Below are 72,089 nucleotides of genomic sequence, written 5' to 3'. Positions count from 1 at the left end.
CACCACCGATGATTGCCGACCATCACCTCTTTTCTCCCGTCAAGTCCATGGCTTGGATTCATCGTGCACGTCAGATATCGAGGCTGGAGAGCTTGCCGGAAAAAGGTGAGGCTCGGATCTACCTTCTACTTTCCTCTTTCCTGTGATAAGAAACCCACCAAAAATTGATCAAAAATCTTCTATTTCACATCCCCCAATTTTATCGGTCCTTCCTTCCCCTTTTTCGACTACTGCTGCTGTCGGCGTTCGTCGCCGAGAGCCCAGCTCTTCCTTGCTTCTGCCCTGGCTGAAGGTGGACCCCTAGTCGCTAGTAAGTGGGCTAGAATCCAAGGACAATCGAGCTAACAATCACCCTTATCGGGGCCCTATTTTTAACCTAAATTTGGTCGGCGGGCTGCCGCTGCCGGTCACTTTTTGCTGCCAGCCACCACCTCCGGCTGCCACCTCATCGGACCACCAAGGTTAGCCACCGATCCACCCTCTTCCTTTCCCTATTTACCAAAGAGAAGAAAGAAAGAAAGAAGGAAGGAAGAAGAAGAGGAGGAGAAGGAAGAAGAGAGATAGAGCCCGTCCCTCTCTTTCTTTCTCTTATTTTTCTCTCTACTCAAACTTTCTCTCTAGTCTCTTCTAGAGTAATTAGATCCAGCAAGGACTCTTTATAGTGATTTTGAATTGACCCTAATGAATGGTTCTGATCCACGGTTGTAGGACGGCGTGTCAGCCCCCACCCTAGTCCCTGCCAATCCTTATTAGGTTTGATCGTCCCGATCATTGTTGAATTATCTATACCCTAGTTCGAGCATGATTTGATAAATTTTACTATGATCGGACCGACCGAAATATCGGGCACTCCCGCTTGGTCAACCGTGTAAGGATGTTGGACTTTAATATTTTATTTTAAAAAATAATTATGATAAAATTTAATAAAAAAATATAATTTTTTGATATTAGGCTCTGAGAAGAGTTTTCAAAATTAAATAGATATGTTAATTGGATTACATTCACAAGATAAGTAATGTTTCACTTTTCTAAATTTATCAACAATCATTAAATTATTATATTCATGACTTTTAAGTGGTATCATTAATAATGCATTAATTTGATGGATATTATTATAAAAAATATTGTTTTGGAATAGACGATATATGACCTTATTATAGATATGATTGATTCATTTTGATACCACATGATTTTAGAACTAAAATATGAAACCTAGAACTATTTGAATTTCAAACTAACTATATTGAGGACCCCACCAATGGAAGCTAATACATTGGCACATAATTTGTCTTGAAGGTTGTGTCAAGATGATTAGCGACATACTGCCAGCAAACCAGTAGTTCTAAAGGATTTTGCTGCGAGATGATGTGCAGCTCACCGCAAGAAGATTATATGAAGATTATATGATAACCCTGCCATAAGATGATATGGTCATAGCTCAAGATCGATAAGATGAATTAAATATTTGAAAGAATTTGACGAAGAAAATTTAATATTTTTTTAAAAAAATGATTTGTATATTAGTATTGCATATATATTTATTTTCTATAAATATTTATCTATTTGATTGCCTAATTTTGTTTAATTAAAGTGATTATTACTTACTAGGCTCTCTAGCTTATTATACGATTCCTTATTTTTTTTTACATATTTAGAGAACTAGATTGATTGGGGTTTTTAATATGGGAGAGCAATTAGCATATTTTTGGCACAGATTATCTTAGATTAGAGTTCATTTAAATTGATGTATTATCTTAGAATAATATTAGAAATGTGAGACATTTAAATGCTGAATTAGTTATTGAAATAAAAAATTGTATATTATCATTTAAGGTTGTTTCGTTGTATGTTTATGATACATGTTGCGATATCCTACATGCTTGTGGAGAGGGTTTTCTATGAGTATGTTGCGGTTGACACAACTTCCGATTTGTGAACTCGGGTCGGAAGTGTGACAGCATGGGATCATCTACCTACTAATTTGTAGCTTAATAGAATGCTTTCAAATTCGAATCCTTGTAGCAAGTGGTTTAACTTGAGAGGGTGTTGCTAATCTTATGGCTTTTTTATTGTCTCAATAATAATTTTTCCATGACCTATGGGATTGGTTGGCTGGGTTCCTCAAGATATTACTACCACACATGTTGGGGATTGGTTGGAGCATGTGTGCTTGCATTACGAATATTGGATTATTAAATATAGGATTTTTTTTAATATATGTGTCTATAGTATAAAATCTACAAATGTGCTTGTATTTAAACATCCAATATAGGATTATTAAATATGGGGTTTAAAAATTTAAACCTTTTCAAATCAAAAGAACAATAAAATTCTAACAATCCCTCACAGAAAGGTTAAAGTTATTAAAATGATAAAGAAGAAATTTTGGGCAACTACTGTGCCATTGGTAAGGTATCCAGTCGACTTGAATCCTACTTAGTATTGATTGTATCCATCTAATGGAGCTCCAGTGGATTAGATCTTGAACCAAGTTCTTGCATCAGGTTTTACATATCATCCACATAAAGATTACAAATCAATGGGTCATTGTAAGATCAATGCATGTAAAAGGCCTTTTGCTGAGTACCTTGATTTTTCATAAGAATATGATAAGGATAGCCTAAATTTTTAGTTGTAGCCTTGACAATGATTCTCGCAGAGGTGAGCCCTCCAATAGTATTTATGACCCAATACCTTGTAGATTTCTTGCCTTGGACTCATTAAAAGTACAACACAACCTTTGTTTTTCTTATCACAAATGTGAATACTCACTATATGGTTGGGAAGAGATGTTTTCCGAAAGTTGTACTCTAGTATGATCACTCAATTAGCTTTGTTTCTACTATATTGAACCTCTTTCATATAATCTCCAATCATAGAGGCTTGCTACGAACTATTAGCGACCATATGATGGGCTTAAGCCTCATTTCCCTCAATGATTTTTGAACTTTGCTCTTAGACAAATCCTTGGTTATCTAATCTGCTAAAGTTTTTCTATAATTTGACATATTTCATGGAAATTATATTGTTCTTTTTATGTTGTCTTATATATTTGGGATGAACCTAGTATGTCGTAATTCATGGTATTTTGATATGTCAGTTCAGTTAAGACCTTATTGTCATAATAGATGGATATGGCTATAACTAGTTTTAGTATTGAATGAAGCTTTAAAAATATTTTAAATCTACTCTACCTCTACTTAAACGGTATCAAGAGCAATCAACATAGCCTCCATGATGCTTCGAGATATAATTGTTTGTCTAGAACATCTTCAAGCTATGACATCACTGTCGGGAAAAAAAAATAACTAGCGGTTGATTTGAGATCTAAGGAGTAACCTATTTTGCATTACTGTAACCCTTAACCACCTTAGATTATCCAATGTCAAGAAGAGAAAGATCAAAAGTTCTCTTACGATATTGAAACACTCTTTCTAGAGTGATCCAAAGAGATTGATTTGGACCGTGAGTGTATCTACTCGATTTTCCTACGATATAGGTAATATTAGGTAATATCCTACTTATCATATATAGGAGAGATCCAATGATTTGAGAAACCTAATTTGGTCAACAGGTACGCATTAGTTCTTCTTAAGGTGCACATAAGGATTATATGGCCGTGGAAACTAGTTTTTGATTGAAAAAACCAAAACTTTCAATCATTTTATCAATAGAATAAGAAAGAAAGAGAACTCTCCCTTCCATCTATTTAGCTTCATTCCTAACATTATAATGGCTTCACTTAGATATTTTATATTAAATTTTCTTGATAAAAAATATTTGATCTTAGATATGATTTTTAGGGTTGTTTTAAAGATCAGAATATCATCAATATATAAGAAAATGATCCCACAATCACTAATGATGACTTTGGAATACACATATTCATCATGATTATTATTGATGAAACTGAAAGAAAAATGGTCTTATCAAACCTTTTATGCATTGTTTGGGAGCCTATTTCCAACCAAATATGTACTTAACAAATTTGTGCACCTTTATCTACTGTCATTTTATAATAAAACCTTCAGGTTATTCTATATAGCTCTCTTCTTCTAAATCTTCATTTAGTAATGCAATCTTTACATCTATTTGATAAATGAATAGTTTATGAATAGCAAAAATGGTTCTAAGGGCTGTAATTCCAACTACAAGGGAATAAATGTCCAAATAGTCTGGATGTTTTTTTTTTCGTTATAACCCTTAGCCATTAGCCTGACCTTATATTTTTCTATAGGACTATCGGGTCTAAATTTCTAAATATGATTTTAATGAATTGGGTTGAATTCAAAGTTAAAAACTTCCTCCCTGCATAGAGCATCAAACGAAGGCGTCACCTCTGAAAGGTAGAATGTTCACCCTCAACAAGAAAAGTGAAGAATCCTTCATAAGGTCTTTCTTTTTCCTTTCCCTTATATCGTCTGAGTTCAGAAAGTCTACTATTAGGTCTAAACCTTTCTTTCTTTTTTCCATTCACAATAAGGCTTTGATTCAACAAGATTAGGATTATAGGAAGTGGATGTTTTAGATGATATTGGATCAAAGAATTGATTTCTACAGGGAAATATATTTTTAAAGTAAGAGGAGTATTAGATATCACTAATTTCTGAATTTATCTTGGTATTTCTATCTAAGAAATACCAATGTACAATTATGGGTCCTATTCTTTCTTTTGGATTCATGTATGCTTATCTTAGCTATAGACCCATAAACTTTGAGGTAATCTAACCTTGAAGTTTTACCTTTCCAAAATTTAAGTAGTGTTTTATTACTACACTTAGAACATACTCAAGATCTTGGGTGCACCATAATTGATTAATGTTGAGTTAAACATGTTATTTAGAGTTTGGTTTTAAAATTACCATTAAATTGAGGATAATAAGGAGGAGTGATCTCATGAACGGTCCAATATTCTTGACAAAAAAAGATCATTTCATTTGAGATATGCTCTTCACCTTGAATAGACCTAAGTCTCTTAGAGATTTTCTTGGTTTGGGTTTTTTCTTTGGATCTAATAGTTTTGATTTTATTTGAAATTCATCCTTAGATTTAATTGCGTATGTATAACAATACCAAGAGAAGTTATCTATAAATGTTATAAAGTAATGGTTACCTCCCCGACGTAGTGACTTGGAAGAGTCACATACACCACATTCAGATTGGCTGCAATCAAAATGTTAATACACCAAAGAAGATGCAGGCCAAACTACTAAGGATGCATACCAAGTAAATGTGGTGTACACTCAAGAGAGCGAGAGTTCTCGGACTAGAATGAAGCCTTAGCCGAGTGGAATCCAGGGAGGGTAGTTACACTCATCTTTCCACTACTCATAACATGAGAGAAGTGGGATAGTTACATCTTTCTTCCCACTACCCACAATGTAAGAGAAAGACGTTTACACTCCTTCTTAACAATCTAGTCAGCGACCAAGAATAAGCATCACATGAATCTAGTTTTGATGGAAACAAAGCAAATAAGAATCATGTGACCCTTGTTGGATGGGGCGAAGTTTGACTGCAATGAGTCTCACAATATGTGGAGGTGTAGGCCAAAAAGATAGGATTCAACCATGGCATAGATAGGTAGGCTGAAGAATTGGAACCTGATCGTGATTAACCATGATGCACTGGTACAAGCCATAGGCCAAAGGACATCGTAATGTAGTTTGTGGTTACACTACATGTCAGCAAATTGTCGGAACCGCTAAGAATCATGGTGACATGGGTAGTTATAGAGATCAACAATTGTGTTATAGTTATTTTATTGTTAGTATAAATAATGGATTTATACACGATGTCATTCGACAATTCAAATCAATGCATTTTATTGTACCTTGTTTTTTAATCTACTAGTAGTTTCTACCTTAAGAGTAGTTGTAACTTAAAATCTCTACTACTATAGCCCGACGCTACACCTCTACCCCTATTCGAATCCATCTCCTTCAAATGGTGGTGTGACAGTAGTGAATGTCTTTAAAGGTTAAGGCACCTGGACCCACAATAATCTTTATCCTTCTTTCGATCCCAATCCTTCCAATTGATCCGACACTAGTAGCATACCTATACATTTATTTACCTTTATCGCTAGACTCATGCTAATAAGTTTCTGACATCTGTCTACTTAGGAGGTATGGGAACACCATGGCAAACATATTGCTCTCTCTTGAAACTAATGAATTTTTTAATATTTGATAGCATTATGTTCATTAAAGGAAACCATTTTATGATATATATGCTGATTAATATGGTTCTAGACATACTAGGTTCCTAGATTTAGTCCTAATTAGTTTAAGTATTTATCTAATGGTTTCCAAAAATAGTGCTTTAAATTTTTAAATTCAAAATATAAATATAATAAATGGACAATTTAAAGATCAAAAATTAACTATAGTAGCAGCAATATTCTTAAATAAGTAGTGCACTATATATTATATCAAATGAGATTAATTATTCCAACTAATCCATGATTGCAACTAAGTGCTTGGAAACATTTTACATGGAGGTCTTGAATTTTAAATTAAAACACAATAATAGCAAATTTTGTTTTAGAAACTTGCTTTATTGACTTTTGCAAGGATTTGAGAGCAGCAGAAGTTTTTTAGAATTTTTTATTTTAGAAACTGATTTAATAATTTCTTTATGATTTCCAGAGCAACATGTTTTAGTGGACTTTATTTTTAGGGCGGACTTGTAAAAGATAAAGTATCTAGAAATTAAAAACTAGCTGAACCATTGTTTTTAATATTAAAAATTATTTAATAAAACCATATGATAGTATTTAATGATAAAATTTTTTAATGAAAAATTATTCAAGACCTTTCAAGCATGCAAATACTAGGAACTACTAAGGTAGTTAAGAATTCTTTCTTAGGCTGCTGGATAATATTTTGAAAAATAAGTTAAAAATTTCTAATAATTTGTATATAACAAAATTTAAATATTTGAAATAATTATAAAGTTAAATAATGAAAGAAAATTGGAGGCATGTCTCGAATACGGCATGTAAGAACACTACCCTAGGAACGAATTTGTTTCTTTATGAAATTATCAAGTGAGATCAGTCTCAAGGTACAATGAAATTTTCTCTGCTCGAAAACTCTTATCACAAGTCCGAATGTGTGGAGGTCCAACTTAGCAGACTTTTTTAGTAGCCCGAATATATAAAATAGGAAGAGCCGAGAGGAGACGAGAAAAATTAAGAGATGATAAATTGACAGGAAAAACAATAGAGTCTAGGAGAAGGTAAAATAAAATTGCACAAGACTCAGATTCTAGTGCCTTTATATAGGCCTCAACGGCTATCTCAATTAAAGGCCTTTTTTTGGCACAACGGTTGCTCACCCTACTCTAGTATAGGTTTAGCCAACCTAATCAAGAGCGAGAATCTGGTACAGTGGTGCAGGAAAAATCTCCTAATGTGTCCAAAAGACCTCTCCGGAGTACTGAGTTGCATAGAAAGCAACCCAATTTGCAGCTCTGTTTGCTTCTCAGTATGCATGCACTGCCTGAAAGGCACTGCAATCTTCCATCATTCGACGGATGCCGTAGAGTAGAGGGTTCACATCCTCCCTCCACTTCTCCTATCGTATCCAATTGATCACCGTAGCCGAGTCTCCCTCTAGGATGATGCGCTCCGCTCTCAGTCTCCGTCTCGCATGGAAAATGACCTCCCATCCTTTTCTGAACTCTACCCCTGCAACTCTTAGCCTTGAACACTACCATCGAAGTTCACCTTGAGATGGTCGGAAGGTGGGGGCACCCAAGAAACAAAGACAAGCTTGAGCGCTATATCAGCAGAGCGGGTGTTTCAGATGTTCCTAGCCATTCTAGATGAAGTCGCCGTAGTGGCCTAGGCATAAAGGCTTCAATGGCCTACCAGTGGTGGCATCTTATAAAGCCTTGACAGCATATACTAAGTTGGCCAAGGCATGTGGCCAAAATGGTAGCCATGCAGGCATTCGAGTCACGGACAACCAGCCAAGCCGAGAGGAACGAGTGCGCATGTATGGTCACCCTTACAAAAGCCATGAGGTCTAACTCGGCATAGAACCCTTAGACTTCAATAAATACAGGTATACTTGCATTTGAACATCTATATGGGATTATTAAATATGGAGTTGAAAATTTTGAACATTTTCAAATCAGAAGAACAATAACATTTCTAGAAAGGGTGATTGTCAATCTCTTGTCCAATTTTAAAACAAGGAGGCACCAAGAAATTTCTTTATTGTTATGCAAGACAGCAATCTTTAGTCACCCACCTTCAAGAAGGTTTTTCTATCATATTCTTGGAGAAGCAAGCCAAGTGGCAGACTGGGCTGCCAACAGGAGAGGCCTTTTTGTGTGAACCTGTATGGGAGGCAATTATATCCTACTAAGAGCATGTTGGGGCAATCCAACAAAATTTAGGCTGACTGTTCTACTGGTTGCCGACTAGATGCTAGACTAGATGGACCAATAGACCTGATGATTCTTGCAGGAATATCCGAACAAGCCCTAAATTGTATCAATTAATATATTCCGAACCTTCCATGTTTTGACCACCATCAAAACATACTCACTAACACACACAACAAACACACTGTGCGAGAGAGAAAGAGAGAGAGAGAGTACCTTCACAGACAACTACGACAATTAGATTGTAACAATATTCTTATTTGGAGAACTAATTTTGTTTTTCGGTATGATAAGCTTGTCTCGTTTGCTGAAAGCAAAAATAGATTAGGGTAGACAAGCTTTTCATATAGTTTATAGCACAAGTTGATTTTATGTTAGTCAAATTAAATAATTATAACACAACAATAGAAGCAGCAGCAGCAAAAAGGCTCAAAGTCTCGAAGCAATATAGAAAATAGATTAGTTTGGATTTGAAGGGTTCCCTCACAACCATCACATGAATCAAGCAAAAGCAACATAATGCATGGGCCCTTGTTGGGTGGTGGTATTTTGAAATGTCGTACAAGTTTCCAGCGTACAACGCCTCTCACATCCATATATAGGGAGGGCAACCAATCTATTGACCGGTCATGTAATTTGTCACGTCTGACCTATTTCAATTTGATTTTCTCTCTCTCTCATGAAAGAGAGATTCGAACTACCAAGGTGTCGCCTTCTCAATAGAAGAGAGACCAAAATTAGCCACTCTATCAAGATGTCAATGGATATTTCCTATCCTCCTGCATCCTTTTCACCCTGTAAGGGAGTAATGACTTGAAGGTTCGCAGCATAACTAATTCAACAGGATCATCAGTCCACAAAATATTTGACCAATAAATCCAGTAATCTTGGACCGACAATATATCAATTATGGATCGATGGTCTCGTCGTCGATCCTCATTTGTAAACCCCTAAGAAATTAAACTTCAGTTAGGCCTCAAAGTTAGACCATGTCTTGCTTGTGGACTCACCAACCCCCCAACCATGAGACTTCTAAAAGCTCAATTACTAAAGTAAGATGTTTGAGAGGACATGAAGCTTCTTTTATTATTGCATGCTATCCAGTAGTCTTCACATATCCAAGAAGTCAATTGGTTTTTGTTGGCCATCCCACTTTCTGTTCCTCAACGACTCTGAATTCGGCGACCTTTGAACGTTCAACTTTGGTTGCTTCTTTTCATGATAAAGAGGAATTGGTCAGGTCAGAAAATGCCACTGCATAATATTGCATGGTTTGAAGATTTCCAACTCTTATCCTTCTCTTCTCATCAATTTCAAATCAACTTTTAGGACCCTGTGGAAAGCTACCAAATACGCTCCGCTCCGGTAGCACTGCTGCATAAAACCCTGTGCTCCCTCACCTGCACAGGAATCTGATATGCTGCTGGGAGATGAAATCATTTCACTACTCTCTTTTAGTAATTCTTTTAACTTTGTGAGCTGATATGCCAATGTCTTTATTGAGTTCAGGATTCTATACCACCATCGGTAGCCGCCACATCATCTATTTTGAAGACCGACAACTTTCATATACTCCAAAAATTACATATCTAAAGATTTTCCAATGCGAAGATAAATACAGGAGAAAAAAAGTTACAAGATTTTGAGATAAATGATGTGACAGCTATCCATAATGATATCATACTCTGCGATGCAAAAATAATCTCGATGATGATCAGGTTTATAAATAGACAACTGCATGGCCCTCGCTTGAATTGGATTTACACACCTGTCTTTGGTGAGAACACTTTGATGGACCACAAGTGTCATGCTAGAGGGGGAAATTTGAGGTCCATAAAATCAGCCATTAAGCCATATTCATGATAAGAAAGCGATGGGCATGCAAAGATCACATGAGTGAAATGTGCATTAAATACATGCATAGCCATAAATGAGGTGATGCTTGTGATGGTGGGAAGCTTGAACCAAGAGGACAGATGTTTTGGTATAGATCTAGAGGCAGAGAGACATTTGGGTTTTGCTTTCCATTGCTGATTGTTACGGTCAATAGATGCTAGCGGCGTGACGTCTACATAATCCGGCTTCAATGTCACTCCCCTTTACTTCCTTATTTAATGCACCAAATAGGAGCAGGAAATTATATATGAGTGATGATGGCAGTACTAGCTCTTTACGGATATTGTGATGGATGTAATAAATAAAAATTACAGTACTTGTATGCAAAAATTTGTTTTAAAAATAAAGATTCGAAATGTAACAGCTATTCATTTTCAGAAGTGAAGAAAAATATTCAATATGTTTATCATATAAAATCAACCATAGAATATAATTAATATGTTCCTTTTATAAAATACAATACTTGGCATGCTTTGACTTCTGTCATGCTTGGTTGCTTGGAAAATATAAATTTGATGCATATGCACGTCTAGTAAAATGGTCTACAAGGCCAATTTGATCAACTCCCGACATGTAGAAATAACACATGGGGGGACATCATTTGTTTGTATAGGGAATCAAGGAGAAACCTACAAAGAAGTAAAGCATGGGAAGCAGGTGGAGATCAAGACTAATGGACAAAGCATGGGAATTAACCATATAACATGTCTGAGAAATTTTCCTTAATTTATGCTTATTGAATATGTTTTCTGCTCCCATTTCATGCACAACTTTCTTTCATCATATGATACCAACTTAGGGCTCATTTGCTTCGCGGAAAAAGAAGGGGGGAAAGTGTGGTCAACGGGAAAGTAATGAGATGCCTCTTGTTTGGTTGGAGTTTTCAAAGAAGAGAGACGGAAAAGCTGTATTCCCATGGGAATATAATTCCCACATTTCATGGAAAAGTCTTTCCCATGAGAAACATGGGAAAGTAAGAGTTTTCAAAGAAGAGAGACGGGAAAGTTGTATTCCCATAGGAATATGATTCTCACATTTCATGAAAAAGTCTTTCCCATGAGAAACATAGAAAAGTTACTTTCCTATGAGGCAGGAATCACTCTATTTTTATTTTTTTCCAAAAAGTCCCTTCAGCATTAAATAAGCATTAAAGAGGCATTAAAGACCTAATTTTTATTAAGGGCATAATAGAAATTATATATAACTTTTCCAGGAAAGTGGATGACCAACCAAACATAAGCATTTTGGAAATTTGTCACTTTCCCATTGTCAACCAAACATGCCAAAAGTACTTTCCTAGGCATCCTCTTCCTGGAAATTTGTTTTCCAGAAATCATATTCCTAGGAGGGAAAATGCTTCCCGCGAACCAAACGAGCCCTTAAGCTTCGTGCCTATCTAAAAATAGCTTATGCAAATGAACACTATCCATGTGTCTACTTCGATCTACACCTTGGACTCATCTATGCGGTGATATCCTGAAACATACAGTAAGGAAGCTTTTCAAGAATATGAGACTAAAGAATTTAAATGGATCCACCTAGGTTCGACTAAGCAACCAAAGCATATGTGAAACTTCTACTTCTTATGTGGCGTATCATGCTAGATCTACTTTATCAATTTCTTCGATATATATTCCTGTTTAATTTTTTATTTTGTGATTCTCATGAATGTACTTATGCTCGAATAATTTAAAATATCCAATTCACCGGAAAAAAAACTCCCACGGCTTATGCACATCTAAGTTCTATGCAAAATAAATTTTCTTTCCTATAGTTTTAAAAAAAAAGCGACATAAATTAGAAAATAAAAGCATGCAAAATTCAAGGCATAATAGATGGTAGTGATGGCTAAACAAATTTGTGTTTTCGCTAGTCAATAGAAATAACATGTTATCATTCCTTAAACTACTGGAAGAATAGGACTATGGTCACTGCCTAGTTCATTAGTCTTCTATATTAGGCAAGAATTGATGCCATACTGGAGGGTTAAGTGTGGTAGTAAATATCATAGGTATTATTGGGTCAATCATCCATTTCTAATTGTATCAAAAATTCATCAATTTCTAAGAGTACAAATTTTCTGTGCCTTGGTACAGTGGGTCCAGACGTATATCTGCCAAGTGGTGATGCAGCATGCGAGCTTATGTATGCACCAATTGCATGCAGCCACATGCCAGACATAAGGGTCCAGTCACAGAGAATCTAGTGGCAACTTCCAATGGAGATTGGTGGACTTAAGTAATGGACACCATCCAAGTAAATAATTTTAAGGAAACCATTTCATCATATTCGATAATAATATATATATATATATATATAGAAACACTCCCTACTTAGACTGATCTGGACTCGCATCCCTTTAGTTTTAAATTTTTTTAATTAGATTCTTTAAGTTACCATACAGACAAATATGTTCCTACCATTTATCTCCATCTATGGAATAGTATCATGTGTCCATCATATAATAACTTTAACTTTTTCTTAGGATTAAAATACCCTTGATATTTGTTGTTGGAGACATCAATTCGAACTCCTCCGGCTCTAGTTGGAGGAGCTAGGATCCACTGCCTACAAGGCTTGCCTACATCACCTCTTTTGCATGCGCCACCTCTGACAAAATCAGCTACTTCCTCACATTCGATGATGAGCTAGATCATAAGTAATTTATAATGATTGGCTCGACCAAGTTAGGCCTGATCGTGAGTGAACAGAAAATTGAAAACACATATTGATGTTTCAGTGGAAATACTTAGTTTGACTATTTTCCTTCATCTTTCTAGTGGGAGAGAAGATTTAGATGGGAATCAACTCAGAAGAGAATCCGTATGTTGATCTACTCCACGACGGTCCCCTCTCTGCCCTTGCCCACGCCAGCTTCCACCTCCTCCACTTGCCCTCCCTCCTGCTCGATGGCCTTAATACCTATGGTTACTGCCCCCTCGATACCCTCTCCGTCCTACCCTCCCTATCGAATATTTCTCGACCTTCGTCATGGCTAAAGCATCATTGCTCCTTCTGTCGTTGTTTGATAGCACCACCACTTGACTGTTATGAATGAATGGGTTGGTGGAGACCACGACCCAGGTCCACCTTGCATCTCACCACTCAGATGCTCCTTGCCACCATCATGGCAAAGCACAAGGTCAAAGTGATGATCGAGGAGGTAAAATGGGTCAAGTTGGAGGGTGGCTAGGAGGTAATGGTCATCCTCAAAAAGGGTGGTTGGACCATTGCCATCGATGCTATGGTGCTAGCCCTAGTGGCGTTAGTCCAATTGCTCCCCTTGGTTTCCTTCCTCTTTAACTTCTCCGTCCAATCGCCATCAACAAATCACCTTCAAGGAAGACATGGTTAGCCTTTAGGATCATGGTGGCATGCATGATTCCTACTCATGCCCCCTTCAATTCTTCCCCTAGATTAGAAGTATGAAATAATTGTCTCCGTCGGCCACTGCTGAATCTGAATCTAGCCCTCTAACTACAAATCTTGCACCTCCCCTACCACCTCCATCAGTGATGCTGCCATCAAAGTTGACTTTAAAACTCGGGGGTGGGGACTCCCATGTAACAAATATCGCTCTACATGCAGCAAATATTGAAGAGGAGTCTTGGGTGTCCCAAACTGTCTTAGTCCCTCCAATGATGGTGATAATTCCTGTAGATTACAAAATTACCCTCTTCAGGATGAAAAGTAGAGTTGCAATGCTATTCTCTGAGATCTGCTTATTCCTTGCAAGCCAAATATAATAGGCAATGCAAGCTACTATGATACACTGAAACTTGTTGTTGTCATTATTTCTATAAATCTTTAGATAGAGAAGGAAAGCCTTAGTGGGCGACTATGCCATAAAGGCCATTGATGGAAAATTAGATAACCTCTACATTTGCATTGCCTTAGGGCACTGAAATCAACATGAGTCACCAATTCCTCCATATTAGGAAAATAATCATAATAAGGAGAAATATTCAAAGCCCTTTTAACCAATATAACTCAACATGAGATACACTCCCATACAACAACCTTCCATAGAAACAATGCAACTCTAGGATGCAACCCAAGCCTTCAGACCCACCCACGAGCTGTCCCTTAAATCGCCAAAGGTTCCTTGAAGAATTTATAAAGATCCTTAGCCTGAACTTTGGGATTGCAACTGGACCCCCACATCAACTTATCTACTATTCACCACTAGGCACTGCAATTGATAGAATTCTGTTCACCAAACAATCTCCAAACAACTGGATAATGAGAGGAGAATTCCGACATTTTTCACTTGCACAAAAGAGATTACTTACCTTCAGACCATTCAACACCTCATGGTTAACCATAACTGGCCAATGGGTAAGGGGAACAGCCAATATCCATGCATCATCCATTGCATACACAGTTGGATCATCTCCGATGACCCATTAGATGTTAGAAAATACCACCGGGGTATGCAAATATACATCTTCCTAAATAAAGGATTTGTTGCAAGTGGAAGAGGTAAAGAGAATGCTATCTAAGATCCATACTTGGTTCTCATTGAGAAACTCCACAAATTTTTTGGCTCAAGAATAAATTTTGTTTTATGCTTGGTCATCATCACATCCCGCCTTATCACCAAGGATTAAATTCCCAATCCACCATCTTGAATATGCATACACACCTTCTCCTAAGCTACAAGATGTGGTCATCTCATCTCTCTTAGTGGACTCCAAAGGAAGTTATTAATCATCTCCTCCAGCTTTAGAAGAGAAGATTTAGATAAAATAGTATTAGTCATGAGGTAAACAGGGATAAAAAATAGTACCAATTTTACCAATGTACCCCGCCCATCATGCAAAGAATCTTTAATTTCCAACCATCTAGTCTCCCTCGAACACTATTCTCCAACTCAATATAGTCAGCTCTCCTCAGCCTGCTACCTATAATTGGGACACCCAGATAATGTTTCCATATACTATCCTGTTCAGACACTCCCAGAACCTCCTTTATGATATTTTTCAACCGGGGCTTGATTTTTGGGCCGAACTGAACTACCTACTTTTGTTGGTTGACTCGTTGCCCTGATGTTGAACAATAGTTCTCAACAATCTTCCTGATTACCAAAGCATTCACCTTGGATACTTGGGCTAGAAGGAGACAATCATCGACAAAGAATAAATATGATACTGCTTGGACCCTTAGAGTTGGTTGATAAGCCACTAGCTCTTAATTCAAAGTAGCTAATCTCAGAGCTCTAGATAGGGCGTCAGCATAAATAATAAAGAGATAAGGTGAAAGAGGACACCCTTGACAAAACTTGATAGATGTCTGAAAAAAATCGGTGGGCATACTATTGATAAGAATAGCAAAAGAAGACCTCTACACGCAACCAAGAATCCACTTGATCTAGATCCCATGAAAACCAAGCTCTTCAATAGGATAAATTAGGAAGTTCCAAGTCATATAGTCATATACCCACTCCATATCCAGTTTAATGACGATGAGATTGCGTCGGCAAGGTGCTCACCGAAGGTCATGCATAAATTTCTGTGCCATTAGAGCATTGTTTAAGATACTCCACCTTTCAACAAAAGCTCCCTACTTTGGGCTAATCAAACTCAACAATACTAGCTTCAAGCCTTCAACTGATTTACCCTGATTTTTGTAATGATTTTATGAGGAGTGTTGCAAAGGCTAATAGGCCAAAAATGACCAGGCTTAAGAAATATTGCTCCTTTGGAATCAAAGTAATTAATATCTTCTTCCACTCTTTAAGCATAACCACTATGCTGAAAAATTATTGAATAGCAGCAACAATATTTTGAGGGGTAGTCAACCAATATCTCCTGAAGAATAGTGAAAAAAACCATCCAAGCCTAGGGCTTTTTCTTCCAACATAGATTTGATAGCCTCCTTTATTTCTTTTTCATTTATTTGATTGATTAATGAGCAATTTTCAGCCTTAGAAACCCGATGCTCCAATTATGGAAAAGAACATTGTGAGACTCTGTCTTTATTAGTCCATTTGGATCTAAAGAAAAGAAAAATCTACTTTTGAATGGCATCCATATCATCTATTGCATCACTACTATTGTACTTCAAAAGCCTGATGTTGTTTATCTGTCTTCTAATAATATTAGAAGAATTTGATAATTACATAATATTAGAAACTCCATTGTTTACTTTTTGAGTCCAGTCGAATATATATATATATATATATATATATATATAATATTATTAATTTAAATATTTTAAAATATAATATATATTTTATTCTGACTTAATTTTTGATTTTTGATTATATTTTTAATTATGGCCAAAGTTCGAATTTGAGCTTGAATATGGCTCGGTGTTGAGTCAAGTTGATCTTAAGTATTATTATTTTTTTGATCCAGTTAAATTCAAACTTAGGCATTAAAATTTGATTGATATTAACTCCGGCATTAAGCCCGAATGTTCTGAATTAGATTGCGCTCTAGCCTCTTACCTATTTGTCTCGGTTCGGCTCCACCGCACCCTGACTGGGACCCCTACGCAAACTGTTCTTTCGTTCATGGATTCGCTGTCTTCTTCCGCGCAGCAGGCATCTTTTACTCGGTCTCAGCCGTCATTCCTCTGATTCATTCCCTCCTTCCCTCCCCAAATTCTTTTATTCTATTTATTTACTTCTTTTCCGCTTTCCATTTCTCCTCTTCTAGGGTTTTGACTCCCCAAATCTTCATCCGGATCGAGGAAATTTCGGCGCTCGCAAAGAACTGCGGGTTTCTCCCTCCAAATCGTGCGAAAAAGTTCTCTTTGGCCTTTCTTGGTTGGAATCCTTCCGGTCCCGGTCCGAGGTATTGTTTCGCCCCCTGGTTTTTCCATTTCCAGCGCTGAATCCCTCCTGGGTGTCGAAAAGATTTGATTTTGTTTCGGATTTCGCCTTTTTCTCCCCTCGTGAAGACCTTTCTTGGCTGGCTCTGGAGCCTAATTTTGTCCAAGAAAGGCTTCAGATTTTCTGAGGCCACCAAAGTTTGGACTCTGCCGCCTCATGTAATTGAGGTTTTGCTGCCGAATTTTCTCATTTGAACCCTAAAGATAGGATCTTTGGGGGTTTTGACAGTGGTATTTGGATCTACTTTGTGGTAGAATAGTGAGTGAGAGCTTTTGGTTGGATTGAGAAGTCTCTAATGGCGGAAGCGTTGGAGAAGAATAGCTGGCAGGAGATGTTGAGAAGAATATTGCCCCCCGGGGCCCCCATACCGGAGGCGCCAGCCAATCTTGACTATTCGATCGCCATCGAGTACGACGGCCCGCCGGTGTCCTGTGAGCTCCCGAGGGCTGATCCTGTCGATCTCAGCTCTCCGGCGATCCCGACAGCCGAGCCGATCGGAGACTCCCATAGGTCGCTGAACGGCTCGGTGCTCCCCGTGGTTGATCCGATACCTTTGCCCATCTCTCGGATTGCGCACTGCACTGATTCGCACTCTCGAGGCCCCCAAGCTTCAGGGAGCTCAGAGTCCGTGGTTTCTGTCTTGCAGAACCAGGAGTTTTCCGACGATGGTTCGCAGTCGGAGTCTCCAGGCTCCACTCATAGTGTTCCAATTGGACAGTCTAAGCAGTTGGTAAACGAGGCAAAGAGAGTTTCTGTGGTCACATTCGAGAATGTTGAGAAATCAGAAAGCAAGGAGCTTTACGAGGTGGTTGCTGCTTCCACTCAGTATGTGGGGGTGTCCAGAAAGGAGAAGAGAAAAAAAGTGTGTTATAGATGTGGGAAGCGGAAGTGGGAGAGCAAGGAGTCTTGTCTGGTTTGCGATGCAAGGTATTGCAGCTATTGTGTGCTCAGAGCGATGGGATCAATGCCAGAAGGGCGCAAGTGTGTCGGCTGCATAGGCCAGCCGATTGATGAGTCGAAGCGGTCAAAATTAGGAAAGGGTTCAAGGACGTTGTCGCGGTTGCTAAGTCCCTTGGAAGTCAGGCAAATCTTGAAAGCTGAGAAGGAATGTCCTGCAAATCAGCTCCGGCCGGAGCAGCTCATTGTGAACGGATGTTCGCTTCGGCCAGATGAGATGGCAGAGTTGCTTAGTTGCCAATTACCTCCTCAGAAATTGAAGCCCGGGAGATATTGGTATGACAAGGAATCAGGCCTTTGGGGAAAGGTAAGTGCAACAACAATCTGATCTCTGGTCCTTTGTTGGAGCCTCAGAGGCCGTCCTTTTGCTGCTTAAGACTTGCTGATCCATGGCCTTCTCTTTCTTTGTTTGATAGGAGGGAGAAAAACCAGATAGAATCATCAGTTCAAACTTAAATTTCACAGGAAAGCTTCAATCCAATGCAAGCAACGGGAATACCGAAGTGTATATGAATGGCAGGGAAATTACAAAAGTTGAGTTGAGGGTGCTGAAGGTAAGTATTGAATAGTACTTTATTTCCTTTTTAAACACTATTCTTTAGTTCGTCTTCTCTACCAAAGTTCTTGTTTGTATTTGTTTCTACATTACTTGGTTTCATGTTTGCTTGCTTCTTTTGAAAGATCACAAAAGATATGGACATGTGCACTAGTAATATCTTTCTTTTTTAATAATCAGCAATCAGCACTATAAACTCACTGTGAAAAAGAAAAAGGAAAGATTTTGACGTCATTATGGAAGTTTTCTGCATATCTGAATAGAATTAAGGATGCATGCTTAAGTTTTTATTTAAGTCATAATTAATTGAATTAATGGACTCAGGCAATGAAGGATTGAAAGGTACAAAGGTGGTCACTCTCCTCGTGCAAATGTAGTATGAAAGTGAATTTCTGTTCTTTATAGCAAGATACCAGTCATGTACTTGCTTTCTTCTGTCAATACATTCTCTTATAATCATTCATATAATCGTATATGGTGTGGTAGTATCATCTTCTGTAATTTTCAGTCCACTAAATTTCAAGAAATGCATGCTATGTTTGCAGGTTGCAAATGTGCAGTGCCCACGTGATACACACTTCTGGGTCTATGATGATGGCCGTTATGAGGAGGAAGGCCAAAATAATATCAAGGGAAACATTTGGGAATCGGTATGTACTGCAACCAAAGATTATTATCTTTTACATAGACGTAATACTGAATCCAATTTATTTTCCTTATTAGTAATAGATCTTTGTAAATTTTCTCTAAGTGTCATGCACATCTTCTCTGCTAGACAGAAATTAACACGGCTAGCATGTTCCTTGTTTTCGCTGCCTGTGCCTCGTGCAAATGGAACGAGGGATGAGGCCCCTTATTTAGCCAGAACCGTTCCTAACTACTTAGAGCAGAAAAGAATTCAGAAACTTTTGCTACTTGGACCACCGGGATCTGGGACGAGCACTATATTTAAGCAGGTGAGATCATGTAATTTTGCTGCAATACTTTGATGGCTGGTAATGAGTTGGTAAATTGACTTTCTTAGAATGCTATAATTTAAAGGACTGATGTAACATAGATCTGCTAGATAAATCATGTGTCTTGTAATATGTGGTATTTTCAAACACCACTGCTGGTATACTTCCTATACGCTGCTTGGATGTGTTTGTCACGACTCATTGCTGCCATTTTTATACTTTGGGATATATTAGCCTCATTTGTAACTTAATGGCGAGCTCAGTCATTTGTGTCCTAAATGGTGCTTTAAGTTCACCAAATGGTTTTTTTATCCATTACTTCCAGAATTTTATTCATTGATCAATTCCGCTGAAATGGGACCTGTCCTTTTTCAAGCTGACAATCCTCAGGGTTCTTCTATGCAACGTGATAAAAAACCAACAAAATTCTTCCTTCTTTCACTTTGAACCTCATATAGTGTTTGAATTAGGATTAACTCTACATAGATTTAATATGCTACTATCATTAAGGCACACAGACCTTTTTTTTTTTTTTTTGCTGTTTGTCTCTTCTGCACCAAATGATCTTGTTTATTACTTCCAGCTAAATCTTTGGTGGAGTTTACTGCATATCAGCATTGCATCATTCTAGCAATTGCGGTGATCTCTAAGTGATGCAAGACATCTCTAGAACCTTTTAATTAGTAATATCTCAGTCAGGCTTTGAAGTGCTGGTATCGGATATCATACAGGTACCTGTGGTACCTGACTAGCACGGTATAGTACCATACTGACACTTAGTGCAGTAATGTATATTGGTTCAATAACATACAACATAATTTTGGCTTTTTTAGTTTTTCCAATTTCTGTTTTGGAGGATTATTTTAAGATTTATGGATGTTTAAATTATGGTTTTAGGATATTTTAATATTATTTTATGACATATTGGTCTCAAGAGACCATATGATTGCTTAATGGATTCAATTGTAATAATTAAATATAGAAAATATATGTTTTTCAAAATATATATATCAAATTGATTTGCATTAGAAAAATATATACAAACTTCTAGTTCCTTATAGAGTGTCTATAATGCTCGTAGACATTGGGGTCTTGTTCATAGCCGGGATCTTGGATATGACTTCAACTCATGCTTTGCCGCCCTGCACCCAAAATCTGCTATGGATATTTTTCATGATTTTTAGTTGAATTAATAATTATTTATATAAGTAAATACTTAAGATTAGATAATTTACATTGTAATGCAAAAAATTGAATTACTTCAGAAAAAATATGACTGCATTCTCTATGCAGAACATTAATTTTTATATTTATGATTTCTAAAATTTTTAATTAAATTTTAAATAATAAATTAATATTTAAGTATAAATATTTAAAAATTAATTTTAATTTGGATTAATGTACAACCCTACCAGAGGTGCTACATATATTTTTTTAGTCCATAGGTATGTTTTAATCACCACTTGTTTCTGAAATTTATTTGAATTTGGGCTTAGGTTTGGGTTGTCATAATCATGTTTAAATATAAATAAATTGCTATCAAAATAAGACAGCAAGAAGTATAATACCCCCAAGCATGTTACCATTGTTTAAAAAACTTTTGAATATTATTTTATTTTATATTATTTTTAACCTGCAAATATATTTTCATTCTAAAAAGTTACAGGATCAGTGAAAAATCATATTTTTTCCTGTAATATGTAGATACTTAGATCTACAACATATCATGAAATCACACAAAAATACAAAATTTTGGCATGATTTCATCTGATTTTATCATTTTTTTGCTTATTTTAGGTCTCAAAAAAAAAGAGGAGAGGAATGAGATGAATGGAGGGGATCATACCTGATTTTGGCATGATTTTATCATTTTTTTGCTTATTTTAGGTCTCAAAAAGAAAAAAGGAGAGGAATGAAGTGAATGGAGGGGATCATACCTGATTTTGGTTGGATTCAGCCTCAAAATCAGCAAAAAAACTCTCTTTCCTAAATTTTTCATCCCAAAATCACTAATTTTGAGGAAGAAAAGGAGATGGCCCCAAGATGGCCTTCTCCCACTCCTCTATTATTGGGGCGATGAGGAGATGAACACAGTTCGCTCGGTTTAGGGCAGTTCGGGCCCTTTACTGACCCGAACAGCCAAACCTACCGGATGTCATCTTGGTTTGGTTTGGTGCACCCTGAACCAAGCAATTCAGGTCAGTAAGGCTATACTTGATGTCAGTTATACCACTGACTCATAAACTTTGTGTATTGCCCATGAAAGATCTATTCTGTTTTCAGTACCAGTTCCATGGCTAGTTTGCCTAAAGCATGATGCCCATGTTGAAGGGCTATATACCAGGCTATGTCTCAAGTATTCACGCGAAGACTATATTTTTGTGGTGCATTTCAAGAGTCTTACCATTTACATGTAGTACCCCAACTTATGCATACATTGTCTTGACTACACTGAGAAATATCTACAGGGCATATGAAAAATATATAGTTCTCATGTGGTCAATAGTTTTTGAAACCTTGTTGATCAGTGCTTTTGTTTCTAGTGACTATTGAGGTTATTTACAAATGGCGTATTTATTTTTACCTCCTTTTTACATTTCTTTTGAGGTCCCTGCTTGCTCATTGTCAAATAGATGAAATAAATCAGGCATAGCTTTTTAGTATTCATATCACACTTTCTATTACTTATTGTTATTTCTGATGCATTATCTTTGAATCATTGTCACTATTTTCAGAATTTTATATACAATTTATATATATTGTCATTTATTGAAGTTGGATGCCTGATGGTTTTGTGCTTTAACAGGCCAAGTTTTTGTATGGAAATAAGTTCACTCAAGAAGAACTAGACAATATTAAACTGATGATACAAAGCAATATGTACAAATATTTGAGCATTTTGCTTGAAGGACGAGAGCGTTTTGAGGAAGAGGCTTTGTCTAAGTTGAAAGCCACAGGTTCACAAGATCAACTTCCCATGGAAGGTAAATGTAAATTCGTTCTTTTACTTTTCTTAATAATCTAAATATTGTATTTTCTTGATCATGGTGCATTTTTTCCCCATAATGATGCTTTGACAGGCTTGCTTTAGTGGATGCCTTTATAAGGTGGTGGTCTTTGTGGCACTAGAAACTGACTGTTACTGAACATATGCTACTATATACTCCTACCTGCCATGCTAAGAGATTTATGACATAATTATATTTTTTTTCTAAAATTATGTACACAAGCAATTCCCGTTGATGTATGGCTATGAGGTACACTAAAGTTATGGTGCTCAGAGTGCAAATGCATTTTTTTTTGTTTTTTAATGCTGTTTTATCATGATTGATGTCAGCAGAGCTGACTTGCTTGGCTTAACAAGATGCCTATTTTAAATGTTTGTATCACACTATATATTAACCATCTTATATCTGGATGTACTAGTGAAATGCACGTAAAGTTATTAGCATCATAATCTAGTACATATGGCTTGCCAACATTGGCAGGTGATCTTTGGAAAAAAATGATGACATTGCCTATTGCATGAGCTTGAAATCAATAACCAGTAAGTTAGGCCACTATGGTTAACAAATGACTTTCTTGGTTTAATGACAGACCTCTTGCTCAAAGTTGCCTCAGCTAGGAAGTTAATGCCCAAATGATGGCTGATGGTAGCTTACGATCTGGTCATAAAATGTTTTCTGACTTCAATGAGGTGTACGTTGATCCACAGACCTGACCTTATTTTAGTGGGATAATTTTTGTTGGTTAAGACTATCATGTTGGTGTTGTTTAACACTTATCTGTAGACATGCTACATAAAAATGAACCTAAAGCTTTCACCAACAGATAATACTTTTCTTGGATAAGATATAGAGCTAGGAAAAAGAAATTCTTTTTGTTTCTATAGTATACAGAATAACCAAACAAGCATGTTGATTTTTGTACTCCTTGTTATATATCAACATTTCTTGTTTCTTGGACTATGTCTTGCCACTTTTCACTATATTACCATTATGTGCAACAAGATAATTCTGCTTCTTGCAAAACCTATGGAATTGCATGTTATAATCATTTTTTCGGAGTATCAGGTGAAAACAATGGTGATGCAAGTGGGCCAAATCATTGTGTTTACTCCATCAATGGAAGGTTAAAGCAGTTCTCTGATTGGCTTTTAGACATCATAGCAATGGGAGATTTAGATGCTTTTTTCCCTGCTGCAACACGCGAATATGCTCCATTGGTCGATGAGATGTGGAAGGATCCTGCCATACAGGAGACATTTAAGAGAAGGAATGAGCTTCATTTTCTTCCAGAGGTTGCTGAATACTTCCTAAACCGGGTATTCCTTAATCATCTTTCCAATCTTATATTTTTTCAAGTAATTTGATGGAACATGTTCAAACCTATCTGTTGATGTGATATAAAGCAAAGTCTGAGCTGACAATTCTGTATATCTCATTCTCGAAATTAACAACAGTATTACAGGATAATATATGTTATATGGGGCTGAGTTTATCTGACAAAGTAAGCTTATACTGAGAATTGACCTTTGAATGAAGATCATTCTCTACCTCAAACAGTGACAGTCTTCTAGGAGAACTTTGGAGTAAGAGCTTGCTGTTATTCTAAAATGATCTTGACATATAGCAATATTAACACCGAGCTTGGAGATTTGATGACCTCAAAGTGATGTTTACCTTTGTAGATAGGATGACCTTATTATATTAACCCTTCCATTTCTGCATCCATTTTACTTATCTACTTCGTCATCTTTGTGAGGGGGTTCTATCTAGATTGGATGCTTCATTGAGGTGGAACAGCAAGAGAGTTTTGAACAATGCATCCTCTTTTTCACATGATTTACTATTAACAGGGGCAATTTTAGTAACCATACGATCATTGTAGCCATTTTTTTCACATATTCCATATATTATTTGGTTGCTCACTTTCTTTACTTATTGAACATTCTAACATGCCTGGCAATCAAAATAATGATATTTTAGCAACAATGATAAGTTTCAGAAAACATTTATTGAGTTTGTCCTGATCATATACTATTTGTTGCCAACTTTTCCTAATCCAATAATTTAATTCTCTCATTGGTCAGGTGAACCAAAAAAAATGTCATGATATCTAAGATGTTGATAAGAAAGTTATGCTTTAATTCAAACTTTTAGTGTCTTCCACTTTTCACCCATTCTCCTTTATTTCCAGAAACTCTCATTTAGCCATATTTTATCCATCCTCTAGAGACTTATTGACAACCAGGTAAATGCTTAAAGGACTCCAGACTTCTGGTTACCGCCATCAATCCTGTTAGTCTTAAACTAAAAGATCTTAGATGTTTATACGAGGAAGAAAGGCCTTAATCTACGAGGGAGATGGATTGCACAACCATCAATTAAGTTGAATCAAATGGTATGGTCAAGGGTTATGGGATAGGGAACAGTTCCACAGCAGTCATCTTTTACATGCGGGTGCAGAGGTACAGAGGGTTGTATCTATAAGAAGAAAAACTGACGCTCTTTTTACTAACAATGGTAGCTCGCTATGGCCATTTGCTCAATAAGAGTATCTGATTTTTAAATTGATCAGGTATTTTAGATGATAATATCTTTCCCTAATAAATAATGAAATGGTAGAAAATTATCCTTTTGTGTTTTTCCTAATGATCTGATCCATCACCTTCATTGGATGCTTAGGCATGTCGGAGAAAATGTCTTGATGTAATTTCTATAGTGGTCGTGATCAGCAAGCAGGAGGTGATCTTTTGTTTGCTTCTGTTAAGGTATCTATCAACTATAGATATGAACTAACGAGCACCTGACATGGCAACTGTAAATGCAACTGGTGAAGACAGAAAGGATGTTCCTGTAAAATAATAGTAAATGCCTCGTATGCCCGTACATGTGCATGATCCATATTTTGGTACTGCTTTCCTTTTCTTAAAAACCCATTCCATCCCATAAAAAAGGTTCCAGACTGAAGTTGTTTCTTTTTTTTTTAAAAAAAAAATAAGTTAGCTGTTTCAATGGGGAAGAATTCCAAAAAAGATGTAACGTTTTCAGGAATAGATAGGTGATGTTGATGTAAAAGGTTCAAATACTTCATGTTAATCCTTCGCTTGTGATTCTTTGAGTCCCTCTTATGCTATTGCAAACCCACAACAAAACTGATGCTGAGTAACTATTGTATCAGAGAATCCATTGTATTTTTTTCTGATTTTTCCACAAATCATTCAAAGACTCATATTTTTGAGGAAAAAACATGTTTCTTGCAGGCAATCGAGGTGTCAAGCAACGATTACGAGCCTTCAGAAAATGATATATTGTATGCAGAAGGAGTAACCCAAGGGAATGGGTTGGCCTTCATTGAATTCTCACTGGATGACCATAGCCCAATGTCAGAACCATACAACGACAATCCCGAAGCTCACTCTCAACCATTTACAAAGTAATAGTCTTCTTATCGCTGGTAACTCATGTTGTTACAATTAACAACCTTACAAAAAGAAGCAAATTCTAATTTTCATTTCATTCTTTGTTGTTCTATCAATCAACATTTCACTTATGCAATATCTAGTTGTCACCAGCAAAAGTAGCCTAAAAGTATTATACAGAAGTAATGATGTTACATAAAATCTAGAATAAGAGTTTTAAGAAAAGAAAATAAAGAAAATGTTCCTGCCAATCTAAGTAAAAGATTATCGCAATGTGAAACACAAGATCATACCTCATCAACGATACACCGTGTTAAACTTAAGGAAATCCTCTTTCTAACTATCGCTGCAATTTAGTGATTTCCTGAAGAGAAATTAGTAAAACTGTGTTAAGGGTCCATTTCTTGATCTGATGCATTCTAATCATGTAACAGCACATCACAATGACAAATTTATTCATGGGCAGATGCCCTTAAAGTTGCCAAACTATTTTAACTGAAGGTAATTAACTTTTCTTCCTATTAAGATTTCCTATTAATTTTGGAATCAGAATCTTGACAACGTGAACATGATGATTAAATTCCATCTATTCAAAACTTTAAAGAAAATGACTTGAGTATGAGTGCTTTCATTAACCTAAATATCTGCACTACAATTGTAATATTTCAAAATACCAAACTGTTCTATGTACGTAATCTACCTCAGTTGAAACGGCTATTTTTGTCTGTATCAATTTAATGGTATGACTCCAAGTTTGCATTTCTTATATTTGATGCTTTAATTTCTAAGTAATTCTTAGTTAATTTGCCTTGTCAATTAAAATATTTGCTATATTCTAGCTTGATCTGCCTAGGGGCTTAAGTCTCCAGCCTAAGTGGGATGGGAATGGTATTGTCTATATGACATGATGAACTTGTATTGTGTATCTTCATTCTATAAATTTACAGTGTATAAAATGGTATGTTTTACACTTACTAGCTCAATATGAGGTATAAATCAACCTTTTGTAGTTATTATTAAATTGTGATATGTAATAATGACAAATACATTTTTACAATCATTTCTTCTTCCTTCTATTTTCTTGGAAATTTGCAAATCTTGTGTTGTCAATTTATTGGTTAAATTTGGGCAACTTCATGGATTAGACTTATATGCAAGGTCCGTCGAACCAGTACGAGATCTGTATCGGTCGGCGGCCGATACGATTTGGTACCAAACAGGTACCGGTATGGGTAGGGCCCAATTTTTTTTGAGTTTTCAAGAATATTTAATTGGTAATCACTCTTTTTGAACTTTTTTAATGATTTTAAGTCTAATTTGATTTTTTTTATATTTTTTTGATATTTTTTTATGTTTTTTGATATTTCTATGATTTCGGTTTAACCTAAATGATGTATTTTATTGTTTTAAAATGATACAAATTATAAAATGATTAGTGAAATGTTGCATGCTACAAGGAACAACATAAAATATCCTCAAATCAAGTAGTGACGTGAAAAGTTTAAAATAGTACAATCAATTACATATATTTAAAGTACAAAATATATAGCAATATCTAAAATCAGATCGAGTGGCGATCACTCTTGTAGATATCCGGAGCATCAACATAGTCAGGTGGCACATCAATTCACCTCTCTAACCAAGCGACATTGTAGTCTTGTATGTTCATCCCATAAGAAACTCGCACTGGGTTATAAGCACTCTCGGATCTTTCTTTGAAGCTCTAACTCTAAGAGGTATTTTCTGGCTGATAATACGGTTATGGAGGGGCTCATCCGAATATGCTGACAGCAAAATTCGACCCGTGAGATGCTTCAGTCTGCATAGAATAGTAGCCACCAGAAGATGCCTTAGGCGCACTATATCCATATCCGTATCTGTATAAGTCATAAGCTGCCTGTAGCTACGGATAATAGGATGTAGTATACGACTCGAAACCTGATACGTCTATGGATCCTATTCTACGTGCGAGGTCATCTGCAGTTACATTGTGTCCTTTCGAATGACCTCGAGAAGCTCGTCTCCTATATGCAGTCGTATTCTCGCGGGCTCTACCAGATCATATACCTTGGTTCCTATCTTGTATAACATGCGTAAACTGGAACTCACCAGTGAATCGAAGACCACCCTGCGACTATCTCGTAAATAGTTGTCTCTTATCCTCCACTTTCTTCTTGGCCAGGAGATCCATGACCACTAGAATTGTCATCGCTGCTGGTTCTGATCTATGAATCTGAATCTACTGATTCATCGACATTCTCCATTGGGGCTGTACTTGCTGTTTGTTTTTTTTTGGTGTGCTGAGCAGATGCCTTTTTACTCTTCGTGCTCCTCTCTACCTAGTTATGCTGGGAGGATGTATGTCGCCCTCTTGATCGAGTCAACCGAGTAGTATAGTAGCTTTGTCTAAGCATCTTTCAATTATATCTCTAAGAGGATGTCTTGAACAATGAGTTATGTGGTGACTGGCTCCCTATGGCTGTCGCTAATTAGCTGGAAGAATACGTGGGGTATTGCGCTCAACCCATGGCCCTGCATCGACCCTAGCCTCGCTGGATAAGAAACTGGTCAGTCGTGGAGGCAATCCTCGCTCATCAAGCTCCGGCTCCTGTTGCTGGCCTACAAGCCATTCGATCATAGAATCATCCGCATCATCAATGAAAGAACTATGGATCGGATATGTATACTTGAACTCTACTTCTGAATGTTCTTCAGTTTCAACCTCAGATTGTAGTGAACATATACAAGGTTATTGAGACGCTTTTATGTCAAACGGTTCCTCTGCTTGCTGTGGATGAGGACGAAGGTAGATCAGTTGCGCTCACTGCCACTCGAGAAGACCGTCTGGAAGAGGAACCGATAGTTAGTCGCTTAAGATTTCTTGCGAACAATCTAAAATGAATCTACTATTCAGTTGCAAAAATATTTTAAAAAAAATAGATATAAGATAGTGCTATATTAGTGACAATCTAACGCCAGATAAATATTCTTCTGATGTGTAACATTTCTGGATTTATACTTTTCTTACATATGACAACTGCTAAGACTCCAAAACTATCGCTGCCTTCTCTAAATATTTTAGTCTATGACAAAGAACTGTGTTGTACTATGTTAATAATAGAAGATGCTAGTTAACTTACATATGTCACTTAAATTAACTTCTTGTAGACATAGGGCTGTGACTTTTGGATCAGGCTCCATCTTGTAAATGACATTACACAGAGCGACTAGAAGTTCGTCGTCAATATTGATTCCAGCTTTGGAACCGAGGGTTCATATAGTATGCTGCATATAAAGTTAGTTATTGTCTTGATAAAATTATAAGTACAAGAGCAATCTAATTTTTAATGTTCTTGCTTACTTGCTAGATGCAAGACCCTACCCATCTGGTAGTCCCACCGCCACTCAATGATGCTGATGTACTTCTGGGCATAGACGGGATCTGCCTCCATGAGTCTTTGCCTACTCCATCATGTGATATAGGAAGCCCATCTAGAAGTACCTCTCGCTGTCTACAGTCTGAAGCACTTCATACAATGGTCCGATAGTCCTCACTATCGCAGTGGCCCGCTGCCAGAATGTCTGCCTCGTCACCAAGTCCTCGACACTGTTTTCTTCAGTGTCAACCCTCGCATATCTACTTTTCTGCCACTTAGGATTGACAAACATCTGACGTAGGACTGCTTTCTTCTCAAGAAAGCTATCAAGTGCAATGTAGTTGGTAGTAAACCGTATGACTCCTGGTCTTAAGATCTCTTTTCCTGCATACCTCCTCATAGTGAAAGGACCCACATATAGTTATAAATATATCTGGTGATAGTTTGGGGCTATCTCCACTGTCTACGGTACCTTATGAATCTTCGCAATGTCCATCAACATTAGGTCGATATAATGTACAACACATGAGATCCAGAAAATATGTGGCTGCCACTCCATCAAAATCTTCCTTATGATCTTATATTGTGGTCCATTATCAGTGATGACCTGCACGACATTTTTTTCTTCTATCTGATCAATTACGTCCATCAGTTTAAGGATTTATGCGGCGTTGTGCACCTGATCAGAGGTATCAACCGACTTGTGGAAGAAAGTCTTCATATCACAGTATATCAGAAAGTTGATGCTCTGCTTGGTAGGACCGGTCTAACCATCACACATCACAGTCAGTCCATATGTGAGCCACTTGCTCTTGTAGGATGCAATCCATTTCTCTTGGAGGATGTACACCGGGACCGACAGCCTGTATGACAGAAATGACAGACCTGTAGTACGTATTGTCTGCCACATTCGTTGAAATTTGACTGAAGTGGAACCACGATCTAATAGCTTGCCATACATGCTTCTTATCCTTCAGCATTGAGTCAACTCTCTGCTGCTTCGAATCTCTGCTGGAGAAGACACGTGGATCTAAATCATGGATTTCTGCTTTCTGGTGGAATCTCTTTGGATGACTTCTTTTTGCTATCAAAATTTCCAGCATATATGCAATCCGGCCACCGCGTCTGCTGACGGCGTTCCTGTCTGAGGAGATCCTCCTGAACTCTAGATCTACCATGCTGCTCGCAAAACTGAAGCCCGATTCGTCGTACGAGGGCTCAAATTGAGCCCTATGCCTGGCCACCTCATTCTGCTGTCATTGATCATCAAGCTCGCCTGCATGGTAGCCTAAATCTGTGCCTTATCGTCATCTGGAGTGGACGCCTCCGCTCGGCTATCCACCTCCGTTTTCTTCTTGGAAATCCTCTCCTTCATTGCTATGAAATCAGCGAAGTGCTTCATCAGCTGCCGAACCTCCTGTGGGCATTTTCGGCACATATATACGTCGAGATAATCACCAGCTAAGTGCTGCTTCAATCTGGTTACTTTTTCTTTCTTGAACTCTGTGTTGCACCAGTTACACTTTCAATAATACCGACTCAAGAGCATTTTTCTATGATCCCAGCCAATGTCATGCTTTGGATCCTTTTTCCCCTATGGCTCTATTCCTGTATGTTTATTAGGTAAGCCAGTTTATCAATTATTTAAAAATAGCAAAATTTCATAACGACGAAATTTTTTTACCTCCGAAAATATATTTGATTTATCTAATATATAACCCTAATTTTTCATATTTATTTATTTATATATTTTTAATAATTTTTAAATTTAAATATATGCTTAAATATCGTAAATTTAGAAAATATGATTTCTACCTCAAAAATTACTTCTGAATTATGTAATACGCACTAATTTTTCATATTTTTTGGTATTATTTATATATTTTTAATTATTTTTTGAATTTAAAAATAATTTCTAAATATTAATATTTTAAAAAATTAATTTCAGCTTAGATCCATGTAGAATCCAGTAATGGATGCTACATATATTTTTCTAGGCTCTCGGCTATGCATCAAAGGCTATTTATTTCTTAATTTTTTTTCAAATTTAGGCTCAAGCCACTATGCATATGATGGCATCAAAATTTGAATGAATGAATACCAAATTTTTATGGAGAGTAACTTGCATGCCCCTAAATACATTTCTAATTTTATAGTTTTTTCAATTTTTATTTATTTTATTATTTTATTTTTATTTATATATAATTCAAAAATTACAAATTTTTACATCAATGTATAAATCGTCCATAGATCTACAACATATAAAAAAATTGAGCTCAAATCAAAAAAATAGGCATGATGTCCACTTATTTTGCAATTTTTGAGCTATTTTTTCAAGCTGCCTCCACAAAAAGAGAATGAGATAGGAGAGAGAAAGCACATCTTATTTAGTCTTGAATGTTCCTTCTGATAGCTTGAATCAATGTTGTTTTTGGAGTATTTAGGAAGGAGAAGCGGCAGAGAGAGTTGCCGCTTTCAAATGCTGTTGAAGGCCTTCCCAACAGCCACCTGATGCTTTAAAGGCATCAGGTGGCTCCACAACACGTCCACAGTGTCAACCTGGTTCGCATCGAGTTTGCACCGAACCGATCGGTTCCGGCCGCTTCAGACACTTATCGGCCTGTTTCGGTCGGTAAGGGACTGATTCCGGCCGGCTCGGGGTCGGAATCGAAATTATTAGGCGAACCAACTCACTTTCGCATTGGGTTGGCTCAGCACTGCCCGAACCTGGCGGTTTGGCCTGGTTCGGCAGACACTGCTTATATGTATTCTCCAAATAAAGGTGTTTCTTGTTCGAACTTCAATTTATATCCTGAGCAAGCTGGCATCATTTGACAAATTGTTGCTGTTGTCGTTATCTTATTACTTTTTATTTGCTTTCTTGAAAATTGATTATCAAAACATATTTTATACTACCTAACTTCATGAAGTTTCATCCACCCAATAGTATATATCTTGCTTTTTATAATGCGGCTTCTAAAACTAGTTGAAAAAAGTTAAATCTGAAAGATAATTGCTGTCTGGATTGAACAATTAGAAGGCCATATGCAGTAAATTTAGCTTCTACACTCTATGTAAGTTCCAAAATCACTTTTGCAAGCTATCATGCAAAAACTTATGATAATTTTGGATATTTGCATTTTTTCATCTGTACATAACCGTCAAACACTTCTCAACTACTTGGAGACAACTTCCTGGATGTGTGTTAATATTCCTATATAGGGCTGCTTTTGATGTTATTGCAAGCTTTTCAAAATATTCATCAAGCTTTCCAAGCTTCGTTTCCATGCAAATAAAGAAGCTAAAACGAAAGGAAAAAACACTACAATCCATATATTAGCACTCCTATTTATGACTATTAGAGAATGATCACTGTGCATTTCTAGGGAAAAGGAAAAAGAATGATTCTTATGCTTGTCTGGTCAAATGGCCTATGAAGTCTCAAAGTGTCAATGGTTTCTCATGAGAAATGGTATACAGGCAGAATCCTGGACTAGACTTAATGCATTTAAACCTCGTTAAATTCTGTTGTTTGTATAATATTAGGTCTTCCATATGGTTGTTGTTCTCTCTTGTATTTTTCAATTAATTATTATTTTTTCCTCCAGATACCAGTTGATTAGGGTGAGTGTCAGGGGGATGAATGAGGGCTGCAAGTGGGTGGAAATGTTCGAGGACGTTCGCGTTGTAATATTCTGTTTGGCTCTCAGCGATTATGACCAGTTAGGGGCCCCAGTGAGCGGCAACAGCAAGCCTCTCCAGAATAAGATGATGCAAAGCAAGGAGCTCTTCGAGGCCACAGTCAGGTGTTTTCGGTACTCTCTAAATAGTTTATATATTAGTGCTTAATTCATTTGATGATGTATCTTTTTTTGATTTATTTATTAATAAAGGATGGGTTTCTATGACAGCGGGAATTCTACCTTTGATGGTGGTAACAAAAATATACTAGTATAGGTTTTGTTTCATTACAATTAGAGAACACTGGGAGTCCTTCCATAGGTCACTAGTCGAATGTTGTATTTAGTACTTCTGCATATAATTTAGATGTTCTGAATTATAAATTTGCGAGTAAAGTTGATTCTCTGAAATTTGCACCAGGCAACCGTGCTTCAATGACACCCCATTTGTTCTCGTGCTCAACAAGTATGACCTCTTCGAGGAGAAAGTAGGCCGTGTGCCACTCTCTGCATGTCAGTGGTTCAACGACTTCTGCCCTGTGGGGACTCACCACAACCAGCAGTTATTGGCCCAGCAGGCTTACTACTATATTGCTATGAAGTTTAAGGACCTCTACTATTCCCTCACCAAGCGAAAGCTATTTGTGTGCCAAGCACAAGCTCACGACCGTCCAACAGTGGATGAAGCCTTCAAGTACACAAGGGAGGTTCTAAGGTGGGAGGATGAGAAGGATGAAAACTACTATCTTGAGGACTCATTTTACAGTACCACAGAACTGAGCTCCTCACCATTCATCAGGCAGGAATAATCCCCATTAAACTATTATATTTTGGGACTCCGGTTGCATTGATTCTCTCATGTAGGATTCCTTCTAAGTGTATATTGGAGCAGTCTTGCAGCTTGTTTGGTTCGTTTTATGTATATTTCGTTTAAAATTCAGAGGTATTTAATGCTGTGTTAAAAGATTCAGTTTTATGCTTTGTGCTGATGTACCATATGACCTTGAGCTCATGTGTACTAATCTTCATTTTCAATAAATGCAGTATTCTTGTTAAGCTTCATGTTTGCAAGCAGGGAATTGGAAAAAAATCCTTACATTCAGCATTGAAGTAGATTAAATACAAACAAGGAATCTGCAACATTATATTTATTTGGCATTTATTGTATTTGGACTTATGGAGCAAATGTAATGCAACAATTTTAATGTTGTGAGTTTTCTGAGAAAAAAATCGAGATTATAGGATTGGCAGACATTAAATTTACACTTGAATTCCACTTGTTCTTAATGTCCAGTCTCTTGTTTCATTGTATACTTTGCTGGATGCTGTCGGTAGTAGCACTTAAATGGTGCTTCTTTGAACCATGTAGCAAAGTCTTGAAAAGCATCAAATTAACCCCCAGCCCTTTGGCAAGAGGTAATGGTGATGGATCTTTTCATCATTCCCCACAATCTGACGGACAAAGAATTTGGTGCTCATTCAGGAGCAGCAGTTATGCCAGCAACAGTCCGACCGTTCGCACAAGCTTGAGCGCTCGCAGGCACTAAGTTTGGTTACATTTCTTGATATACAGAAGTTTACCATTGAAAATGATATCATCATCGCTTCTAGTTATCCTCAAGGGTGAGTAAATTCCTTCAAAAGAGAATAATTATGGCATTTGGATACCTTCTGAAGCCTTGAACATAGTGCGTGAAGCACATTGCAGCACCATACAGACTCTAGCAGATATTTCTTTTTCTTTTCTGAAAAAAACATCAGGTGTTCTGACAGAATAAGAATTAGGCGACCGCCTGGTCCTCAGGAGGTTCCCTCTTATGCCCATCAATCAAACTTTTTGGCAATTCCAAAGCTTTAGGCTGTGTGATTATAAGGTGGAATGCTAAATGAGAACATGAGGTGGCTTATGATGACAAAATGAACCACTGCTGCAACATCCTCATCTAATTCAGAGCCTCCCTGTAATTTTACAAGGATATAAAATTGTATATATTGTTCCAGAAACAAATAAAAATTATAGGAAGGCGATAAATAAGATCATGATACTTGTGAATGATCATGGTGATTGCCTGTGACAAAAAGTCTGCAGCATTTTTCTCGCAATGTCTTTTTAAGAAATATTTCTTATATTGTCATCAAAGTATGCATTGTTCTTTCACACAAATGTGCAATGACCTGAACTTGAAAACAAGAGAAACATTCGCTAAGCTGCAGTTTTCTTTGCCCTGCTTCCCTGCTTTCTTTTCCTGAGAATTGAAAAATACAGATCTGATACAGGCCTCAGTTAGCGTACAGCTGCCAACCCCGCACAAAATTTTTAATGTAGAAAGGCAAAAATATAGACAGGCCTCCAAAGCAGGAAGCACCAACAGCATCGTTGATTTAGTCCCCTGCGTAACAGATCGTTGAAAAGGACTCTCAAACAGCACGCATCATGAAGCCACTAGGTCAGGCATCTCTGCTTCAACTGATAATAAAGCTGTATGCACCTTGCCCAGCCAATTATCTAGACAATTTCGCAGGGATTTAATCTGTGGAATCCCCAAAACCCTAGGCTGCACCCGTGAGACATGAATAGTCCCCTCAACCTGATCTATAATGCCTTCGATAAGATGAACCTGCACAGAAATGTCTCATCGTTAACATACTGATGATGGGCAGTGCAGGACAGTTTAATAATGACAAAAAAGGCAAGGACTAGAGACACTACTTGTATTAATGTGAGACATTATAACATCAAGTTGACTTTTTCTACGGCACCTATCAGATGAGCAGGCCAAGCTAGACATTCTCATACGAGCGTCAAGAATGTAATGCAATACATATAAAACTATAATAAATCCAAATACTTGCTCCTTTACATATCTCGTTAAGGCAAGCATTGTCCTTGAAAGCCATATCTACCTCCAGAACAAATGCATTAATAATCATTGGGTTCATTCATCACAACTAATCACTGGCAAGTATCTTATTGAATAATCAATAATTTGGGCCTCCAAGTGAAGTGATTATTCGACTGCTCAAATATGCTTGGGTAGAAAACAGCATTATCAATTAGTCATCTCATCATGAACAGCACACCGCATATCTAGTGTCGAGCACATGAACATACAGCAACAAGAGAAATATTTGTTACTTCTATGGAGAACTAATGCACCAAAACAAACATTGGCAGGTTCTGAACATGCTTGCTCAGACAGGAATGTGTCCCCAACAGTGCATATGGTACCAACCCATGGATTGCACAGCACCACATGCAGGTTAAACATCAAACTGAAGTTCAGCCGTACCTCTCACAACCATGGGTTCAAATGCACAGTATTACTAAATCCACCCAAATTACACGTGGGTTTCTCTCCCTGGGCCATCCAACAGCAACCATATATTTGTTGTTAAAATGTTAAGTTCCTTTTAAATTCATATAATTAAAGTACCTAAAAACACATTCTTGTGAGGAAGTAGAAGGAAGGAAAATATTTGCAAGACAAAAGGATATCTTTCCTCTTGAGGGTTCTAGGAGCAATTTTGCACAATCCAGTTAGACCCAACTCCTAAAACAAATTCAAACCAAAGAACAGCTTTGATATACCATATTTGCTTAAAAAACAGGCAAAGAACACGTTCTTGATCCTCCACTTAAATTTTTGAGTTTCAATCTCTAGGGAAAAGAAGTACATAACATACTCTGCAGGCATTGATGGGACCATGCACGAGAAGTTTTTGTTTTGTTGCCAGCTTACAAAGGAACAAGAACTGCTGCCACTTTGATGAAAGCCAGTAATTCCAGATGTCATTTTGGAATTTACAAGAAAAGCACAAAGAGATGAGAAATTTCAATGAGAGAACTCTTAATGAAGGACATAAAAGGGAGCTAAGATATGCCATTTGCCCCCATTTTTTTACAAATGTAGACTGTTTGTAGTAGTCTGCAAAAGGTTCTATGGTGTATGCATGCGACTCTTGGAGTGGTGATTAAATCCTAAGGTCCGATTTGTTTGTAAACATGTGTATACTGGTACAGTATGCATCTGGCGTGCTTGTATGAGTATGGTTGTAAAATGCATTGGACATATTACGAGTTCAAATATGGAAGTTAATTGACCAATTCACTTGGCATATTGGGATTTTTTATTGTTTGACTGATGCACTGACGTAATCAAAAGACACAAAAAGGTCAATCATTGTTCTACTGGTCAAATAACCACAACATGCTTTGTTCTTTCCATCTAACTATATAATGCTAAAAGGTGCTTTGGTCACCTTCACTGCTCCGTGTTAACACCCCCAGTTCTCTGATTAAAGTATTAAAGCTCTCTCTGCTAGAAGGATGTAATGCCTGCAGAAAATCAATAAAAAGACACCATAAATAGTCCCCCAGAAATCAGAAATAACTTCAGTTTCTCCTAAATTTCATGCAAACAGCAATGTAGAAGTCAGAAACAGCAAAAATTGAACTGCTTATTGGAGGAGAATTTGCAGAATTTATAGCAGAAACTTACGGAGAGGCTTTTCATGAGAAGATATTCCACATCCTCTATGGAAAGTCTAGTTCGTTCAGCTATAATACTTAATGGTATGGTGCGATCTTCAGCAGGTCGACTGCAAGGAAACAAGAAAGTTGACCTCAAGACAAGCTATAATAGGTGATTATGAAGAATGGTTGCTGAAGACAGTGCACAGAAGCAATAGATTCAATATCTTCAACCTAATCTTACTGAAGCTAGAAATTCAAGAAGAACAGTAATATCAAACTGCATCCTACCTAAAGATGATTTCCATCAAACAAAGTATATTCATCTTTTCCAATAGCTTCTTCTGGTTTACTACCAATGCAGGCTGTGCATTCAGAGAAGCACCATGAACACGACAAAGTTCTTGATAAAGAGCTAAATTGCCGGTGTTGAATGCTTGAAGTATATAAGAAAGCCACTCCACTTTGGTTCCAAGAAGACAATTTATCTGCAGAACAGAAGCAAGCTCAGCATGCATGACTAAGGTGAACTTGAGAACAGAGAAAAATTGGAAGACAAAAAGCAAAATGGTGCACATAAAATTATCCATGTTTAAGCACAGAAGATATATGACTAATATATTGGCAAATAAATGACAAACAGCTAGAAGAAATGCATCTAATTGCAGTTAGCAACATATCACACACATCACGTACCTCTTATTAATCTGCAAAGAAATATAAAAAAATGCTTCAGAAAAACGAAATTATAGACAAAAAAGCAACTAAACTTCACTCCTACCTGTGAAAGCATGATGCATGCTACTAGAATGACAACCTTAAGACTGCCACTGGAAAGATCTCGATATTATAAAGAACCAGTATAATGGCAAAAAACAACAAGAAAAGAGATGGATCCTAAAACAGCTTTAGGTCCTGTCCAGCACAGTTGAATGCCATGTCTATGTTCATACATTACAAAACAAAAGTGAAATAAGAAGGTGATTTGACCTTTTAAATCAAAACCACAATCATCAAGCCTTGTTCCAATAAATAAGTGTTTGCTTTAAAAATCCTTCTTCGCTCGCTTCATTGAGGCTACATCAGTTCTCTGCAGGATTTTTCCAAACCCTTTGGCTATTATTTTGATTTCTATTTTACATATATCCATCCTTTTTCCATAAGGAGAGACAAATCTGAACCCCTTAACAGTGTGTGAGACCTTATTGAAGCTTTGTTGCACATGCCAATAGCCCATACCATCTCGTGCAGTGTACCTCCTATGTTTCCTCCAATACTCACTTTAAACCCTTCCCTTTTCTCTCTTCATACCATCTCTCAACTTTTCATACTACAATCAGTCATGCTCATTATGAGCAGCCTTTGGAGTGAACATGCCTCAAGATTAGCCAAATGGTTTCCATGAAGTCCAGTACAAAAGGAACATAGTCAATCTGAAGACATCTACAAATTTATCACTTTAATAAGATAAATATGCTAGCATTCACCAGCCCAAGTTTCATTAGTTTCCAGATTGTTACTAATAAAGAGTAAATAAAAGATATACATGAAGATAAAGATTATAATTTCAATTTTCAAGCTATAAGGGGCCACAAATAAATAATAAACAACTGACCTTGTATCCAAAGCCTAGGAAATTTCAACATACATCCATGGTTCATCGTCCTTAAGCAACATGGATAAATAACTACAAAAAATTCAAATGTGATAACTGATAAAATTACACTTAATTACATGAAATAAAAAAATTCACAGGGGTTTACAAATGCCCAACTAAGATATGTAGACAGTATCTAGACTTGTAAGAAGAAGTTGCACATATCAAGTTTAAGTCTCCAACCACGTGTACAACATGACTGAAATCCATGTTTGAGATGTGGCATGCCTAAAAGTTTTCTTACTTCTCCCTTCACTTCCACTCCTTAGCTGTACTAGTATATGGAATATTATACATCAAGGTAGTTGGGCATTTAAACATGCTTTAAAAGCTTAAAAACAAAATCAAGCAATCTTCTTACGTACATAGTAAGCATGCTGTATGCTTCAAAACTTAATTCAAAAGTCATATTCCCATGTTTGTAGATTTCTTGGCCTTCCCATAGGCACTATCACATGCCCAAAAATAAGACAATGACTTTGGATCTATTTGAAGTAAGGTACGTCATCTTGGTACCGGGCCCCGCATCGTTGCCACCCTGTTACTGTGTTGGTATGCCCAATACGAGGGCCAGTTCGACGTACCGAGTGTTGGCACACCCCCCATACTATATAACGGTACCAAACTGGTACGATATGGTACGCTCTGTATCACCCGATCCGGTATGGGATGGCATACCATGGTTTGGAGTGCAAAACCTATTCAACAGATTAGAAAACTAACTTCTTTTCTTGCAAATTTGTGTTTGAGAATGCCCAATTAAAAAGCATTTGAATATGTGTTACAATTTGGTTTTAAGGAGAACCTGAAAAATTTGCCTGTTTTATGCTTAAATGGGCAACAGTCATCTCATGTTCCCTTTGCTTCCTTCACATTCAGCTAACCAAAAGCCTAAATCAGCAAGATGTGTCTGTCAAAAAAGACTGCCAAAAATTTAAAAGGTTTTGTTTTTGCATATATATCCTCCAAAATCCACTCAAAAGTATTATTAGCATGTGACCCTTAAAAGTTTTTCTTTTCTTTCTTTTTTCATTTGTGCATGTGTGCAGCTATAACTTTGTGGTTAGCCCACTATCATGATTTATCGAAATCTAGCCATTTTCCTGCCAAAAGACCAAAATGCCGATATGTACATGACATCCAACTATGGAAAGAGAGGGTTGTTGTGGATGGATTTTGGGGAGTATTAGTTGTGAAGGAGATGTAGCAAAATATGATGTTGCTATACAGGCCTAGGTCTGAACTGAAAAAAGGCAAAGCCCCTCAAGGCCAGCCCTAGAGAAGGCCAAGCTGGCACCATGTGCGATGATGGTGTACAAAGTGGGAAAAGTATTCGTGACCTAGTTGGCAATAACTTGGATGACGAGGTCATTGGCCACATTCACGTGGAAGGAGGTGAAAGCATTGGCAACCTAGACAACAACAGACTGGATGATAAGGCCATGGGCTGCAGTGAAGCAGCAGGCAAGGTCGAGGACAAATGGGGATCAAGCTGCCAATGGCATTGTCTTCCATTGAAGAGTTGGTGGAGCAGGGGTGGAGGATAAGAAGCAGAGGTAGCATGCATGAGGGGGGTTGCCGGTGGCATAGCTGAAGTGGGATGCAAGGAGCATGGCAAGGCCGAAGGAGAAGCAACCAAGTGATGTTGGTTCGCACTATCAAACCATATTCACGGCAGTTTGTGTATTTACCCTATCTTTCTTAATTGATTACTTTAACCAAGGCTAAAAATGTCATTTCAGAATCATGGCTAGTTTCTAACAAAGCCAATATGTGGTTCACCTAGCAGCGATTGAGAGGCAGTCCCCAAAGAAAAGACGAAAAAGAAAAGGTATAGTCATGCAAATAGTACTTTCAAGCGGATATACATCTAAATTAAAATATTTTGGAGGGTAAATATGCCCAAAATCCAAATTTAAATGTGTTTTCTTCATAAGCTGAAGCTATGCAAAAGGCATCCCTTTCATTAATACAACATATCATTTAATATTGCTGATCAATCTCGGCCCTTGTCACCTTCCACATTTCCCTCCTACTAAGAATATGGGAGAATTAAAATTAAGGCCAAACAACATCAGATAGATTCAGGTTTCAAAATTGTCATGGTGAATAGAGATTAATTTATTTGACATCATGATAAATAAGTAATTACTACATCTTAAAACATATACATAGCTTGGCCCAGACCAATGCAACATTGTCCATTGTCCACATTGAAGCAAATTAGTTGCATTAAGCCAACAAAATTTAAGGATGATAAGCACAGTCATGCTTTCCAATAAAGATTTTCGTTTTCATGCAGAAATGAACAAAGTAATAGTTATTACCAACATGTCTGAATACATTGCTGTAACTTAGGTTTCTTGAATTTCTTTTAGGATGGTCAAGAGTTCATGTCAGCTGCAAAAGATGATACGAAATACTATGGAAGAAAATCTGATTGGCACAAATCTACTTGCTGCCTATCTAATTGTGTCACTTTATGGTCCTATTATTGTGTCAGTACGCTTGGAATGGGAGCCGGTTCATGTCAGCTGCAAAAGATGATACGAAATACTATGGAAGAAAATCTGATTGGCACAAATCTACTTGCTGCCTATCTAATTGTGTCACTTTATGGTCCCTTAGAAAACTAGTATTGTCCTATTATTGTGTCGGTACACTCAGAATGGAAGCTGGTTCGGCATACCAACACTGTATGCCCTTCGTACCACATACCAGTTCAGTACGCCCTCCACCGCATACCGGTTCAATACCAGTATGGTATGGTCTGTATGCACTGGAGCCGATAAGTATGGCAAACTATATGTCCAACTTTGAGTGAATTTCTCTCATTGACTAATAGTCTTTATAAAACTCATTAATTTATGACCTCCAAAAAGGAAACCATCTTTGCTTCGACAATTGATGTTTTGTACCGGAGGATATATATGTCAATTTACAAAATATAGCAACCCAACATAATGGTTAGATATTCTCCAACTTAATCCTTAATCATGGGCCATGCAAAATCCAAAAGGCCAAATTTTTTTCAAACCATAGCACTAGAAACTAAGGTACGCTGAATCGGTATCGGTAGGCGTATCGGTTTCCTACCGGACCGATCCGGTACGAACCGGTCTCCTAGCTTTTTTTCGGTTCACTTCTGCGAGCGGATGCGCGCGGACGTGCACGGACACGGGTAAAATAAAGGCTGGCCACAGAGTGGCATTTAACCAGCGCACTGCCCGTGCGGATGAACTGGCCCGCCCACGCCCCGGTCGGTACCAGCCCGAAAATAGCTGGAACCAGTTTCCACACTGTCCGGGGACCGGTTCCAGGCCGGACAGGTCAGTACCGAGCCGGACCGGCCGGTACGGACCGGTTTGGCAAACCATGCTAGAAACCCTAAGGTATGTGGAAACAGAAAACCCTTAGAGGATGTTCTAGTATTCCTGTAGGAATACGATATAGGAATCAAGTTGGTTAGCCTGCCAGACCATGGTTTTCTAAAGGCCCGCCCAAGTCCTAGCCTAAATTCCAGCCTATGGACCTATTGGTTCATAGGATGGAAAAAAAAGATCCATAATGGTCCTCTTTCTTTCCTCCCACAGGATATGGGCTGGAAGGGTGTTGGATTAATATGGGCCATGCCCAAATAGACTACCCAATCTATAAATCCAGAAGAAAATCCAGCCCAATTGTGCTAGATTATCCAAAAAGGCCCTCAATCTTATTCACAAACTTGAATCTATAGTCAATTAGTAAAATTCTCATGAAGATGATGAAAAACCCAAAATTATGGTCAATCCAAAAGCTTGAATTTTAATGAAACTTGCATCTTTGAGTTCGAGGTTAAGCAAGTGGATCACACCATCAGTAGACCATGAATTGTCCAAACTTGCGACCATCCTTAAGACCCAACATCTACGAATATTCATCCTATCTCCCACTATCCACCTTCCCTACGTCAATAGCAAACAAAAGCTTGTTTGTCTCTTAATCATCCTACACAATTTTCAACCCGCCAAGAAATTACTTTAGCATTAGGATGAGAAGTTGGAAGTAATACCATGCACAAGAGGGAAGGACAAGGTAAAAGAAAAAATTATCGAAAAAAGAATCTATCTTTGAGGCTTTGCTCTAAACCTGTGATATATTCTGCCCCCTTTTTTTTAGAAAACGGTTAAAAATCACCTAGATCTATGTATTTCTCACTTTACACTATCCACCTGCTATCACTCTTTTCCAAGGAACATCCTCTATATTCCCTACACTAGGCACCATGAATGAAAGCCTTTCAATTGTATGCATCAAAAGATCAAAGATAATCCATTTATAACGTAGTATTAAAATTCCCTACACCTACATAGAATTTGTCACATTTGTATGTAATGCTTTAACTTCTAAGCATTAAAAGTCATACCAATAGGTAAATTTTCTAAAAAGTAGTTGAATACAGCTGATTTTGTAATGTCTAAGGTTTGTCAAAATCGATATTAGTTATAACGCTCCAAATAATTAACTACTAAAAGGGCACCAAGCCAAATGGTGAAGAAATGGCAACAGAAAAAGGAAGCCACTACCAGACCACAACCACTATTATAACCCACAAAGTTGGCCTAATAGACAGGGATAGAATCCTATGGTGACAGGCCAACCATCTACCTTTTCCGAAATTCCTCTAACCAAGGTTCTCAAAACCAACCTGAGTTGCATGGTTCAAGGTATACATTCCGTACTAATAATAATCAGTTCAATATGAGGGGTTGGTCCGGGACTTGGTAAGAACCCGTCCAAACCAAGTGGAACCACTCGTTTCTGCTCGGTTCGGACTAACACCTCCCATTTTGGGGTCGTACCAATCCCTTAAAAGCCTCGACTTTCAATTTCTTCCTCTCTTTCAATCACTTGCTCTCTCTCTATCATTCACCCTACTCATGGAGGCTCTTCACCCTTCATTGCCAGAGCTTCTCGAACCGACTGCCACCCTCATCTATCTAGGCCATCAATAGGGCACTAGCCTTCTCCACCATGTCCACCACCATCTCCATCGCTCCGCTAGCCACCAATAGGACCTCTCTCCACCCTAAACCCCCCTCTGTCAAAATTTGGGCCAAACCCTAGATTGGCTGGCTTTCCTCCCTCCCCCACCCCCTCTCGCTCTCTCAAGATCTAGGATTTGGAGGACCTGGTACTTGACTAGTACCATATCATACTGTGGTTGGTATTGTACGGTACTATACCGACCTAGTATGGACTCGTATTGTCATTGATACCAATTTTGCAAACTTTGCCTCTAACAATGCCAATTCCTCCTTTAAAAAACATTTTTATTGTGCCCACTTGGAAGTTAAAACTAAGAGCCGAAAACTGATTCAATGATTCTTATTTCTATTTTTTAAATTTAAACCAGCTTACTTTTATTCATAAAAGAGCTTCTTGTAGGAATCAATGTTACATTGATAGCCCGAGTATTTGGGCAAATATGTGGAATATCTTAATCTTTCCTCCAATAAGTAAAGACAAGAATTATTAACACCCAAACCCTTCTTTCGGAGCAATAAAAGCCCATCTTACTCAGTCTTACCGTTGTCCATGGTAAACAAACAAAAAACTTTCGCATATGTACTCTAATGTACATTATCATTAAACAATAGCAAAAATAAACATTTGACATAGGTTCAGAAAACATAAAAGACACAGAGAGATGGAGAGAGAGAGAGAGTGAGTGAGGGAGAGAGCAAAACAAACCCTTTGATAGTGGTTTGAGAAAGTTGGAGATAATCATTTTATGCCGCACCAAGAGAGTTAAAAATGATGGATGGCATTTACAAGTAAACCACACGATGTAAACAAAATAATCACAAGATACTTGTCAAACATTTTCTAGAATAAGGATTCGATGTAAAGATATTCCACACCAAAAGAAGAGATCAGAGGCATCACAATTAGGTACAAAATGCAAGGCTGTAAGGGGAAATAATATAGCAATATATTAATAAATAATATCTTACAACTGGATGGGCTAGCAATTCACCGAAATTATAAATATTATCCCCCAACAAGGCAGAAAGCGATAGGTCAAATGCCAAATCCTGACAATAAAGAAATAGCAAGTAGCTATTAGTGCAGAATCATAAACCATAACCATAACTATACTAAACCTACAAATTTGTTGTAGGAGCATTAAAATTTTCATAGTCAAATGCATTAAACAATAAAATAAAGGAATTACAAGCGGCAATGTTCAAAATCATAGAAAACAAGGATTACTAAAACAATTACAAGAATATTAACATGAGGATTAAAAATATTTAATAAGAATAACTATGATTTATAGCATTGTACACATAAAGTTGGAAAACGAATGAATACGAGACAAAAGTTTGATGTCCATGTCTAAAACCTTGAGAAGGAACCTAGGAAGCATGGATACTCCATATTAGATCCTATGGCAGCATTCGATACATGTCAGATATGATTACAAATTTGATATAGCATGACTATGTGTCATGTATAGGAAATAAGTACTGAATTATTTTTTTATTTAATTAAGGACAAGTTACTTCTTGGATACTCTAGGATACTTCCTGGATACTCCCGATATAATTTTTCTATAAGTAGTAGGTTATTGGGTTGGGTTCAAATAGATTCTGAAGCCGGATTTGGATTCTAGATCCAGTAACTTGAAAGAACTAACGACCTGCCCTTCTATTCTCTCTCATGCCCAATTTTGAGAGAAGAGAGAAGAATGGGAGGGGAAGAATGTGACCGAGGCTCGATAATGGCAAGATGTTGACAAGACAGCCATGCATCTAGCGAACAAGGTAGGTTGTTTCTTTTCCCTTTCTTTCTTGCTTTTTTTTTCCTTCATTTTTTCTCCTTTTTCTGTGGCTTTCCCCTTAATTCGTTGCTATTATGAATAGGGCTCCTTTCTTTCACTTCAGATGTTGGATTTCCAATCCCTAGGTATCAAGTGATGGATAGAATTCATAGAAAAATTGGATCCCCTCCCAATCTCATTCTTTTGGGGTATAGAGTAATGATTCTGCATTTATTTTTCGAATACCATAAATTTTATCATTTTGTGATGCTGCTAGCTTATTGATTTGCTTTATTTGGTTCATCTTTAGTTAATTACTTAATCTTTTGCTGGATTCTTGAATTATATGAAGTATGAACCATGTTATTATAAAGTAGCTTTGTGTTAGTGAAGTTTAATCTATTTATATGATGTTTTATAATAGACTAATCATGCTTGTAGGATTTTTTCTAAAGATTATATAATATTTAACTTATTGCCTTATCCTGGATGTTTTGTATCCCATTTCCCAAGATTTGCCGTATCAGTGCATCCATATTCCACATCCATGTCCGTGTTTCATGAGAAGGAATAGCTGCAGGATTTAAACAATCACTTTATTGATAATTGAGCTTCTTTAACTATTTCTTTGAAGGTTCTTGTGGACCTCATGATCGTTTAGTTAGACCAACCACCACTTGTTAATCCTAGGGCCTTCACCATCTCCTCTATCTGGCTAAGTTGGTGCAATTTTTTTTGGGCCTTCAATACCCCAATTCTTAACATACGACACCCACCTCTTTCCTAATTCTTTATCATCGTCTTTTCAATCCTTTGGCCTTATTCAGCTTCCTTTTAGTATAATTCATGTACTAACAAACTTGTGTGCATACCACCAGTCCCATATTTTGGATAATCAATACACATAAATTTGTTCCTTCCTTACTCAGTCACCTTATTTAGGATTTCATTCCTCCATCATCAATTATGCCTGACAATTATTGTTAACCACTCCTTTTCTTGTTCTGAATTAGTCTTCTTTGCTGTCTCTTTAAATTATCCCAGTTTTGGAATTATGTCTGGCATTTTGCTCGACTCTTGGGATTTGAGATACATTAAGCATTGCATACCATGATGATGGAGTGCTTGATGTTGGCCTAATTCTCAATCCAGTAATGTTTCATAGATTAAATTTACCTCTATCCTAAACCATGAATCAGAATATCTGTTTTGATTATCATGGTCTTTATTACAATGTCATCTAAGCCATTGATGCTGTTCTGCTATCTCATTACACCTATCTACTGCATGCCCCCTTCAAGATACACAAAATGGAACTCTAGTACATTTTTGTCATGCTTGGCATTATTAATGAGTCATCACTCTTCAATGTTGCAAGCAAATGTGGCCTAGGAACCTTCTATGCTTGTTATCCATCGGCAACTTGCCTCCCATAGTTAAAGGTTTGATACTTGCAAATGCCTAGCAACAACCAATTGCTATGTTACAGTATTGCTCCACGACTTCACCCTAACCATCATTTGTCTTGATCAGACGTTCTCCTTGATTGCTAGTCAACTTTATCAACCAACTCATTCCTTTGTTAGCTTGCATCCTAAACCACCATGAGTTGAAGTTATCCTATGGAGGTCATCATTCTCTTTCCATTCTAAGCAATTAGCAATGCACGGATTTTGCTTATTGCAATGGTCGAACACCAATTGCTTCCGTTCTTTCAAAGTAATGTCATGTCATGTATTGCTTCTATAGCTATAGGTTCTACTTTGTGTCACTTATTTTGGTGTCACCTTAGTATAGCAGAACCTTAGTCACCTTGACTAAGTAAATACACTGATAAATGTACATTCTCATGATAAATGCATTTAGTCATGAGCCTTTGATCATCCTATCTATTAATTTTATGAACTCGCTAACTTAGCACCCTTGCCACCTGGGTACCATGCTGTCCCCATGCAATCCTCCTTCCCATCAATGAATATGTTGTTTAAGACATGTCAAGCGCATCTTCTTTCTCTCAAGTTTTTAGTATAGAGTTTGAAGGAGGTTATATAGATAGGCAGCATAAAATATATTATCATATACACATAACATGTAAATTCTTATGTGATATCCAAGCACATATCCTGTTACTTCTTTTCTTTAAGACCATACATATGCTGAATGTATATTCACATATAAAGGCACCCCACCATGATGTCCTGGTTAATTTATTATTGGATATAAAAACTTAGTTTCATGACCTAACAGAAATATGCATTCACCAAGGTTCGTCATGGAGAGGGCCCGAGTGCAGGCTGTAGAGAACACCCATGCAGGTCTATCGGGCAAGCCATTGATAGCTCGGGATACCTGAGGCTCTACCTCTGCTCTTGCAGCATCTCAGATCGTGTACATCACTTGGGACCCCCCACCTCCAGTTTCCAGAAGGTCAATTTCAATAGATGTGTTTTGGATGGTGGCAGGATGGGTGGAATAGGTTTCATGACCAGAGACCCGGACTCTAGAGTGGTGGCAGCCAGAAGGTACCCGATCTTCGTATTTCGGTCCCTGGGTTGGAGCTAAGGATAGCTTGGGCTGGTTTGTGTCATGCTCGGCATGTGCTGCTGGCCAACGCAATCTTGATCGAAGGTAATTCGGCTACAGTGATCGGCTGGATCCAAGAGTGCACTGGTGATATTGGTGGCCGCCACCCCTTGCTCCGGAACATGTGGGGCATGGCAAACGGTGACATTACCTTACGGGCCAAGCATGTCTATAGGGAGGCTAATGGAGCTGCAGACTGGATGGCTTCTTGTGTGGCCAATCACTCCGAGGGGCTTCTCTGGGCTGGTGAGGAAGAGCTGCCTAGAGCGCTCCATGACTTGTTATATTTTAACTTTTTTGGATGTATTCATACTAAACTTGTATAAGTCGTCCGATATAGCCAAAAAAAAAAAAATAGTTGTTCCTCAGGTTTTATAATCATCATGCAAGGTAAGGAATTTAGGTGGATCATTATGATAAAAAGTGAGACAAAAAGGAATGGTTGGTTAGTTGTGGTGCAACATAGCATGGTTTGACTGAGATGGAATGGCAGGAGTTTGCAAATAGCATTATTTTTTAATAAAAGGTTCCATGAAATGTCAATGTCTGGTCCTGCCTCAAGCACTTACCTTAAGGACCATCCTTCTCACATTATATGATAGACATAAGATGGCCAACATGCATTTTGAGAGCATAAACATATTATGAGGGCAAATAAACAGGTAAGATCAAATGGACAAATGGAAGTAGCATATAAGCATATGCTAATATAAAGCCACAGAATTTTTTCCATCAGCTTATACCTTTCTAAAGAGACATAATTGCTTACAAGGATTTCAGACATACCAGTTTAAATGATTCTGAAAGAGATTCCACTGATGTGTATGCCAAATAAAGGAGAACATTTTTATAGAACTCAGCAAATTCTTGGTGACTTTTGTGATATTGAGAAGATACCCAGTAAAAGCTAGCATGAACAGAAGGATCAATATCAGTCATGCTATCCAATGTAGACATTCCATCCTCTAAAAGTTTTTTACGCTCCTTCTGGTTCCCTTCCTCAAGGTTAAATGCAGCTATTTGCATCTTCACATAAAGAATAGGCTCCTCAATCCGCAACTCTCTAGTAGCATGCAGCTTGTCAATCACCCCTTCAAGATAGCTAATGGCAGCTTCCCTTTCTGAATACTGACGTGAAACTATCACAGCAAAATGTGCAAGTTTCAGTAAATTGATCTTCGTCTCAAAGTCAGTAATAAAGTTGTGATACAGCTGAATGAGACAATCGCCTGCCTGTACAGGAAAAAAGGAAAAAAAGTTAAAACAGAGGTAATAACTAGAGCATCAGCAAATGGTAGGGGCATACTTTTCATAACAAGAACAATAGTATACAAAAGGTTAACGAAGAAAAGCAATTCAGAAAATCCCCTGAAAACACCAACTTAAAAGTCTGAAAGACTTTTCTACATTATAAAGATAAACTGTAAATTTAGAAATCCACAAAAAAGGGTGACTAGAAGTGTAACCTCTTGAACAAATTTTTATTCTAAATAAAAAACAGTAATCCTCAGTTAGAGAAAGCAAAAGGGAGAGAATGAAAATAATCACAGCTACATGTAAAGATGTTCTTTGTTTTTGAGGGGGGGCGGGGATGTGAGGAAAAGTATCATTCATAAGTCCGAAGATGTCCTTGTATGGTATACCATAGATTGCATTCAGGTGAGATAACAAATTCTACATTCTACTAAAACCAATGTGAGCTTCGAAATTATGGTGGCAAAATGATAATATATACTTAGTAATATTCCTCAACGATCAATGTATCACTTGGAGGGGATCATCGGTTTCATGTTTCTGAAATATTGAAAGCTAATACTTTTGCAACAATGAGTACTTGGGTGTTAACAGGAAAAATCCATATGAAAATAACACCACGTAAAGATCAGAACTAGGACAACAATGAAACCAATGAAACAAAAGTTGCAGTCTCCAGTTTGGACTTGTTTGTGAAATAGTAACCTCCTCCTATCAACCACCCCCACTCCCCAAAAAAGGAAAGAAAGGAAGGAAAAACGAAAAGAAAAATAAAGTATTGGTTACATTGATGCCTTTAAATGGCTGCAAATCAACAATTGTTTATCTCTCATCTTAAGAGACAGAACAACATAAAGACCATATTTTAGCATATTAGATTTGTTGGGGGAAAACCCAAGTCATCCCGGAACAAAGGCGCCGACCAGAAGGCGCCCGGCCAGGAAGCACCCGACCGGAAGGCGCCGACCTGACTACGCTCGAACTAAGGGCGCCCGACTCGGCAACTGCCTCGGCTCGGCACCCGACCAGGCGCTGAATTCCGAAATGCCTTGCCTAAGTATTCGACCCCAGCTTAAGCCCTTAAAGGAGCCTTACTCCAGATACTCAATCTCACCATATCCTGCTACCGTCGTCAAGCCATTAATGCACATGGCCTTCGCAGGCCTCCGGCACACCCGATCATTAATGCGCGTGGCCTCTGCAGGCCTTCGGCGCACTCAACCATTAAATGAGTATGGTTCATGATGATCTCCGGTTCATTCAGCCATCAAAACGTATGACTTCTCCCGATCTCCGGTTCACTTAACGATTAAAGCGTATGGCTTCTGTCGTCTACGGACGTCGAGCCTCTTACGGCAAACCCACTTAATCGCTGATGATGGCATGACTCGACGACGACTTAAGGGCTCCGGCCTGATCTCCAACAGTAACGGTGTTGACTCACACGATCGAACATTAATTCTACTGCATGCCAGACTGTACGACAGGCCGATTGCCCCGTCACATCACAGGTAACCCAGCTCCCTCTATAAAAGGGGAATTCCTCCATTTGAGGGGGGGCTGAACAAGGAGAACTCCAACTTCTTACTGCTATCTCCACTCTTATACTGGCCCCCTCTGACTTAAGCATCGGAGGGCCGGCGCCGGAGACCCCGGCCACCGGCTTCTTGCAGGTCTCCCAGAGGACGCCACACCCCGACGGACCGTCACCCATCACCGCCGATTCCCACCGGAGCTCCTCCTTCCCGGCCCAACAGTCGCCCCCGGGTCCAAATTCCAGCAACAGTTGGCGCTAGAGGAAGGGCCCAAGTCGCGGCCATGAAGCTGAGAAGCAAGGGAGCTTCTAATACCTCCCGACGTCCTCCATCTAGTCCCGGACATTCTGTCCAGAACTCACCACCTCCGGCCGATTCGACCCCCCAAGTTCGGCCGGAACAGTTTGATGCCCTGGTGCAGCAAGTTCAGGCCTTGGCTGTTATTGTCCAAGGCCTGCAACCTGGGGGCGTCCCGACAGCACCATTACCTCAGGCCCCGGTTCAGCCGGTGCCCCCCGCAAGTGGACTGGCCCTCCAGGGCCAAGATCTCTATGCCCGAGTATCCTCCTAGAGAGAACCCCCAGTGAGGGGTCCTGGCGACTGGCCACAACCGTCAGAGGCCGAGTCAGTCCTAGGGCAGCCTGCGCCCGAGCGGACTACCGCGGTGATCCCCCAGAGTGACGAGCTCGACAAGAAAGTCGAGAGACTGGAGCGCCAGATCGAAGCGCTCCACAGGAGGAGGGTGGGGCGCGAGGGTGTCTTCGAGTTCACCACGAGGTCCCCTTTTTTCCAACAAATCGAGGACGAGCCGGTCCCGCCGAGGTTCAAAATGCCCCAGGTGGAGCCCTACAATGGCACGACCGACCTCCTCGACCATCTGAAAAGTTATCGGGCCCTGATGGCGCTGCAGGGATCCTCGGAGGCCATGCTCTGCAAGGCCTTCCCGGCAACGCTTCGGGGACTAGCTCGGCTTTGGTTTGCCGGGTTGAAACCCAGCGCGGTCTCCTCTTTCGAGCAGCTCGGCAGGCAGTTCGCCACCAACTTTGCTGCCAGCCGACCCCAGCGACGAACTTCAGACTCCCTCCTCGACATAAAGCAAAAGGAGGGGGAGTCGCTCAGGGAATATTTGGACCGCTTCACTGCTGCAACCTGGGAGGTCCGCGAGCTGGACCAGTCCATAGCTATGTCGGCACTCAAGACTGGAGCCCGGTCTTATAGGTTTCTCTTCTCTATTGAGAAGAATTTCCCAGCCGACCTCACCGAGATGTTAGTCAGGGCGCGGAAGTACGCGAAAGCCGAGGAAGCCGTCGCTTCTAGACGGAGCGGAGCTGAGCAGACCTCCAAAAAGCAAAAAAGGCGTCGTGAGGAGCGTGGCCACCCAAGAAGCCCGTCTCCGCGCCGAGCCAAGAACCCGCCCCATCTGAAGAGTCCACCCCGACTGCGGGGACCGCCCTGACCAAGGTCTCCACCTCGCCCGAGATCACCACCGCGGCTCCGCACACCCAACGGGAGGTACGAAAATTACACTCCCCTTACCGCTCCCCGGACTGAGATTCTCATGGAGATCGAGGGACGGGATTATTTCCGGCCTCCGCCTCCAAGGCGAGACCCCGGAGCCTGGCGTAATCCCCGGAAGTACTGCCGTTTTCACCGGGACCACGGCCATGATATGGAGGACTGCTTCCAGCTCCGAGATGAAATCGAAGCACTCATTCGCCGAGGAGTACTCGACCGGTTCGTGCGAAACCGGCGTGAAAAGAAAAGGCCAGCGGAGAATGCCACACAGCCCGAAGATCCAAATGCCAACAGGCCCATCGCCGGCACTATCAACACCATTCGAGGCGGAGCTATAGAGGAAGGGGCCACCTCGAAGCGCCTGCGCGCCTCCGAAACCATCTCCTTCTCGGATGAGGACTTGGAGGGAGTCGAAACTCCCCACGACGATGATGTGGTCGTCTCGATGGTTATGAACAGATTTGATGTAAAACGCGTTTTAATTGATAATGGAAGCTCGGCGAATGTTTTGTATTTTGACGCCTATTCTAGAATGGGGATGACAGAAAAGCAACTACGAAGGATGAACACCCCGCTGGTCGGATTTACTGGAGACTCGGTCCCTGTGGAGGGCGAGGTCAATCTCCTGGTCACGGTCGGACTCGTCCCCCGAGAACGTACCGTGAGGATGGATTTCCTCGTAGTGCGTTTGCCCTCAGTCTATAATGCCATCCTCGGGTGACCAGGGCTCAACGCTCTTCGAGCCGTGGTCTCGACCCGCCACCTACTCATGCGATTCTCCACCAGCCTTGGAGTCGGCGAAGTCCGTGGGGACCAGGCGGTAGCGAGACGATGCTACATGGCGACCCACGAGGCAAAACAACCGGCCGAGGTGTCAGTTCCGACAACGGATGACCAGCCGTCGGCCGAAACTTTAGAGGCACGGGTCGGCCCTCAGAAGAATCGGGTAGAGCCTGGTGAGCTGCTCATTCAAATTCCTTTACGCAAAAACTTTTCCGAGCTAACCGTGCAGGTCGGCTCTGGCCTCGATGATCGCGAGAGAGATCGCCTCGTCAGCTTCCTGCGGAACAACATGGACGTCTTCGCCTGGTCGCCCGCGGATATGCCGGAGATAAATCCGGAGGTCTTGGTTCACCGACTCCAAGTAAAACCAACCTGCAAGCCTATGCGACAAAAGAAGCGAGGTGCCGCCCCCGAACGACAACGAGCAGCAGCCGAGGAAGTTGATAAACTCCTCAAGGCTGGCTTCATCCGGGAGATATCCTATCCAGAGTTGCTCGCCAATGTGGTCCTCGTCAAAAAGGCTAGCGGAAAATGGCGTATGTGCGTGGACTACACCGACTTGAACAAGGCCTGCCCAAAGGACAGCTTCCCACTCCCCAGCATCGACCAGCTCGTGGACTCCACCTCGGGACATGAGCTGTTGGCATTCATGGACGCCTTCTCCGGATACAACCAGATCCGGATGGTGCCAAAAGATGAAGAAAAGACAGCCTTCATCATCGACGGGGGTACCTATTGCTACAAGGTGATGCCCTTTGGTTTAAAGAACGCTGGAGCAACTTATCAAAGGCTGGTCAGCCGAATCTTCAAAGACCAAATAGGCCGAAACATGGAGGTCTACGTCGACGACATGTTGGTGAAGAGTCGAACAGCGAACGACCATGTGGCTGACCTCGACGAAGCGTTCACCATGCTTCGGAGGTACCAGATGAAGCTCAACCCCGCGAAATGCACATTCGGAGTGACCGCGGGCAAGTTCCTTGGTTTCGTGATTACCCAACGGGGAATCGAGCCAATCCTGAGAAGATCCGAGCGCTCCAAGAGATGGTACCCACGAGAACAGTTAAAGAGGTACAGCGGCTTACGGGACGGGTTGCAGCTCTCGGAAGATTTGTCTCCCGATCAGCCGAGCGCTGTCTCCCGTTCTTCACGGCTCTCAAGCGGCCGAAGAACTTCTTGTGGTCGGCAGAGTGCCAGCAAGCTTTTGAAGAGCTCAAGCACCTTCTCGCTTCTCCTCCTTTGCTCACGAAGCCTCAGCAGGGTGAGCTCCTTTACCTGTACTTGGCTGTTTCCCCAGTTGCAGTGAGCTCAGTCCTAGTTCGAGAGGAGAATAAGCTTCAGAGACCGGTATACTACGCTAGTCGGGTCTTAAAGGATGCTGAGACCCGATACTCCAAGCTGGAAAAGACCATCTTTGCCTTGATCGTCTCAGCTCGGAGACTCCGGCCTTACTTCCAAGCCCACGCAGTGGCCGTATTCACCGACCAGCCGATGAAGCAGATCCTGCAAAGATCAGACCGTGCGGGTCGAACTACTAAGTGGGCCATCGAGCTCGGGGAGTTCGACCTCGAGTACCGACCCAGACTGGCAATCAAGGCGCAGGCACTCGCCGACTTTATAGTCGAGTGCACTGTGCCGGACGAGGCCGAGCCCGAACCCGAGCCCGCGCCAATAGAGCAGACCCCGAGCTCGGCATGGGCTCTGCACGTCGATGGTTCTTCGAACTCGGGGGTAGCGGAGCGGGTCTCATCCTCACCAGTCCAGATGGAGTGGTTGCCGAGCAGGCTCTACGCCTCGAGTTTTCCGCTTCCAACAATGCGGCGGAATACGAAGCACTCATCGCCGGGCTCAAGTTGGCCAAGGAGCTAGAAGTGAAGGACTTGAGGGTCTTCAGCGACTCTCAGCTAGTCGTGAACCAAATCTTGGGTGACTTTAAAGCCAGAGACCCCACAATGCAGGAATATCTCTGGAAGGTGCGGGACCTCACCTCGACCTTGAGTTCTTTCCGCATCCAACATATTGCCAGGTCGGAGAATCTCAGAGCAGACCAGCTGTCAAAGTCGGCGGAATACGAAGCACTCATCGCCGGGCTCAAGTTGGCCAAGGAGCTAGAAGTGAAGGACCTGAGGGTCTTCAGCGACTCTCAGCTAGTCGTGAACCAAATCTTGGGTGACTTTAAAGCCAGAGACCCCACAATGCAGGAATATCTCTGGAAGGTGCGGGACCTCACCTCGACCTTGAGTTCTTTCCGCATCCAACATATTGCCAGGTCGGAGAACCTCAGAGCAGACCAGCTGTCAAAGTTGGCGTCTTCTCGCATGAGCGAGCTTCCCAAAGCAGCGGCGTTGGAGTATCTCCAAAAATCCAGAACGGAGGAGCCCGAGCAGGCCCTTTGCATTGAGGTCGAGCCGAGCTGGATGGACGAGCTCATTAGCTATCTGCGAGATGAAGTCCTCCCCAGTGATGAACGCGAGGCTCGCCGAGTAAAGCGTTCCGCCGCCCGGTACATATTGTACGAGGGAAAGCTTTATCGGAGATCTTTTACCTCTCCCCTCCTCAGATGTCTCCGTCCGACAGAGGCGGATTATGCAATGCGTGAAGTCCATGAAGGGATTTGTGGAAATCATCTGGGGGGACGAGCACTGGCGCATAAGATTTTGCGCCAAGGATACTACTGGCCGACACTCCAGAAGGATACCCTGGACTTCGTCTGAAGATGCGATCGATGCCAGAGAAACGCCAATGTCCAACGCCGACCCTCGGCCCCGTTGACCTCTATCAGCTCCCCTTGGCCTTTCGCCCAATGGGGAATTGATATCCTGGGACCATTTCCTCTAGCAACCGGGCAAAGGAAATTCCTAGTCGTCTCCATCGACTATTTCACTAAATGGGTGGAAGCCGAGCCAGTCGCCCGGATCACCGAGCAGAAGATGCGGAATTTTGTCTGGAAGTCAATAATCTGCAGATTCGGACTCCCCCGCATCCTCATATCAGACAACGGCCGCCAGTTCGACAACGTTCGCTTTAGAGCGTTCTGCTCCGAGCTTGGCATCGACCACCGCTTCACCTCGGTCGCGCACCCTCAGACGAACGGAGAAACCGAGGTAACAAATCGTACTATCTTGCAGGGGCTCAAAGCCAGGCTCGACCAGTCAAAGGACAGTGGGTCGAAGACCTGTATAATGTCCTGTGGGCTTATCGGACCACGTTCCGTGTCCCCACCGGCGAAACTCCTTTCAATTTAACATATGGAACGGAAGTCGTCATCCCACTGGAGATCGGACTCCCTTCTCCGATGGTGGAGCATTATGACGCCAGCTCCAGTTCCTCGCAGCTCAGAAATAACCTGGACCTAATCGAGGAGACGAGGGAAGCCGCCCGAGTTCGCATGGCGAGGTACCAGCAAAAGACAGCGCAATACTACAACGCTAAAGTCAAAGTCAAATCCTTCAAAGCGGGGGACCTCGTCCTTAAAAGAGCTGAGGCCTCCCAGCCGGCCGAGCAAGGGAAGCTAGCTCCGAGCTGGGAGGGACCCTACCGAGTCGCACGAGTCCAACGACCCGGGGCGTACAAGCTGGAATCTCTCGACGGGACCCCCATTCCACGAAGTTGGAGTTCCGAAAATCTCCGGGTGTACTACCAATAGAACCCCAAGGGGTTCTCCGTTTCAATCATAAATCTCACCTTTCTACCATGGCTTATTTGCAATTGTTCAATTGTGCCAAATTTCTCCTAATGCTTATATGTCTCGTGACTCCCAGACTTGGCCCAGCTCGTCAACCAGCATTGAGCGAAGCCGGGCGCCTTGGCGAAACTCCGGAGCGCCGATTTCGAGCTCGGTCTCGATCTCCACCAAATACCTCGGCACTTCGGGAAGGCGGAGCAGTGCCCTCGTGGCCCTCCGTGGCGCTCAACGATGGGGTAATACCTTCGCGGTCCCCCCGCGGCGCCTCCTCGACTACGATCGGGATGCCCCGACGAGTCGACAGTGAGCTCGAGCTCCCTCGACCTCGGGATGACGGGGTAGTACCTTTGCGGCCCCCGGACAAACGTTCGTGATCGCCGAAAACGTTCGTGATCACCGAAAACGTTCGTGGTCGCCAAAAATGTTCGTGGTCGACAACATGTTCGTGGTCGGCAATACATGTTCGTGGTCGGCAATACATGTTCGTGGTCGACAACATGTTCGTGGTCGGCAATACATGTTCGTGGTCGACAATACATGTTCGTGGTCGGCAATACATGCTCGTGGTCGGCAATACATGCTTGTGGTCGACAACATGTTCGTGGTCGACAATACATGTTCATGGTCGACAATAAATGTTCGTGATCAGCAAAACGTTCGTGATCGACAAAATGTTCGTGGTCGACTATACGTTCGTGATTGGTAATAAACATCCTTGATGGCGACCAATTCTCCTAATGCGCCGGCGTCCCCAGGAAGTGGGCCCCGAGCAGGAGAGCACCCTCAAAAATGGCCAAGCAAAACTGTCAACCTCAGCAGGGGATGCTCGACTCTAACAGTACAAAAGGTACATTTTAGATTATGATTACATTATTTTATTTGTTCCTGCAACGACTAAGTGCATAAATAAAATCTCGACTAGCGCCAGGGCGCTCGGCCGGGCCGATCGTCGCCTGGTCCCATCCGCCCCGCATGCACTGCTCGGCGGCGAACCGTAACTCGGTTTATATGGCAGCTCGGCGAAACTCTGTCCCGAGCTTGGGACCCGTATCAGACCCGCTTAAGTCGGGGAAGTCCGACAATCCGCCCCGGCAACTAGAAGTCCGAGCTCGCAGAGTACGAATAAAATTCGAGTCGGATTAGTGACCTTTGGTCCTAGGGCTCGGCAGAATTCTGTGCCGAGCTCGAGAAGGCTTGATAAGCCTGAGTGTATTATCTTTTGGATCTAGATACCGCGACATCGTTGGTCGAAGGTCCGAGCAACGGAAACTTAGGACCCGAGCTCAGGGACTTGGCAAATAACCTAAACTTAGGTCTAACTACGTAACGGACGTAGTTGAAGCCGCAGAACCCAAGTCCATAAAACTTAAAGCGAATTCGATTAGAGAAATTCAGATTTACTGAGGATCGGAACTTGGACCAATCGTGCAAGTTTGGAAAAGGATATTTATTTAAGAGAGAGCCCGAAGGCTAAGTACAAAATTGAGGCTTGGCCGTATAACAATGTGAAGGCCATCCTTCTTTACAAAAATGATAAAAGATGCAAAAAACGACTGTCCTAGGGCTCGGTCCTATTGTCCTCGGCGGCCTCGGGGACACCTGGATCCTCCGCAGCCAAAATCCCCGCGCGACCGTCTTCGGCGACCTCGGGAGCAGCCTCGGGCGCCCCCGCTGGGCCCTCCTCGGTAGCCAGCCTAGCCTCTTCGGCGGCCTCGTCGACCGCCGGAGTACCCGCTTCTGACTCTTCAACCCCCGCTCCCGGTTGAAGCAGATCAAGGTCGAAGTCGGGGAGAAGTCGCCGTAATTGGTTACGGAAGTCGTTGAAGCCCTGGATGAGCCCGTTCACACCCTCCTCCTCCAGCAGGTCGCGAAACTCTTCCGATTCACGGAAGAGCTTAACGGCATTTTGGGCCTGCTCCCGGGCCTCCTTCTCCCGAGCTTCGCGTTGCTCGGCCTTCCGCTCCAGATCCCTCACTTCCTACTCGCGGACGGCGAGCAGGGACTGGGCCTCGGACAAGCGGGCCTCGAGCTCTTGGGCCTTGAGGTGAACTTCCTTCACCTCTTGCTCGCGGATAGCGAGCATCAAAGTGACCTCGGCCCGACGTGCCTCTACAGCGCGCACCTCTGACCTGGCCAGGGCGTGTGCGCCCTTCTCCTCCTCGAGCTCGGCGGGCAGAGCCCGAATCTCGTCCTCGGCCGCCTCCACCTTCGTCTGGAGCACTTTTTGCTCAGCCTCGGATGCGAGGCACCTTGCCTCGGCCTCCTCCTGCCCGCGCTGATGCCTTCGGGCCCGGTCCCGGAGTCTTGGACTATATGCATCAGCGTCTCGATCTCGTGAAGGTGCTATAAAAGAGGGAGATGAGAAACAAGTCCAGTTCAAAACAAACTGGCACAAATGTAAAGGTTTAACTTACTCGGACGGCAGAACAAAGGGTCGTGTCCATGAAAGCGCCATAGTTCATGGACCGGATTTTGGCCTGGTCGGCCGGGAGTAGTGCAACCCGAAAAACCTCACGCGCCGTTTGGGGATTATCGAGAGCCGAATCGCCCTCGAAGACCGCCCAGCCAGGGGCGTAGGGCACTCTCTCCCGATGACCTTGATTACCCGGCGGGCCCGGTGGGCTAGGCCCTGCTGGGCTCGGCGGATGCGGTTCCACAGCCTCCTGGCTGCACCCTGGCTCGGGACCAGGGAGTTGGGGTCGGTCAGGCAGCCGATCCGATTGCTGTGGGATTGGGGAGGGGCACGCAAGCACGGACGCTCCCGTAGAGCTCGTTCCCCTTTGGTCAAGGCTCGGAACTCCCGGCCGACCGGGAACTTGCGAAATCGGCGCCGGGCACGGAAGCGCCATCGTAGCTTCAGCAGAGCTCGTGCCTCTAGAACTTGAGCCTCCCCCCGACCAGCCTCGGAGTGCTCGGCACGAGGAGCGCTCTTTTCGGCGAGCACAGTAGCCGAGATCTTCGCCTTCTTTTTTGGCCCAGGCTGTTCTCCCGCAAGCTCGGCTGTCCTTTTCTGAAAACGAGCATACAGGACGTTGCTCTTGGTCACCATTTTTGCAATGTCTGCAAAGATGAGCAAAAGGAGCTGGTCAAATATTGTGAGAAAAAGGCAAAGGAGAAAATTTCTTAAAAATTACCACCCTTACCCGGAGGGCGCGCCGAGCTCAGACCGACATTGACTAGGGCATCCTCACTCACGAGGCCGCTCAGAAGAATGCCATCCCCGAGGCTGCGGATAGTGTTAAGGATTCCCTGCTCGCGCGAGGAAAGCCTGGGGAGTTGGTTAGCGATCTTGAGCCGGCTCCGCCTCCACCTAGGGTCGAACCCCCATGGTCGCTCGAAACCCAAGAAAAAGAATTTCCTCTTCCAATCATGAATGGACGACGGGGCGCCATGAAAGAGTGGCCGACCCGCCCGAAGGGCGATGTAGAGCGACTCTCCATCCTCCGGGTTAGACTTTAGTGAAAAAAGTCTCCGGAAGACATTCACGGAAAACGGGATCCCGTACGCCATACACAGGGACAAGAACCCGATGATTGTCCTCCATGCGTTCGGAGCGAGTTGCGCGGGGACGATTTCGTACTCCCCGAGCAACTCGTTCACAAACCCATGAAGAGGAAATCGTAGGCCGGCCCAGAGTGCCTCCGAGTACACTCCGATCCGACCTACAGGGGGGTCCGTTACCCGGTCCCCCGACCTAGCGGGTTCCAAACGGAACCCTCGCAGAGGAAAAAACCATTCCTCGCACATCTCCACCTCCAACTCACTCATTGTGGACCCAACCTCATTCGGACCAAGCCCCATTAAAAAAGAGAGAGGGAAAAGGAAGAAGGGAGAGGTCCCAAGCGGATGAAAAGAAGGATACCTGCAGAGATTCGCCGGAGATGATGGAGAATCGGCCGCTTCGGACTGAGAAGGAGACAGGAAGAAGATGAAGACAATGGGAGGAAAATCAGAGATGGCCAAGGAGGGATTTATATATAAACCCCTTTGACGGCCCAGATCTGCGAAGCAGAGCGCTACTCCCCGCCTAGATCATAACACGTGTCGGCTCCGAGAATTAACGTACTGTATTTAATTCGAGCTGACGCTTCGAACATAAAAGCACCTCATCGGGTCGTGTGGTCCCATTATGAGCCCACGACGCGAGGACGCTTCGAGAAGCCAGAAGGTTACCTAATGATGAAACGTCTCGAGAAAGAGGAGACGCCGCCCACTAAAAGCGCCTCGAAGCGCGCGGTAATTCAAAAATTTCCTAAACCGCATTAACACGACTCAAACTACTTCCCGCGCTCGAGCCTGTAATCAGCTCGAGCTCGAAAGTCGGGGGTAGTGTTGGGGGAAAACCCAAATCGTCTCCGACCAGAAGGCGCCGACCAGAAGGCGCCCGGCCAGGAAGCACCCGACCGGAAGGCGCCGACCAGAAGGCGCCGACCTGACTACGCTCGAACTAAGGGCGCCCGACTCGGCAACTGCCTCGGCTCGGCACCCGACCAGGTGCTGAATTCCGAAATGCCTTGCCTAAGTATTCGACCCCAGCTTAAGCCCTTAAAGGAGCCTTACTCCAGATACTCAATCTCACCATATCCTGCTACCGTCGTCAAGCCATTAATGCACATGGCCTTCGCAGGCCTCCGGCACACCCGATCATTAATGCGCGTGGCCTCTGCAGGCCTTCGGCGCACTCAACCATTAAATGAGTATGGTTCATGATGATCTCCGGTTCATTCAGCCATCAAAACGTATGACTTCTCCCGATCTCCGGTTCACTCAACGATTAAAGCGTATGGCTTCTGTCGTCTACGGACGTCGAGCCTCTTACGGCAAACCCACTTAATCGCTGATGATGGCATGACTCGACGACGACTTAAGGGCTCCGGCCTGATCTCCAACAGTAACGGTGTTGACTCACACGATCGAACATTAATTCTACTACATGCCAGACTATACGACAGGCCGATTGCCCCGTCACATCACAGGTAACCCAGCTTCCTCTATAAAAGGGGAATTCCTCCATTTGAGGGGGGGCTGAACAAGGAGAACTCCAACTTCTTACTGCTATCTCCACTCTTATACTGGCCCCCTCTGACTTAAGCATCGGAGGGCCGGCGCCGGAGACCCCGGCCACCGACTTCTTGCAGGTCTCCCAGAGGACGCCACACCCCGACGGACCGTCACCCATCACCGCCGATTCCCACCGGAGCTCCTCCTTCCCGGCCCAGCGGTCGCCCCCGGGTCCAAATTCCAGCAACAAGATTTTTAAGCCCTGTTTCTCCATTAAACATCTAAACCATCGTCTCCATCTCATACAAACTCTCTCCCACTTGTTCTTAATACCGACAACCACCAAAGGCAATCTCTACATCGACCACTTGTTCTGAAACCAAGATATTTACCTATTAGTACATGACGATCACTTTCAGCCTGATGCACAATAAATTCGAGGCGTACGAAATCCGTCTCCATTAATAACAAAAAGCATCAAATTGATGGTAAAAGTAAGAGTTTTCGCGTTTGCACCTACTTCATGAAGCATCCACGACGTCCACGAATCCAATCTCTTGTACATTCATCCGACCGATTCCCCACGGATCCAACCGAGACAGCAACTAGAAAAGCATCAAAATACTAACTATTTCCAACTTTTGAAACCCAAAATCCCACCTTTTCCGACCAAACGAATCAAAACAAGGCAAATTTCAAAATTATCGTCTTTTCTGAAGAAAAAACATAGAAAGACAAGAAAAGAGAAAGGTTGGAAACCCTAGGAGGGAGGGAAGGGGATGCGGACCTGGACGATGGAGAGAGAGACAAATTGGTCGAGCTTGAGGGTGAGCTGATGCCAGAGCTTCTTCTGGTAGAGGTCGGCCATGGCGTCGTACCACTCCGCCACTCCGGCCGCGCATTCCGCTGCTCCTCCAAGTACTGCAGCGCTCCCCCATCAATCGGTCCTTCGTTCGTTCTTCCAGTGGAGCCGATCCCAATCCCAGTCTCAATCCCAACTCCGATGCCGAGCGGAGACGACGACGAAGCCAAAGTTGAGATCGCGATTCCTCGGTCTACTTCAATACTATAATACTTCCCCGAAGTTACATTTGTCCCCTTGACTTTATAAAAAAATCTCAGACAGGCGTCGTTACATTTCGATTCCAAAGCAGCCCTTCTCTTCCTATTCCGAGTGACAACCCATGTTGAAATGATCGATGGACCTCTATCATTTTTGGGAATAACTTCAATTATATATTGCCTGCTCTGTTCCATTCTGTCTAAATAATATATTTTCGAAGAAGTGCATCTCCACATCCAACCCTCATTCTACCTGTAACAATTCAAGATCTTGCCTAAAAAAGCTAGCTAGATCCTTAATTTTGTGTAAGCATCCAGAATCTATCACAATTGCATAGAAGATATAAAACTAAACATACATGCACAGATCTTCTCATGCTTCCCCTTTTAAATCCTACCCTTCTCGCTAGACTAAAGATTCAAATTCATTCAAATCCAATCATAAATATCACAATCAACTTATGGTCAATTCAAAGGGATTGACCTTAAAAAATCAACTAAGTTGATTGGAAACCCAAAAAACAATCGATGAAGTTTTTTGTTGATTAACCTAGAAAAATCGATTGGGTTTGGTTGTGAACCCAAAAAATAACTGAGATGTAATCTGGGTTATAACTTATAGTAAAATTTCCAAAAAGTCTTGAGGAGTGGATGTAGGTGTAGGGTTGATACCGAACTACTATAAATTTTTTGTCTTTGCATTACATGATCTGTTTGTCTTTACCTTTTGTTGATTTACTTATTAATTATTTGCTGGAATTTATTATTCTTTATCAAGCATTTCGCTTCGTAGTTAGTTAAATTTTTTTGAAAAACCCAATTCACCCTCCCTCCCCTTAGGCTGCATAGCTGGGCAACAAGTGGTATTAAAGTCTGGTACTCAAGCCACTTATTGACCTAACTATCAAGAGTTAAAGATATATGCCAGCCCTTGTTGGTACCTCTCTTACCGAGGGACAATCCACAAATAAACCCTCTCTGTTTGTTAGCACAAACTATACTTTTTGGAAAGTACGCATGCATATTTTTATTGAAGCACTAAATTATAACATGTAGAATGTTATAGTAAACAGTCCTTGTGCACCCACGAAAATAATTGATGGTGTGTCTCTTTTCGAACCCGAAGGAGAATGAAATGAATTAGATAAGAAGATGGCACAACTGAATGCTAAGGTCGTGAATATGTTATATTGTTCATTAGATGCAAATGAATTCAATCATATATCTACTTGCTCTTCTATTAAAAAAATCTAGGATAGGCTGAAAGTGACTCATGAAAGCACTAACCATGTTAAAAAGTCTAAAATCATTATGCTTGTGCATAATTATGAATTATTTAAAATAAAATCTAGTGAATCTATCTCTGATATGTTTACTTGCTTTACAAATATTATAAATGGTCTTAAAAGTCTTAGTAAATTATATTCTAACAGTGATTTTGTGTAAAAGATTCTCAGATCATTACCTAGAGCTTGGGAGGCCAAAGTAGCTACCATTCAAGAAGCAAAAGACCTCAGCGCCCTTCATCTAAAATACTTGCTAGGTTCGCTCATGACTCATATCTATAAAGCAAAAGCTTGAAGAAGAGGAATCAAAGAAAAGAAGAACCATCGCTCTCAAAACAAATGCTCAAAAAACAGATGGGAGTGAGGAATCTGACAGTACAAAATGAGATAGAAAAATGGCATTGATAATGGGGAAGTTTAGAAGCTTTATAAGAATAAAATGACAAGGAAGAAGGCCTTTGGCTATGGAGGAGGAGAGCAAAGATAAGAAAAAAGAACAACCGCTAACGTGCTATGAGAATACATTAAAGCTTTGATGAACTTCAAGATGCCTTTTATGATTTATTAGGTGAATTTAAAAAGGTTAGCCAGAAGAATAGAGAACTTAAAATGAAAATCAATCTCTTATAAATGAAAATGAAAATATATTAAAGGTTAAACAAACATTACAAGAAGAAAATCAAAATTTAAGCAAAGAAGTAAATAAGTTAAAACCAATTACAGATAAATTTACTTTAAGTTTCGAAAAATTAAGCATGACTTTGGATAGCCAACAAACTGTGTTTGATAAAGCAGGACTTGACTATAACCCTCTGTTAAAACAGAAATCCTTAAAAAAAATGTTTATCAAATTTTCAAACAATTTAATAAGAAAGATAACTTGTTTTAAATATGAAAAAATTGGGCACAAATACTTTACCTGTAATCATGAAGCAAACATTTTGAATGGTAAAACTGCTATTAAGAAAATTTGGGTTTCAAAAGAATCCAATATTGCTAACCTATAAGGATCCAAGAAAGCTTAGGTACCTAAAATATAAATTTGATTTTTGTGATATAGGTGTGTCTAGCAGCCCATGGGTGCTCTAGACACATGATAGAGAATGAATCACAATTCATTTCTCTTGAAAGAAGAGGAGGAATGATTACCTTTGGCGACAATGGTAAAGAAAAATTTATTGAAATTGGTAAAATGAGTATCACTCCTACATTTATTGAAAACATATTACTTGTAGATGGCCTTAAGTAAAATTTTGTAAGTATAAGTCAAGTATGTGATAAAGGTTTTAAAGTAACTTTTAAATCCTCTATATGCTTTGTGTCTAGTCCCAAGAATAATGATATTAAGTTTACAAGGCATAGGCATTATAATGTATACTTGGTCAATTTTGACCATTTATCCATAAAAAACATGCAATGCTTGGTTACTAGGAAAGCCAAAATTAGTAAGATTAGTTGGCTATGATATTATAGACTAGCTCATACAAGCATGGATCTAATTTCAAAATTAGCTAAACAAGATTTAGTTATAGGACTGCCTAAATTAAGTTTTGAAAGAGATAAAATCTATGTAGCATGCCAATTAAAAAAGCAGACTAGAATTTTATTTAAATCTAAAAATATGGTTTCAACCTCTAGGCCATTAGAATTATTGCATATGAATTTATTTAGACCAACAAAAACTTCGAAACTTGGTGGCAAACATTTTGGTTTTATTATTATTGATGATTTTTCTAGATTTATATGAGTATTATTTCTTGCACATAAAAATAAAGCATTTTTTGCATTTATACAAGTGCATAAAAAGATTTCAACTGAAAAAAGACATAAAAGTTCTTAAGATAAGAAGTGATCATGAAATTAAATTTGAAAATCATAATTTCAAAAGATTTTATAATAAAAATGGAATATATCACAACTTTTTCTGCACCTATAACACCTCAACAAAATAGAGTAGTTGAAAGAAAAAATAGAATCCTTGAAGAGATGGCTAGGACTATGCTGTGTGAAAGACATCTGCCACAATATTTTTAGGCTAAGACAATCAATACAGGTTGTCATATTTTAAACAAGATTTTTATAAGACCTATTTTGAAGAAAATACCCTATAAACTGTGGAAAAACAAAAAAACCTGAAATTGATTTTTTTTATGTTTTCGGGTGTCAATGTTTTGTACTTAATAATGAAAAAAATAATCTAGGTAAATTTGATGTTAAATCAGATGAAGCCATTTTTCTTGGATACTCTTTATCTAGCAAAGCATATAGACTATTCAATAAAAGAACTTTAGTTATGGAAAAGTCCATTCATATTATTTTTGATGAAACTAATGATCTTTCTTCAAGAAAAAAAAAATTGATGATGAAGCAAATCCATTGAGCAAAGAAATGAAGGACCTCACCTTAAAGGACATACCCACACAAAATACAATAGACCAAGAAGAAAAAGATAGTCAAGAAGGAGAGGATTAGTTACAACAACAATCTCAAGGTAGACATAACTTACCTAAGGAATGGAGGTATGTTTATAGACACTTTAAAGAATTAGTTATTGGTGATCTTTCGCCTGGGATAAAACCTAGATCATCCATAGAGATACATGCAATAATTTAGCTTTTTTTCCCCAAATAGAATGTAAATCAAATGAAAAAGCTGAACATAAATGCTATGCAAGAAGAAGTGAACCAATTTGAAAGAAATGATGTTTGTTTGAGAACTTGTAAGTATACCCAAGAACTATCTTATATTAGGAACTAAATGGGTTTATAGAAACAAACTGAATGAAGATAAAAAATTTAATATAAAACAAAGTCAGTTTGGTTGTTAAAAGACAAAACCAAGAAGAAGGCATCAATTCTGGTAAAATTTTTACACTGTAGCAAGAATAGAAGATATATGATTATTACTTGCATTTGCTTGCTACATGAAATTTAAAGTATTTCATTGGTTGGTGAAGTTTATATAGAATTTGAAAATTATAATTTTCCAAATCATGTATTCAAATTAAACAAAGGCTTTGTATGGTTTAATGCAAGCTCTTAGAGCTTGGTATGAATGATAAGCTAATTCTTGTTAGAAAATAATTTTTCAAGAAGAAGTAGTAATAAAACCTTGTTTACAAGAAGAAAAGATTATTTTAATAATATTAAATGAGGTGCTACTTATGAAGTTTTGTGTCAAAATTTTCTAAAGCTCATGTGGGGAGAATTCGATACGAGCATAATGGGTGAACTTACATTCTTTCTCGATCTCCTAACCAAGCAAACAAAAGATGAGATTTTTATTAGTCAAAGCAAGTATACAAGAGAAATCTTAAAGAAATTTGGCATGAAGAATGCAAAGTATATCGTTCCTTTTTTAAGTCCTTCTTGTAAATTAGATAAATATGGGGCTGATAAAAGTATTGATTTAAAACTTTATTAAGGTATGATAGAATCCTTATTATACTTAACTAGAAGTAGACTTGATATCATGTTTTAATGTTTGCTTAAAGGCAAGGTATTAGTCTAAGCCTAAGAAATCACTCTTAATAGCTATGAAAAGATAAATATCTAATTGGAACAGGCGATACTCAAAATAATGATATTATTATTGAATTTGTTTGCGAACTTGGAGCTTACTCATTTTGAGGGATCCAAATCTAAATCCAAACTCGATTTTTGTGGTCCTAATGCTTGATTATTTGGTGACAACATATGACCACTGAGCCTCAAATAACTATAGACACCAGCCGTGCGCATCTATTATTACTAAAAGCATGCATAATGAGATAAATTTTTCTCTACGAACATGTTCTATAGATTTTTTGCAGATTTACTATGGATATACTGTTGATGTTCATTGGATTGTCTGGGGATCCATATCTTTCCATGGCTTAATCAAAATTTCAGTGTATAGGTCTGTCCAAGATATGCTTATGCAGTTATGCATGGATCAAGGTCTAAAACAATGGCAAAGAGGTCATTTAGTACTGGTTGGGCCAAATCTTAAACTAGAATCTGACCTTTTACAAGTGGATAATTTGGTCAACCTGGTTACTGGGTAAGATGGGAATCTGATTAGGAAATTTAACACCAAACATTTTGTTTGACTACTATCTGATGATTAATTATACTAGAATTAACTATTTACATGTAGTACTTTACGCATAATATGCCTTTTCTCCAAATTATTCTTTATATAATTAATTTTTTATTGTGCAAAAACTCAGAATTAACTGTAAATGCCCTTTAGAAAAAACATTGAGAGTAAGATATCTAGTCAAAATGACTAAACAATCAATCCAAGGATAGGCCTCAATTTCTCCTGTTCCATTTTGACCAAGTAAACTAATTAACCTTTTTTTATTGAGATAAATCATGTTCTTGGGACTTCCCTGGTATTGACACCCTAGTCCAAGGAAATCAGAATGTCCCCCAAGTGACCACGGCTAGTTAAGGCAAGTGAACCAATATTTTGAAATCCTGCCCAGACACTAAATTAGTACTTAGGCTGATCGACACAATGCATGAGGTATGATTTTTTTTTTTTTGAAATTAATTTTGCAATATGTAATACATTTGATATAAGATGTGCTTAAACTTGATATATGCTTATACATTTTGTAATATATAAGATATGCCAATCCAAGATAATAAACAATATAATAACTTTTTATTTCTTTATGCCGGTATTTTTAAATGATTTACTCATATGATTGAAAGTGGGTTGCTCGAAATGGTCAAGATTGACACGCCCCTATTAATCAATAGGCCGCATAGGACTTTGGGATGTATTGACCCAACTCATACATGCTTTTAGGTCGCGGGTTGATTAGGTCAACTAGATCAACTCATCTGGTTCTTTAAACATTTCTTTAAAACTTCGAACTACACTTCCTTGGTAATTGACTTTTAGCCTCTGGATCGGCTGCAATTTAACATTCAAGCCTTATTGACCAAATATTTCATGCCTTTGTAGTTTCAAGGTTAATTTGTTTTTAGTTCCTAATCCATCTAAAAAAGTGTAAAAATAATTTAAAAAAACATGCACAGCCTTACAGAAAAACAAATCATTGTGCTTTTAAACAGGATTTAGTTATATATCTGCGACTAAACACTGGACTAAAAGAAGCGAGGCAGGAGCTAACTGTAAAATCGAAGTCGAAACAGGGACCTAAAACCAATTTGTTCTTTGGGGATTAAAGTATTAAACTGGGCCTTTAAATTGTAAAACTACACGATATCATGGGGGGGGGGGTTCTATATACACCCCCCCTATTGCTAAGGACACCCCCCAAAAACCAAAAAAAAAATACCCAAACTAACCTTTAGTGTAATTACCATATTGCCCTTGAAATTTTCTCAGTACATCCCCCCTTCCTCCTCCTCCGTTTCGTTTTGAAAAGAAAAAAAAAAACACCCCTCAAACCCCCCTTAAACCCCTCGATCCATTTACATCGTTTAGGCGATCTTTGAAGGAGATTTAAGCCCCATTCGAAGCATGAACAAGCAACTAGTGATTTGGGACGAAAAATCGGCCGCAAAGGTACGTGTTCCACCTTGTTTCGAATTTTTTTTTTTCCACGGTTCGTGCTCCGTTCGGCACTGGATCGCCGAACAAAAGGTTTCTGTTCGGCTGAACAGTGCCGAACAGAAGCCTTCTGTTCGGCAACCCTCAACCGAACTCTTCTGTTCGGCTGCACAGTGTCGAACAGAAGGCTTCTGTCTGGCACTGTGCAGCCGAACAGAAGGGTTCTGTCCGGCTCTGTGCAGCCGAACAGAATGCCGGCGACGAGAGGGAGAAGGGGGAACGGGGGGGTTTTGGGCGTTGGCGAGGTGCTTTGGGCGGAACAGTTCAAAGGGAGACGGAGGGGGTTTGGCCGCCGGCGAGGTGCTTGAGGCGAGGTTTTTTGGGCGGAAGGGAGAAGCCGACGGGTGTTTTGGAGGGAAAGAGCGGGGTGGGGGGGGTTTGGGGGGTGTAGAGAGCAATTTAGGTGAGGGGGTGGGGAGGGTGGGGGGTAATTTAGAAATTTTTAATTTTTTAGGGGTGTCCTTAGCAAATGGGGGGGTGTAGAGAGTATTTAATTTTTTTTTAATTTTTGGGGGGTGTCCTGGGCAATAGGGGGGGTGTATATAGAACCACCCGATATCATGCAACACGCCGCGGAATAGTAGAACGGCAGCAGGCAGGAGAAATCTCTCTGCCCACGTTTGAATACATATTTACAGAAATTGCCATTGGTTGTTCCCTTTTTTTTCCCTTGTTTCTTTTCAATTTGTGGGGCTTAAATCTCTGTTTTTTTTTCCTTCCCATCTTCTTTCGAGTCTCTCGGCGATGGCGACAAGAAGGCTTCCTCACCTCCTGAAAACCCTCGATCCCTTCCACTCTGCTACGAAGGAGAGGGCAATCAACACGCTCGTCAGCGAGCACACCGCCAAATGGATGCAGGTAGCCGAGTCTGTTAGATTCTGCTGTAAAAATCTCATCTTTCCATCTCCTTCGATCCGATCTCGTCGTGATTGGAGTTCTTTTGGTCCATTTTTTTCATCTCTTTGATCCATCTGATTTCGTATCATATCGTGTTTGGAAAGGCGATGGAACTTTTTTTCTTGATAAAAAGAGAATAAGGGAGTATGATCTGTTATCAAAGTTGGTTCTTTCAGTTGTGTTGATCCCTGGAGTTTGCTTTGTTTGAGATAATGCATCATGAATTCTGGAGTTACCAATGGGTAAATAATGGGAGAATGATCGAGAGGTTTTCGACTTCATGTTAAGACAAACAAAAATCAGACTACTTGATTGAATTCGAATAAAAAAGAAAAATGGGAAGAAGAAGAGAAGTGAACAAGTTCCATAGTTGCTTGCTTGGGGGGAATGTTGGAGAAACGAATGAATGGAAATCGCGGTTTGCAACTTTGGGATCTTTCTTATATTGAGATAGCAATCCTAGAATGCCAATTACTTCATTCCTTTTCTTTTTCCGATTTCAGTTTTGTTGAATGGGGAAAAGGCCTGCATTGAAATGTAAAAAAATACAACAATGTGGTAGCATTGGTGAAATATCACACCATCAATAATGCATGCTATTGAGATGCAAATATAAAGGAGAATGGTTCGGAAAAGGAAAAAGAAAATGAAAATTATGTAGCTTTTAATGTAGATAAAAGACTTGCAAAGAGTTGTTATTCAATTTGTGACGAGGTGACATCTGATTTTTGCAATGAAATTGTTTCGCCTTTTTCTCTATCTTCCAAAGACTAGATATATAGTTGGCTCATTTGATCACCCTTATAACTTAATAAGTCGACACCAGGACTTGTAAAAGAGAGAGCAATCTGTGGCCCTTCACCATATGCAATGGGCATCTGCTAGGCACCATTTGATGCACTG

The 72,089-nt window shown here is 40.2% G+C and overlaps 3 protein-coding genes across 16 annotated transcripts in view; 2 read left to right on the top strand and 1 right to left on the bottom strand.

Moving 5' to 3' along the window:
- Positions 1 to 16,760: 16,760 nt before the first annotated feature.
- LOC103721647 (extra-large guanine nucleotide-binding protein 3-like) lies at positions 16,761 to 34,137 on the top strand. 7 transcript variants are annotated; one of them, XM_088712641.2, is made up of 11 exons: positions 16,761 to 16,854; positions 16,956 to 17,093; positions 17,391 to 18,395; positions 18,505 to 18,642; positions 19,190 to 19,294; positions 19,424 to 19,600; positions 22,407 to 22,584; positions 23,674 to 23,924; positions 25,866 to 26,038; positions 33,010 to 33,216; positions 33,503 to 34,137. In XM_088712641.2, exons 3-11 carry the CDS (start codon positions 17,427 to 17,429, stop codon positions 33,888 to 33,890), a joined length of 2,586 nt encoding a protein of 861 aa, XP_088568767.1. In that variant the 5' UTR covers positions 16,761 to 16,854; positions 16,956 to 17,093; positions 17,391 to 17,426; the 3' UTR covers positions 33,891 to 34,137. The 7 variants fall into 7 exon arrangements, with proteins under 7 accessions (XP_088568767.1, XP_038970633.1, XP_088568768.1 ...); XM_088712642.2 differs by having other exon boundaries at positions 16,763 to 16,854; positions 33,010 to 33,207; XM_039114705.3 differs by having other exon boundaries at positions 16,762 to 16,854; positions 16,956 to 18,395.
- Positions 34,138 to 34,218: 81 nt separating this feature from the next.
- Positions 34,219 to 63,451, bottom strand: LOC103721646 (26S proteasome non-ATPase regulatory subunit 13 homolog B-like). 8 transcript variants are annotated; one of them, XM_039114708.3, is made up of 7 exons: positions 63,158 to 63,451; positions 49,384 to 49,830; positions 45,206 to 45,286; positions 37,844 to 38,040; positions 37,581 to 37,680; positions 37,342 to 37,417; positions 35,189 to 35,699 (listed from the first exon to the last, which is right to left on the bottom strand). In XM_039114708.3, exons 1-7 carry the CDS (start codon positions 63,236 to 63,238, stop codon positions 35,665 to 35,667), a joined length of 1,017 nt encoding a protein of 338 aa, XP_038970636.2. In that variant the 5' UTR covers positions 63,239 to 63,451; the 3' UTR covers positions 35,189 to 35,664. The 8 variants fall into 8 exon arrangements, with proteins under 8 accessions (XP_038970637.3, XP_038970636.2, XP_088568770.1 ...); XM_088712644.2 differs by having other exon boundaries at positions 49,384 to 49,826; positions 63,158 to 63,443; XM_088712647.2 differs by lacking the exon at positions 37,342 to 37,417 and adding an exon at positions 62,891 to 63,030 and having other exon boundaries at positions 35,379 to 35,699.
- Positions 63,452 to 70,976: 7,525 nt separating this feature from the next.
- The window catches only part of LOC103721645 (NADH dehydrogenase [ubiquinone] iron-sulfur protein 6, mitochondrial-like), a 2,520-nt gene continuing 1,407 nt past the window's right edge, over positions 70,977 to 72,089 (top strand). The window contains exon 1 of the mRNA XM_008811934.5: positions 70,977 to 71,147. Within this exon, the coding sequence (XP_008810156.3) occupies positions 71,034 to 71,147 (114 nt within the window). The 5' untranslated portion in view covers positions 70,977 to 71,033. The remainder of the gene's footprint in view (positions 71,148 to 72,089) is intronic.

This window comes from Phoenix dactylifera, chromosome 16 (genome assembly GCF_051530095.1).
Source record: "Phoenix dactylifera cultivar Ajwa chromosome 16, Ajwa_hap1_PhDact_Kaust_v1.1, whole genome shotgun sequence".
Classification (NCBI taxonomy): domain Eukaryota; kingdom Viridiplantae; phylum Streptophyta; class Magnoliopsida; order Arecales; family Arecaceae; genus Phoenix; species Phoenix dactylifera.
Note: the sequence above shows the minus strand (reverse complement) of the source record. Positions and strands in the feature narration are given on the sequence as shown.

Bases quoted from the DNA above. Each gene is read 5' to 3' on its own strand.
- LOC103721646 (XM_088712643.2), bottom strand. From the start codon at position 63,308: ATGGGGGAGCGCTGCAGTACTTGGAGGAGCAGCGGAATGCGCGGCCGG. The intron at 45,287-49,383 runs GTATGTCTGAAA...CTTTATTGTCAG, and splicing joins TTTCAGAATCATTTAAACTG to GATTTGGCATTTGACCTATC. The intron at 37,681-37,843 runs GTAGGATGCAGT...GTTTCCTTGCAG, and splicing joins TTGATGGAAATCATCTTTAG to TCGACCTGCTGAAGATCGCA.
- LOC103721647 (XM_088712641.2), top strand. From the start codon at position 17,427: ATGGCGGAAGCGTTGGAGAAGAATAGCTGGCAGGAGATGTTGAGAAGA. The intron at 18,396-18,504 runs GTAAGTGCAACA...TTTGTTTGATAG, and splicing joins AATCAGGCCTTTGGGGAAAG to GAGGGAGAAAAACCAGATAG. The intron at 19,601-22,406 runs GTGAGATCATGT...GTGCTTTAACAG, and splicing joins CGAGCACTATATTTAAGCAG to GCCAAGTTTTTGTATGGAAA.